Source organism: Mytilus californianus, unplaced genomic scaffold (genome assembly GCF_021869535.1).
Source record: "Mytilus californianus isolate M0D057914Y unplaced genomic scaffold, xbMytCali1.0.p SCAF_2, whole genome shotgun sequence".
Classification (NCBI taxonomy): Eukaryota; Metazoa; Mollusca; class Bivalvia; order Mytilida; family Mytilidae; genus Mytilus; species Mytilus californianus.
Genome location: NW_026262668.1, coordinates 23467281 through 23539369, shown reverse-complemented (window position 1 = coordinate 23539369; position 72089 = coordinate 23467281). Strand labels below are relative to the sequence as shown.

Genomic DNA, 72089 nt, shown 5'->3' with positions numbered 1-72089 from the left:
TTTGGCTAGAAATTAGGGCACAAGATAGGCTCGTCACTTATCTTGTGTTCTTGTTTATATGTTGGTACGGAAGTGACGACCCTGTATTCTACATATGAATAATATAAGTGCTTTTGGTCAAAACTTGTTTACAAGGTACACGTATAGCCACTGATAATCTGATAGCCGGTTCAAAGTCTTGATAGTGTTTTCGAGAAACCTTTTTTAGCGTTATTTTTGTTTATATCATGAACGGGCCAATGATCAATATTGCCCCTACCCCCCAAATCCTTGAATAATTAATCCTATATTTCAAGTTCATTGGGATAGATGCAGTCAACATAGTCATTAAATTTTTAAATTATTCAGTGAAAGGAAATCATCTATCAGACAGGAAGTGAAATTAAAATGAAATGACAAAGATTGAGACCGGGAGCTATTTTGTCTATCCATTGCCATATGTAACTCCTTACTAATACGATCTGCCGACCCATCCGGGGCACCTGGGATCACCCCCAGTGTTTGGTTGGCTTGTGTTGTACAGTCTTTAGTTGTGTATGTAATGTGTTCTCTTTTTTTTTTTGTTATGGCTTTGTCAGTTTTTTTTAATTAATAAATATATATATAATAGAATACAAAATAGACAAGGGGAATGTGTCAAGAATGTTAAATGTACAGGGACTTTCACAACAAATCAGAAAAAAATAAAAAGAAACATGCCTAAGCTATTTATTTTTATTTCAGATAGTTGCTACAGAGGTCATATTGCGAATGGATTGATTGTATATATACATAAATACTTGAGTGAATTTCTTCATTTATTTAGAAATATGTTTGAACTGCTTACCTTGAATTATGCAGTCTGCCGTGAATATCTCTGCTGGTATTTAAAAAAGTACATGTTCCGAAATAATCCAGTTGTGTTTGATTTGATTCCCATTCTTTAAACTCAATCATGAGGCAGCATATCAATGGGTTTCTGCTAATATACCTTAAATATTGAATTCAATATAAGGTTAAGCCCTATGTCTTGTGCATGTCCATGTCTGCTTTTTCACATTATTGCGAAAAAATTTAAAATCTTGAGGGGAAGAAATGTATAAGACAAGGCAACAATATGGAATTATAAGAAACAACGACAAAGTACCATGTTGTCTCTACAGATTTTTTGCAAAAAGAGATATAAATAATCAAATAAAAATAGACAGAACTTTAAATTAAACATTAAGGAAGGCATTTTATTAAGCAAGAGGAAGTGCTGTCCTACTTAAACAATACTTACTACACACAGTATTATTATAATTCTGTTTTCGATAATAGACCTTCTGGTAAACTTACTAACATTTTACCCTTTAAAGTTCTATAAGAAAGTCAATAACCATGAATGAAAATCTGAATTAGGACACTGATGATGAAATTACCAAAAATTTCAAATGTCATTCTCCGTGTAATTAAAAAATACATAGATTTTTCTTACATTTCAACTGATATTGCTTTGAACAGCAATATTTTATTAATGAACAACATTAAATTATCAATTACACTTAAAATTATTGAAAATGTGTATTCAATGTTAACTGACCTTCTAGTAGACTTTCTAACTTGTTACTCGATAAATATCTGGAATCATAAACATGATAATTATCATATGGCGAGGATAAATAGTTCTCAAAATACATGGGAACAATCCCATCACATACCAACACTTTCATGCTCAGAGTAAAAGAAAAAATAAAAGAAAAGGGCATTAGAAACATTGTAAATATATATTCAGGCCAGGCTTTTTTACAATGCATAATCTCACCAAGTCTGATCAACTTAGTAGAAACGTTATATTTTATTTCCATTTTCTTTTCATTAAACCTTTATGAAAAACCCTGTATTCTACATATGAATAATATAAGTGCTTTTGGTCAAAACTTGTTTACAAGGTACACGTACAGCCACTGATAATCTGATAGCCGGTTCAAAGTCTTGATAGTGTTTTCGAGAAACCCTTTTAAGCGTTATTTTTGTTTATATCATGAACGGGCCAATGATCAATATTGCCACTACCCCCCAAATCCTTGAATAATTTATCCTATATTTCAAGTTCATTGGGATAGATGCAGTCAACATAGTCATCAAATTTTTAAATTATTCAGTGAAAGGAAATCATCTATCAGACAGGAAGTGAAATTAAAATGAAATGAGAAAGATTGAGACCGGGAGCTATTCTGTCTATCCTATGCCATATGTAACTTCTTACTAATACGATCTGCCGACCCATCCGGGGCACCTGGGATCACCCCCAGTGTTTGGTTGGCTTGTGTTGTACAGTCTTTAGTTGTGTATGTAATGTTTTCTCTTTTTTTTTTGTTATGGCTTTGTCAGTTTTTTTTACTAATAAATATATATATATAATAGAATAGAAAATAGACACGGGGAATGTGTCAAGAATGTTTGATGTACAAGGACTTTCACAACAAATCAGAAAAAAGAAAAAGAAACATGCCTAAGCTATTTATTTTTATTTCAGATAGTTGCTACAGAGGTCAAATTGTGAATGAATCCATTGTATATATACATAAATACTTGAGTGAATTTCTTCATTTATTTAGAAATATTTTTGAACTGCTTACCTGGAATTATGCAATCTGCCGTGAATATCTCTGCTGGTTTTGAAAAAAGTACATGTTCCGGAATATCCATTTGTGTTTGATTTGATTCCCATTCTTTAAACTCAATCATGAGGCAGCATATCAATGGTTTCTGCTAATATACCTTAAATATTAAATTCAATACAAGGTTAAGCCCTATGTCTTGTGCATGTCCATGTCTGCTTTTTCACATTATTGCGAAGCAATTTAAAATCTTGAGGGGAAGAAATATATAAGATACGGCAACAATATGGAATTATAAGAAACAACGACAAAGTACTATGTTGCCTCTACAGATGTTTTGCAAAAAGAGATATAAATAATCAAATTAAAATAGACAGAACTTTAAATTAAACATTACGCAAGGCATTTTATTAAGCAAGAGGAAGTGCTGTCCTACTAAAAAAAATACTTACTACACACAGTAGTATTATAATTCTGTTTTCGATAATAGACCTTCTGGTAAACTTTCTAACATTTTACCTTTTAAAGTTCTGTAAGAAATTCAATAACCATGAATGAAAATCTGAATTAAGACACTGATGCTGAAATTATCAAAAATTTCAAATGTCATTCTCCGTGTAATTAAAAGATACATAGATTTTTATTACAACTGATATTGCTTTGAACAGCAATATTTTATTAATTAAAAACATTGAATTATCAATTACACTTAAAATTATTGAAAATTTGTATTCAATGTTAACAGACCTTCTGGTAAACTTTATGAGTTAAATATCTGGAAGAAAATAAATAATCGTAAACACACTTAATAAACCTTCTTATATTCAAAGGTTTATCTTAATTTATTCAATAGATCAAATATGTTTTTCATAAACCTTATTTTGTTGATGTAATTTTTATAGCTTTCATCTAAAACATTTGAAATTGAACGTAACGAAAACAGAATGATGGCAAAACTGCTGAGTTCTCGGCAAAAACGTATATTGAAGAACATCAAATGTGTGTGTACGTAATTAAATATCCAATGCAATCTATAATAATTCAAGTCTGAGATAAGCAACAATCATACTTACAATTCTGAAAAATTTGTGTTGTTCGATAACAGACCTTCTGGTAAGCTAAGTTTTATTACCCAAATTTCTGCAAAAAAAAATAAAATATCTTGATTATGTAAAAACATGTTTAATTAAAACACTGATGCATTATTTAAAGCTTTTGTCTGCAACCTTTAAACATTGAGCGACGTTTAAAGATTGATAAGTATGCACAAAGGAAGTGTGTGTACAAAATTAAATGATGGGAAGCCTTCTGAGCACACAAGTGTATTGCAGAACATCAGTTATTCTCAAAATTATTAAATATACTATGCAATCTATTATATTTTAAGTCTGAGATTAGGATCAATCATACTTACAATACTAAAAGATTTGTGTTGTTCGATAACATACCTTCTAAGTTGTTAAAGGATAATTCTCTGGGAGAAAATCAATTATCTTGATTATGTTAAAAACCTGTTTAATAAAAACACTGATACTGAAGATTTCCAATTTCGATCCCTGTGTATTCAATAAATAAAAAATATTTTTCTTTAAACTGGCATTGTTGATGCATTTTTTGTAAGCTTTCAACTGCACGGATATGTCAAAGATAAGTAAAGAATACCCATCCAGTTGTTTACCAACAAAACTGAACATGCTGGATAAGCGCACTGGCAAGGCAAGAAAATGTCCATTTGAAGCATTATATATAAATATGTATGATGAAAGTGCGCACATGATAACATTTCACACTTCTGTATAAAGAGTCCAAGCCTGGATAAAAGCTCTCAGCCTACTTTATTTTGATAATATGGGTAACTAAGAAGATAATGTATAATAAAATGGTCAGGTGTACCAAAGAAACAAACCAAGTCTGATACAAACAACTTGCATTTCAACATGTTAAATATCGATGAAGAAAACACTGAGGTTTCACAAAACCCAAACAAATCCAAGCCAAATATTGACAATAATAACAATGCAGCAGATACCCCTGCACAAACTGAAGTCAATTTGTCTCGTCTTCAACAATGCTTCCATGATACTACATGTAAACTTAAAATTGATCAAGAAAAAGACACTACGACTATCTTAGAAGCTATAAAAGTGCAGAATACTTCTGTTGCAAAGTCAGTCTCAACTTGATCAAAAGAGCGCAGATAAACACACATTCTGTCCAAAGAATTACAATCAGTACAACAAAAAATCAAAACATTACAAGAGGAAAATGAATCCCTGAAGTCACAACTACAAATTGAAAAGGGGAATATTACACTTTCAAAATGTCAGTATGAGGATTAGTAGAAGTTTGCTAGAATTAAGAGACTATAGAGGAATAAGAGAAACTTGTCTAATCCACAAACTCTGAGCTTAACTTTAACGCAAGTCGACTTATAACAAAAAACCAAGAACTACAAACACTTTATGAATCCGAGCACAATTTAAGGCTACATTTAGATAAAGCAATGGACGAAATAATCAATCTCAAAAGTCAAGTTTCAACATCAATAGATATTTCTGGTCACCGTGCTGAAACGGTAACATCCAAAGCACACCATGAGACTAAAGAACAAAATTAACCAACAATCAATATTGAAACATAGTGTACTTCTAATAGGAACTTCAATTATTCGTGGTATCAACGAAAACGAATTATCATCAAGTGTAGATGTAATTGGAAACATGCTTTACTCTGGATAAAACAAATGACTATAGCATTGGTTATAATCCACAAACTCCACCAGCTGCTGTTTTATTACACATACTTACTAACGATCTGAAGTCAAACAAAAACTGCAGAATTGTGCAAGTGAACTGTTCACACTTATATCCTTTATTCAAGAGTAATGGAGTGAAACAAAATGTTTAATTTCACTTTCCACCCCCCAAGAAAAGATAATATAATGCATCACACTAATGGTCAGCTTGTTACTGCTCTGATTAAACAACATTTTTACGGAAAACAATATTCAGAGAACGTCCAACTCATTGAGGATAACAACATGAACTATGAGGGTCAGGCTAATGAGGAATTGTTACATAATGACTTGTACCGCCTATTAAAATGATAAGGATGTATCATATCTTGCGTCAAATATAAAGCAAGCCATCTACCAAATCCTGAACATTCCGCTTCCATCATAGACCAAGAATCCAATCTCGGAACAGGAGAGGAAGAGGCAGAAAGCGTGGACGTGGACGTGGAGGTGCCGAGTAACTGTACAATGATTATTATGTCAATTTTGTTCTATACATATGGATTATTCATGTACAGTACATGTATCACCTTTTTTTGTTATTATATCTGCAGCAGAACTTGCATGTTCTTCGTGTACCATGTAAAACTGGGGATATCATAATTGAACAAGGATTTCCTTGTAAACTTTTAATATTGTTAATTATTATTTGTTTATAAGTCATATTATTGTTAGGTTGTAACTCATATAATTAATACTTAATTACACAAATCTTTGTTTTATTCCCTACGTTTGAAATTCAATGTGTAAAAATTATACATAACTGAATTTTTGTAAAGTACAAACTAGCTTATTTAAAAAAAATTTAAGTGAGGCAAACAAACAATTGATTTAACTTGACAGCCATTTAATTCTAATTCTTTAATTATCACCTTACAGAAAGGTTTATCATTTTTCATAACCCTATTTCATGATCATATTGTTTATCAAAGATTAAAACACTTGGAAAGTGTACTAAATATTACTTTTTATGGCCCCGCAACAAAGTTGTCGGGGCCATATAGTTTTACCCTTGTCCGTCATTCCGTCATTCCGCAACAAACCATTATACGCATTTTTTTTCTAAACGCCTTCAGATATTGGGCTAATGTTTGGTATGTGAGTTAACCATGATGAGTTACAGATCAAGTTTAAGTTTTGTTCCGCTCTGCTAATTTTTCCGAAATTACGGGCTTTGGACTTTGGAAAATTGTTGAAAATCACAGTTATACGGACTTTTTTTCTATACGCCTTCAGATTTTGAGCTGATTTTTAATATGTGAGTCTACCATGATGAGTTACAGATCATGTTTATGTTTCGTTCCGCTATGCTGATTTTCATGTTGTTTCAACACATCTTGTTAGATCTGCAGTACATCCACTTCCAGTTTGCTGATAGTTTGAAATTTAACCACTCATTGATCAAGGAAATTTTTCATCAAACTAGTATTGGTCTTGAGATCTGGATACCATCCATGCATGTTTGTGTCCACATGTGTTGTTGAAATTGCAGATTTTTCAACTTTTTGAGACGGGGCCATTCGTGTCGTTCCGACACATCTAGTTTTTTAAACTTTCTTTAATCTTTAAAGTAATACAAGAATAGGAGGAACTATGTCACCAAGAACAATTCACATAATTGTTAATGTGTTTTCTTAATGTAGGGGACCTTATGAACAAGGAGGGTAACAAAACAGATGATCCCCTTTTCTTAGACAATATTCATAAAATATGATTTAGGTTTTTTTACTGAAACACACATTGAATATAAGTCCAATATTCATAGAATAGGTTCCTTCAATTGTTATAATGTATGTAGACCTAAAACTATGGCAAACAATAGATTGTTTGTTGGGTTGGCAGTTAAAAAAAAATATCAAACCTTATGTAAAAATTCTAAAAAAAACATATATACTGACATTATGTGGATAAAGTTAGAAAAGGATTTTTTGTTTTGTTTTCAAAAAGACTTGTATATGTGTATAGTGTATAACCCACCTCCAATTTCATTATATTCCCAGATACTCGACCATGATATTATTGAGTGTTTAGAACACAAAACTGCAAAATATGTGAAAATGGGAAATGTTTTACTGTGTGGTGATTTTAATGCAAGAATTGCTAATCTCCCTGATTATATAATGATAAATGTTATTTACTACCTCTTTTTTATATTAATAACTACCCCATTGACAAACAAATCTTAAAACGACAAAGCAGTCATACAGCACTTGATTCAAAGGGAAAGAGTCTTTTAGATCTTTGTATTCTGAACCAGTTAAGGATACTAGATGGCCGAGTTCTTGGGGATCTTTTTGGAATATACACATGTTATACGCCAAATGGCAGTAAGGTGGTTGACTATGTGATGGTGTCAGAGAGTATCTTGAATCAAATTATATATTTTTATGTACATACTTTATACCTACTATTTCAGATTGTCATTATATACTGGAATGGGAAATATCAAGTAAATTTACTGTTGATGATTATGATTGTAATATTAGTATGTTTGATAAATCACCAAACTTCATGAGGTCGGATGAATCTCCTACAAAATTTCAGACAGCCTTATACAGATATACAAACGCAAATTGATACATTTAATAAAAGTTTCATCAAAAAGGCCAAATCCTCAGTCGATGAGGCCGCAGCAGAATTATCACATATTTTCTTATCTGCTGCTACTAAACTCTTAAAAGAAATAGACAAAGGAATAAGAAAATAAAGACAACAAAAAATGGTTTGATGGAGATTTGCAACATCTCCGAAACAAATTACGGAGTTAAGTGTGACGTCTATTTTCGCTGAACTAGTAAACATTATTGTTACAGGGCCAGCTGAAGCCCGCCTCCGGGTGCGGGATGTTCTCGCTGTGTTGAAGACCCATTGGTGGCCATGGGCTGTTTTCTGCTCTTTGGTCGGGTTGTTGTCTCTTTGACACATTCCCCGTTTCCATTCTCAATTATAATAAGTGATGGTAAAGTAATTTCCTTATGATCTAATAGTGAAAGGTTACTTTTATAAGCTCAACAAGCGATACTCAAAACTTTAGATGTAAAGAATATAAAAAATCACTAGTTGAACAATTGCAGAATCTACATGATGATAATATAACCAGAAGACAAGTTACGATAGGAACTTTTATAATAATTTAAAACGTTTAAACAAAGATAGACCAACCCCACAAAACACTAATAATCAACAAGACATGTATGAGGTCGAACGAATACTTCAGTTTAGAAAATGAGGCAATATTAAACAGTACTTTATAAAATGGTGAGGATATAGTAGTTCTCAAAATACATGGGAACCTTCCCACCACATACCAAATCATTTAATACAACATTTTCATGCTCACAGTCAAAAGATAAAAAGAAAAGAAAAGGACATTACAAACATTGTAAATATATCCAGGCCATGCTCATTTACAATGCATAATCTCACCAAGTTTGATCAAGTTAGTGGAAACGTTATTTTTTTTTTTCATTTTCTTTTCACTGAAACCTTTAAAACTTCATAATGACTTCTCAAATAAATAACTTTTCTTATACTCGTTTTTAATATTTTGATATATCTGCCACTGGACAATACGTATAAACAACAATTACTCAGTTGATAAGTTTATATACATCAAATAAAACACACGTTATTTAATTTAATCTTTAGTTTATTCTCTTTAATCGTAGGTACATATAGATATTAACGAGGCAACTGAAATAACAAGATTTCATAAGGTTCCGTATATTTATCTATTTTGAACTTTCAAGCTAAAGTCTGTGTATCCTTGTTGAACCATGGACCTAGTGTATTTTACACAAGTGAAGGTCGTAATTTCGAACAAAGATTATTGACAATAGTATACCAAATAACCACAATTATTGTAGTTGTCGTTATTACATGATTTATAGTCGGTTGGAATAAATGTAAAACAAATACAGATTCTCAGTGGTTTAACAATCAAAATCATTCAAATAAAATTTGGCTAGAAATTAGAGTACAAGATAGGCTCGTCACTTATCTTTTGTTCTTGTTTATATGTTGGTACGGAAGTGACGACCCTGTATTCTACATATGAATACATGTAATATAAGTACTTTCGGTCAAAACTTGTGTTACAAGGTACAAGTATAGCCACTGATAATCTGATAGTCGATTCAAAGACTTGATAGTGTTTTCGAGAAACCTTTTTTTTAAGCGTTATTTTTGTTTATTTCATGAACGGGCCAATGATCAATATTGCCACTACTCCCCTCCCCTCCCCAATCCTTAAAGAACGAATCCTAGCTTTATGATAAAAGCAAACCTCTTTATTGTTTTATATAACTATACATATAATGGAAACATGCTCTTTTGAATCTGTTAATTGGTAATGAATATTTTTATTATATTTATGTTTGTCCCCCCACATACCCTCTTTATATATTTATTAAATGGTCCAGAATGTGCATTTTCTATGTTCGTGATGTTTTCAGTATGTGCACACTTTCAGCAACCAAAAGACGAATTACCCAAAGGAGAATTTAGTCGTATTACCCATAGATGGAATAAAATTATCACAAACACGAAATGTAGTGATTTGTGCTCGGGACGAGCACTTCGAGGGAGCAGTGGAGAATATAACCGGAAAAAAAGACGTTAGTTACTTTTACAATAATTCAAAAAGTGTTGTATATGAATATTAATGAGTGACGTTTTAAATTGAATATTTCTTGTTTTAAATGTTTCTTTATTCTTAAAAATAGTGAAATGTCCAATGAATATAAAACGTCAGGCATATATAACCCCCGTAAGACCAACACTAGAATACGCTAGCAGTGTCTGGGACCCACATTTCTAAAAACACATACAACAACAGTTACTGGAAATGGTCCAAAGGAGAGCATCCAGATTCATCAGGCATGAGTATTCTCGAGACCCAGGCATAGTAACATCTTTATTAGAGGACTTACAACTACCACAATTACAGAAGAAGAAGAAACGTCACGTCTACTCCTTTTTTACAAAGTAATCCACCAACTAGTTGCAATCCCAATTCCAGAATACTTGTTGACACAAGCAAGATTGACGCGTCAGTTCCAAAAAAGACGATTTGTCAGATTAGGATGAAGTTCTGAACAACAAATGAACTACCGCCTAGCCTATTAAACATTGATGACTATGAGGTATTCAAGACCCACCTCATAGCACACACAAATCCGTAAATCCACACATAAATGTTTCATCTGCATAGGCACCTGTATATATATTAAACACCTGTACATATGATTTTAAAAGAGCTCATTTTGGATGACACCACAACTTTAATTCAACATATTCGTGTGATGAGTCAACCGGCTCTTTACGGATTACCCATGTAGATGTAGATGTAGTTCTGCTGTTGCACTATCTGATTGGGCTTCACATTGCAATTGATTGTATTAAATACATGATTCATTCAAAGAAAGAGTGGCTAAGTTGGAAGAAAAGCTGGCTAATCTTGAGAAAAAAAGTTTGTTTTAATAATCTAGATAATCTTATAACAGAGAAAGAAATTTCTTTTGCCATTCAAAACTACAGTGTAACAAATTACCGGGCTTGGATAACATTTCAAACAATATGATTAAACACAGTCAGACTATTTTACGATCATCTCTTTCGAAAGTATTTCATTCTTGTCTGTCTCATGGATTAGACCCATAGTTTTACCAGAAAGGAAAGAACATCTGACCATATGTTTTTTTTTAATGTATTTTTAATCAATACTGCAGTACTAAGAATGGGAGAGTGTTTGCTTGCTTTGTTGATTTTCATAAAGCCTTTGATAAAGTAATACATAAACGAATTAGAATTAAGAATTAAGAGATTGGGGTTACTAGCGTTATTAAGAGTATTTATCATGAAACTAAATCTTGTATATAAAAATACATGATAAGATAACTGACTTCTTTCAAACCAATCTTTGTGTCAAACAAGGAGATAACTTGAGTCCTAACTTGTTCAAAATATTTATAAATAGCCTTCCAGATTATCTTGCACAAACCAGAGATCCAGTTATGCTGGATAGCAAGCTCATTCACTGCCTTATGTATGCTGGTGACATTGTAATTGTATCTAACTCAGCAGTAGGACTACAAGAGAAATTAAATAAGCTTCATGATTTTTGTGATGATTGGTGCTTAAATATAAATACTAAGAAAACTAAGGTGTTAATATTCAACAAAAACAAGCAGACATATCTCTCAGAAATTTATTTTTTAACAAAGATGAGCTGCAGTGCGTATCTAATTATAAATATTTGGCTATCCAGTTTAATGCATCATGTTCTTTTTCATATGCTCAGAATGATTTGTATCAAAGAACCTTAAAAGCGTACTCCAAACTATGTAATGATTTTTTAGTGAATAATCCTATACTGTTATAAATGCAATTCATGTTTTTGACCATACAATAAAGCCAATACTGTTATATGGGTGTGAAATTTGGGGATATTTTTTTACCTTTACTGCACGTCTAAAAAAAACCATATTGGTGGATACAATCTCCTTAGGATATTTCGTGAAAAAACCACATATTAAATTCTGCAAGTATATTTTGGGTGTTCATAGAAAAAGTACAATTTTTGCAGTTTTGTCTGAATTGGAACGGTTTCCACTGCATAATGATATAGTCAAACATGTTTTAGTATATTGGCATCGTTTAGAAAATATTGGTCTTCATTTACCTTGTTAAAAGCTGCATATGATTGTTCTAGAAAGCTATTTGAAACAAAAAAGCCCTCTTGGTATGGATCAATTAATGTTTTAAAGGGAAAACATTCAGGTATAGAAAACCATATACCAGCAAAATATTCAACATTTAAATTACACTGTGATCATCAGATTGTTAAGGGATACTGTACTGCATTGTGGGAAAAAAACAGCTACATATACATAAAGATGGTAAACTACAAACTTATGTAACTTTCAAGTGTAATTTTGGTTTTGAAAATTGTTTGTCAATAATGCGACTTTTTGAGCAAAGAAAATGTATTACCAGATTAAGAATATCTGAGACCGATTTATAAAAGTATTTCCAAACTTGTTTCCGAATCCCATATTTGTTTTTGACTCTTTGGTCGGGGTGTTGTCTCTTTGACACATTCCCCGTTTTCATTCTCGATTTTATGTAAAATTGTACTTTTTCATTAATAAATACTGTTTAAACAAAACTAAGAATATCTGTTTACAAATTGAAAATTGAATCTGGCAGTACCAGGGTACTCTTCGACAAAACCGAATTAATTTGTCTCAGGTGCACCTGAGGTTAGGTGGAAGATGAATATAAAAATAAGGAGATAAGGTTTGATTGCCAATGAGACAACTATCCACCAAAGTTAAAATAAAGTGGATGTAAGCAGTTATATTATTACAGCTATATTATTACATGTCTAGATGTTAGACGAAATGTTAATTAATGTATGTAATAACAATGATAATTGTAATGATTTTATAGTTCTGATCCTGCCTGGAATTAAATGTATGTGATTTTTTATAGAATGAAGATAATAACATCTGTCTGAACTTTTTAATGTTTCATTTTAATATATAAAAATGTTTTTCTGTTACAAATCATGATGTATTGTTTTATGTGTACATGTTATGCTGCCCATCAAGGGCCCTTGATTGGAATAATAAATAGTCAACCGTACGGACTTTAACAATGAGAAAAACCTATACCATATAGTCGGCTATAAAAGGCCCCGACATGAAAAATATGAAACAATTCAATTGAGAAAACTAACGGCCTAATTTGTAACAAAACAATTAACGAAAAACAAATATGACAGACATGAACCAATACAACCACTGAACTACAGGCTCCTGACTTGGGACAGGCACATAAAGAATGTGGCGGGGTTAAACATGTTTGTGAGCGCTCAACCCTCCACTTAACATGGGACAGTGGTGTAACAGCACAACATAAGAACAAACTATCAAAATCAGTTGAAAAAGGCTTAACGCATCAGATCAATACAAAGCAGAAAAACATCAAACACAAACACAGACCGGACGATGCAGGGTACTTATTTATCCATCCCTCATCCCTAACAACAAAAAGGACACTAAGTACAGATCTGAGAGTACTCGAAATTACTGACAGCTAGTTCAAAGCGAATAACAACTAATAAAAAAATCATGTATCTAAGATTAAAATATCAATCAGTACATATCCAACATCCAATGGATTTAGTGTAAAGACGTCATTAACAGTCAGAGAAAAACATGACCTTGTGCAATGCCAAAATGCCGAACGATCGATAGATTGTACATGTAGTACCGTTAAAGTGCATATGTGTATAACAAAACTATTAGTATGATTTTAATTTACTGATAACAAAATCAATATTTATACCAATAAAAACAATATTCAAAGATCTAATTACAGTGTTGAATTGGTAACCTTTTAGAATAAGTTTATTTAAAGGATTGATATGTTTACACGGATCGTATATAAATTTTCGGGCTCGGTATACACCGTAAAATTTAGGATATGCTATTCCGTCTGAAATACGTTTTTTTACATGTACAGCCAAACTTGCAAACCAAATCTTTGTATCTATGGAAGAATTTAGTAAAGGTTTTAAGTAATTTGTGGTATATAACGAAATCCCTGACTTAATAATTTACCAGTAATACATAGATTACGCTCATTGAAATGCAAAACGTCACTACAGACACGGGCATAACGAACGAGTTGGGATATATAAACACCGTAAGATTGTGCCAGAGGAACATCACCGTCCAAAAAAGGAAAATTAACAATAGGGAAAGAAAAATCATCCCTTTTGTCGTAAATTTTTGTTCCTTTTTTATTTAAATGTGACACCTATTTAATAAAAAGAGAGAAGTTAATGCAAAGTATATCAAAATCGTGTCCAAACTTCCAATACTTAGATACTAACAACAAAATAATTTGGATAATGAATGATGAAGATCCCACTGTACTATTTGCATTTTATAAATATATAAAAGATACTTATAATTAAAGGAAAACATAATCTGCAATTACTAATTCCCATTTGATTCAGGATCTTTAATATGAGTTTGGATACTCTGTTAAGCCTGCACTGAGCATAAGAAGAATTGTATATTTTGTGGCTCTTTCCATTGATGATCGTTGCTGGCTAGACACAGAATCTATTATCTTAAAATGATTGTTTTTAAAATGTTTTAATAACTATTTAGGAGTTTGACTCATCTGCATTAAGTACAAGAAGGGATTTCCCTTAAAGCATCAACTCTTGGTGCTTACTGCAGATTAGTCATATTAAATATCTTTTATTCAATGTTATTTGCAGTATACTTCATAGTTAAATGTGTGGGTGTTTTCTGTGTTGTTTTTTATAGAGATTTCTCCATAAGGCACAAACTACGTACTATGCCTTCTGCTTATTCAATAGTTAAATACACTTTAACCTGGTGCACTTGAGTCAATGTCAACATAATATTAATTGAATTATAATATGTTGTTGTTAATTTGGTGTGTGTGTTTATTTTATTTTTTTTTTTACATATCTATTGTCTAGATTGTATTGCATATGTTATTGTTTATAATGATATTGTTAATGTGCGCCCTCCTGGGACCCTATATGGTGAATAAAAATATTCTTTTCTATTCGTATTATACTGAACAGAATAAGTATGTCTATGACTTTGTTAAAATGTGTTTTAATATCTTTTGTGATTATGCATGTTTATTTTATAGGAGTAACACGACTGGTGTCACATGTGGAGCAGGATCACATACCCTTTTGGAGCCCCTGAGAACACCCCGGTTTTTGGTGGGGTTCGTGTTGCTCAGTCTTATGTTTGTCTTTGCGTCGTTTTTCGTTCTTTGCCACGTGACATTATCAGTTTGTTTTTTATTTATGAGTTTGAATATGCCTTTAATTGGTATATTTCCTCTCTCTAAAAAAAACGAGGAGAAAATATCAGTGGGTAAAATAAGGTGAAAACAAAAAAACAACATTGCAAAGGGTCTGGATGGGGTTTACGGAATACAGAATAATCGGAACAATATACATAGAATAATGGGACAAAAAAAAGAATAGAGGGGGGCGGAGGGGGTCCAATCCCGAAATCCCGAGTTTATTTTTGCCTAATCCCGATTTCCCGGGCCTTATTTGACAATATCCCGACTCGTGAATCCCGATAAAAAAAACATATGCATTTTTTGGCAAAATAAATCAATTAATGATTGTATACTGTTCAAAGCAATCAGTCAGTCTGTTGTGCAGATTCCTTGTATCTTATTAATATAAAATAGTAAGCTTAGTTTAAAACAGATTATATATTCATGGAGACATTCCAAAACTTAAAAGACACATAAATAAGTTGGCTAGTTTGAGCTCAATAAAAGAAGGTAAGAAATGTTCGTCGGATACTTGGAGTATGATAGTACATTGTATACGTTATCACTCTTCTTTACTCTGCAGCTTTTTTGTGTTCTAGTCCGAAGCCAGGATACAGTGTCGAGTAGTTGTGCGTATACAGTGACTGAATTCAATGTTGTTGTTTTTTCCGGGTAATTCTTTATTTGTGTCTTGCCATTTAATTTTGTCCTACTTTTTAAAAAAAATTCAATATGGGCCCTATTTAGCTCTGTGGTATTGGTGATCACTGCCACAGTGACTGACATTATTCTGTAAATAACTTTGTAAAGTGCTTCGAAACTTAAGATTGTGTAACACGAAACTCAAACAAATTTTTTGGGGTCAAAATTAGACGCTTTGGAAAAGGTTACCTTTTCTTTGAATACTTATCTTGTGCTGATGCACCGTGTTTAAATCCTGTTTTGTTTCTGTGTGTAATCATGTCCTCTGGTCTACTAATTTTTAATACTCTTACATTTATAACTTTGACCAAAATGAACAAAATTATCTTCGGAGAAATCCAAAGACTTAAAACCATAAAACCAATAAAAAATAGAACACCGAACACTAAAAAACAATGCACGAACTCATACACGACCTAGTTACTACGGAAATGTAAGCTAATACTATTTTTTTCAAACAAGAGTCCTGATAGATAAAAATCCCGAATTCCAGGACATAAATACACGTAAATCCCGTGTCTCGATTAAACTTAATCCCGAAATCCCGATCATAATATAGCTCGTTCCCGAAATCCCGAACTTTAAAAGGGACAATCCCGGAGTCCCGATAAAGGTCCGACCCCTCTCCCCCCTTCAATAGAGAATTGGTGCTAGAATATAAAGATTAGAGAATAATGGTCACAATAAATAGAAAATAGAAAAGAATGTCTAAAATAATTAGAGACTACAGAAATATATATTATATATTACTAGATATATCATATAACGAAACCAGAAAATACTTATTGACATGTTAATACGTGATTTTAGTAATAGTATTTCAATCCTATACTAGAAACCAAATATGGTTATCCTATTACTCATGGCAAGTTGGACATTTACATAAAAAACAACCAATACAGTCATATAAAATAATATGAAGCTTTACAAACAATTTACGCCGTTGCTGCTGCCACCATCATATTGTATTATCTATGTCTCGAATTCAAACTAACAATAGATAATGAAACGTATTTGCTTCTACTAGCCTCGACCATTTTTTCTATGGTGTCTGCAGTGTTTGTGAACATCGATGCTGTACAGAACCCTCTTCCTGCAGATATTCTTTAACTTCGTGTAAATTTTATAGCCAATTTCTATTAAGCAAAGATTTACTCAGAAATGCTAATATATTCCATTCTGCGTTAATATTACACAAGATTTTGGATAAAGTACAATTATATGTTTTTCCACACTCACCAAAAGAAAATTTAGATAATTACCATAAAATGACGAACACATTCTATCAAAAGACGGGAAAACAAATTGTTTTTTTTGCGGGGGGGGGGGGGGGGGGGTTATAATTGTTGATATATAAAAAAACATCTCTAGAGTTCATGCACTTGTATCGAATTTTATATAAAAACTCAAAATTTTGAAATCGTAATGGGTCATGAATTAAAATTGTAAATGTGAACCATCTAATGTCAATCTCGAGTCATATTTGGCAACAGAAATATCCAATTAGTCCTTAAAATAGAAACTATTGTAATAATCCTTTAAATTATTCGAATTTGTTTCGCTCTTTATGTATATAGGTAGGGGCTGCAAGCTGTCTAAATGTTACTCTGCGTTTCCCCTGAAATTTAAGCTTTGACATTTGACCCAACTTTAAGAAACACATCACCATCTGTAGACAACAACGACATCGATATTTCGAAAAGTCTTGTTCTCTCATTCTAATGATATAAATTACAGACGTGTGTTATTCTGTTAACCCAAATCGATCAAATTTGTTGACCTGGCACCCTACTATGTTGCCGCTAAGTTTACCGAAGGATAACAAACAAAACCTGGGGAAGCAAAGAATCAATAGAAAATTACCTAAAACTGACAAAAAGAAAACGTTCAGCTGAAGCCCGCCTCCGGGTGCGGGATTTTCTCGCTGTGTTGAAGACCCATTGGTGGCCTTGGACTGTTTTCTGCTCTTTGTTCGGGTTGTTGTCTCTTTGACACATTCCCCATTTCCATTCTCAATTTTAATCTTACAACGGGTGTTCGTAAAAATAAAACATCACCCATGCTGGATTATGGCATTTTTATTTGGTTTATTGTTGGTTGCATAACATTCAGTGGCAAATATTTCATGCATATTCAGGACTAGAACAAATAAATGAATAAAAGAAGAATGTGTCTAAGGACACGAATGCCCCCTCCCAAGCTTTGCAATTTTCCAAGTTAAAATGGACATAACTCCAGAACGGCAAATTACTCACAACCCAAATTTGAACTCTGTCTGCATGTTGTGGTTCTTATCATTGTGTATGAGTTTAATAAAATTTGGATGACACAAATTTAATTTAGAGTGCGGAAACGAAACAAATTGTAATTTTCTAAGTTATAAAGGGGCATAACTCTAGAAGGGTAAGTGACACACTGTCCAAATTCGAACTCTTTCTGTGACTTTTGGTTCTTAGCATTGTGTATGAGCTTCATAAAATTCGGATGAGGACAACTTATTTAGAGTGCGCGGAAACGAAAATGGGACGGAGGGACGGACGGAAAAACAGACGGATGGGAGGACGGTCAAGGGTAACACTTAATGCCCCCATTGCCTCCGGGGGCATGAAAATACAATAGGTAGGTTCTTAATAGAGACTGTCCGGGATGCAGGTCAGGGAAATTTGTGCTGCCACTGGAAAATGAAGGTATAGTGGATAGGGACAGCAATTTTGCCTTGCAACAGGCAAACTACGGTCCTCTAAAAGTTGATGCAAAGGTTCTTAACGTGCAAAGAGCGTGGCACTCTCTCTACGCGAGGCATCGGATTTTACGTCCCCATTCTGACAGGACGTGACTGCATACTTGCACATCCTTTTGCCGGATAAATTTCCGTTATCATGATCTAAAATAATTAAAGGGTTTCTTCGGCATGCATTAGTCAAAGGTTTTTTTTTCGTTATGCATTAGTCAAAGGGTGTCTTCGGTATGCATTAGTCAAAGGGTTTCTTCGATATGCATTAGTCAAAGGGTTACTTTGGTAAACATAAGTCAAAGGGTGTCTACGGTAAGCATTAGTCAAAGGGTGTTTTCGGTATGCATATGTCAAAGGGGTCTTCGGTATACATCAATCAAAGGGTTTCTTCGGTATGCATTAGACAAAGTAATGTTCTTAATGAATTACACAAAACGTCGTTTTTCATTACCCTCACGGGAGCTGATTGGTTAATAAATCAAAAACAATGTCCGTGATTCTGTAGATTATTTTGTATCATTCAAACGGAAAATGCAGCAGCAGTATATCAATGCGCATGTTTAAGAAAAATGTATGGAAAGCATCTCTTTGGAGATTTAAATAAGACCATTTTAAGGACTTTTTTCACAGATTTTACGTGTATTCTTAAACGAATGTACGTCTTTTTTAAAAGGAAATTATTCAATTATATTTCAGCTATAAAGAAATATAACATGCCGAAGTTATATGATATAGTATCTTATTAAACAGATCTGTTACAAGCAGCTTTAGTCATACCTTTATGATTTGTCTTGGGGAGTGTTTATAAAGGAGTATTGCCAATTTCCCCCTGTATTTTTTTTTCACTCAGTGCTGTCCTTCATTGCAATATTTGACAAAAATATGTAAAATTTGTAAATTTTTTTTATCAAATTGCCTCACCAGTAACATGTAACACTAAATATGCTTTTGATTTTATTGAAAAGTGAAAAATTGGGGAACAATATTTTAAACATAATATAGACTCTTTAATATCTGATTTCAAGCATAAGATTCGACAAGATTTAGATTTTCACATGTTTTTGTCAAATTTTGCAATGCAGGACATCACTCTAACCAAAATGAATTAATGTGTACCCGAAAGACAATACATAGCTTTACTTCAAACAACCGTGATACAATGTCCTCCTTAAACATTTTGTTATAAATCAAAATTTGCAAAATCTCTCGAAATTTTGGTTTTGGGCTTTCTTCAAGGGTTTCTAATTTGATGACCTCTTTCCGTTGTATTGTTAGAATTTTAAAATGTACATATTGGTCTGTGAAACTATTAATTAACGTGAAGATTGAAAGACATTTTGAAAATGAGCCGAGGCTGGTGTGAAATAAACTCGAGGAAAATTGGCCTTACTATATATGCTACTTTTAACATTTCACTGATCGTAGACTCCAAAAGAATATCATTATTTTGAGGTAGATTTTTGACATGGAGGAGATAGTGACATATCCACTGATTTTTTATATACAGTCCGCCAAAAGTTAAGCACCCCCTATTTTTATTGCATCGAAATTTTTTTCATTTAAAAAAATCAGTTAATCCTCGAAAAAGAGAAAATATTCATGTAGCAATTTTGCTGACATATACCATAAACAAACCGTAGACTTAAGTTTGTTCACGTATGCAGGTTCTATGCATTTGAAATTTGCGTTCATAGAAATAGTGAAAATTACACAAATCAGAAACGGAATTTAAGTTTCGCTGTGATTTCATTTTTTTACCACAATTAATCACCCAATATCATTAAAAGTCTCTATAAATAATCTTTGGTATGTTCGGCAAATTTAATGTCAATATTTGATTCAATAGGATGTGTAACACCCTCTCTTCCGATACAGTTCCACAACACGGAGTCTCATACTCTGTACAAGCCTTCTGAACTTTAGTTGAGCAAATTTATTCCATTCAGCAACAATTGCGCTTCTTAAATCGCTAAGATTTTGCAAAGGTGGATCTCTGCGATTGAGATTTCTGCCAATGGCATCCCAGACATGTTCGATAGGGTTCATATCTGGAGACATGGAATTAAGGCCAAAAGATAGTGTCCATGGCTTCTTGCTCTTTCTACTCTTTGTACTCGGTTACAATCCTTGCCCTGTGTGGTCTAGCATTGTCGTACATGCACAAGGGTCTTGAAGCAAGTGGATGATTATCAAAATGAGGGACTACAATGTTTCTCAGCACCAAATCCCTGTATGTCTGTCCGTTCATGTTACCCTGCAGAATATGCATACCCACCTTACAACAGTACGAGAAGAAATCCCATACTGAAACACCACCAGCAACGTATGCAGTCGTTGGGCAAATGTTGTTTTGGTCAGTTTTATTTCCACGACAAACTCGTATTCTGCCGTCCATTGGTCGTAACAGAAACTGACTCTCATTTGACCAATGAACATTTTTCCAGCTTCTCATGTTCCAGCGTCGATGGTCATTAGCCCTTTGAAACCTGATTATACGGTGCCTGGCTGTTAGGGCAGGTCTTTTGACAACACGACGTGCTCTTTGGTAGCCTCTATGAAGTCGACGGACCAATGTTCGAACACTAACATGACCACCTTGACGCCAGTGGTGTCTAAGTTGTGGGGCAGGAGTAAATGGGTTGGCTTTAGCACAACCAATAAGGAGTCTGTCATCACAATCGGTAGTTAAACGGGGTCTTCCGGACCTTGGTCTATAATTTACAGTTCCTGCGTCCACATGACGTTGTAAAAATCTGACAATGACGGTGTGTTTAACATTGAAATGGTTACCTATGCACCTAGTGCTCCTACCGGCTTTTGACATGTCAATTGCTTGTCAAGGTTCAGTCACATATAACTTACCCCTTGCCATATTTCATAGTGACTTGGTGAAGGTCAAATTTCACCTGTACGCGGGACAGTAGGAAGATGATTTTAAGGCATCGAAAAAGTGTATTCGAAAAAGTGTAGATGACCTTTAATAAAAAAATTGCTTGGCGTGTTTATCGGAGTTTATTTTTTTTTGGTCGTAATGAATTTTCTTAGTGTATGTTATAAAATTGAGAATGGAAATGGGGAATGTGTCAAAGAGACAACAACCCGACCATAGAGCAGACAACAGCCGAAGACCACCAATGGGTCTTCAATGCAGCGAGAAACTCCCTCACCCGAAGGCGTCCTTCAGCTGGCCCTTAAACAAATATGTATACTAGTTCAGTGATAATGGACGTCATATTAAACTCCAAATTGTACACAGGAAACTAAAATTAAAAATGATACAAGACTAACAAAGGCCAGAGGCTCCTGACTTGGGACAGGCGCAAAAATGTGGCGGGATTAAACATGTTTTTTGAGATCTCAACCCTCCCCCTATACCTCTAGCCAATGTAGAAAAAACAAACGCACAACAGTACGTACAGTAAAACTCAGTATAAGAGAAGTCCGAGTCCGATGTCAGAATAGGAAACAAAAGAAAATAAACAAAATGACAATAATACATAAATAACAACAGACTACTAGCAGTTACTGACATGCCAGCTCCAGACCTCAATTAAACTGATTAAAAGATTATGTCTTCATCATATAAATATCAGGCACAATCCCTCCTGTTAAGGGTTTAGTATTATACCGTCATAAAATATATGAGAAGAACATAACCCGTGTCATGCCAACAACTGGTTTTAGAATAAATGTGTTTAATTCCGATGCAAAGACCCTATAAGTGAATTAACATTAAAGCCAAAATAGGCGGCAATCTTTAATGACCTGACAACAGTATCGTAACTATATCCCTTCTTAATAAGTCTGTTTAAAGGTTTTGTTAGCTTTTGAGGTGAATACTGACATTTTTGTGCTTTGTAAAGAATATTACTATAAAAGATTGGATGTGAAATACCCGAACGTATAAGATATCTGCATGTTGAGTTATATTTACGAATGATGTCCTTATACCAATGATAAAAATTTAGTAAATGTTTTGACTAGTTTATGATATCGAAAACCCTGGTGTAATAATTTTTCAGTAATACATAAATTTCTCTCGCTAAAATCTAATACGTTGTTACATACACGAGTGAATCGTACAAGTTGGGATAAATAAACACCATAAGATGGTGACAAGGGAACGTCACCATCTAAAAATGGATAATTAACGATAGAAAATGAAAAAGCAATTCATAACACCAAACATAAATATTTTTTCGCAATAGTTAAAAAAATATTGCCAGTTATATTTAGGTGGTGCTTAACTTTTGGCGGACTGTATATATAAGACAACCATATTAAGCAATACACTTGAATAGCCTACCGAGAAGAGAACTAGACAGGAATATCTCAATTTGAAGGCGTATTAAGCCATAGGCAAAGAAGAAAAACAAAGTATTTCTTTATTCAAAGAAGACTTTTTGATTGGTGATATCATTGTCATGTTTTTGTCTAGTACACTATTTTTATAAGAATAAGAATCAAGCAAATTAAAACTTAGCAGGTGTCTGTACATCATTGCAAGATCTTAATCATCATTAGTCTAGACAGGTGTGAATTGACTTAACATGGATTATTAAAGGTGGTCTGTCATCAACACAACCGAATGCAATAAAACACAACAGCTGACGATGTTACGGAATCAGGAGCATGAGTGGGGGTAAAGTTCTTTTTTCACTATGATCATTCAATCCCCAATCCGCTTATGGTGGAACGTACAAACATAGTATCAGTTCAAGAAGGAGAAGAAAAACTCGCTTAACATACAGGTACAATTAAACAAAAGAAATTTAAAAAAAAAAAATACATTTTTGAATTTAAATTAACTTCGAGAATACGGTATCAAAGACTGACAACACCCTCAGCAATCGGCTCATCAGGTAGCAATGATTATGATTCCTGGCATGTTACGGAAAGAAAATGTTATACCTTCAATGTGTGAAATCTAGCAGTTTCTCAAATTCCTATTATTGATTTATAAACAACCCATATGTACTGTTGATCGTTCAAATTAAATATTTGCCGTTGTACGTTAAGGGAGCAACCTTTTAAATTCAAGGGGGTGGGGGTATGGTTATTTGTCAGAGTCAGAATCTTTTTAATATAAGATATGGGGGAAATCTGGATTCAGAATATTTTTTTTTGTCATCTGCTTGACCACAATATTTTTTTTCATCAAATTAGGGATCAGAATATTTTTTTAGGAAAAAACCATAGATGCTTGGTTATGACTATTTGTGTGCATCATGTCATAATGGTATATTAAACAAGTTTGCACAATGTTTATGGTACGTTATGCACGTACACACATTTTACAAAGGATAAAACTCAAACAGTAACAATTAAATAAACATTCGGTTGTATTATCAGAATTTGAATAAGCTCATTGCAAGGATATGTATCATCTTACTATACAAATCCTTGGTATAAGGTAATCATGGTAATATAATTATTAAAAACAAATTTGGTCACCTTCCATAATTATTATAAGGACCACATGTAGTAATTGTAGAGAGACAATAATATTGTATTACGTATTTTCTTATTCTCGCATGTTTTATAATAACTATTGTATTATGATGTTAAATAAAAATTATAACGGTATCTAACTTGTTAAGCGGCTTGTCTGACATGGGCCCATGATTGAATAAAAATGTCTTATATGTCCATTGTGTACATAAGTACATGATTCGTGTGATTAGCTTTGTTAAGAGACCCTTTCGAATCTTGCACAGTTCCGGCAGTCGTTTTACTTGTAAGCCTGTGAAATGTTTACACCACGTGGTTTACACGCAGGTGTAACTTGACTGCCGACTTGGCGTGTCATATCAGTCAAGGTCTTCTACACACAACATGTGTATACAAAGGTACTTTGTGTCAACTGTTCACACTTACGACTGTAATATAAAGGGTTAAGGGCTATATATAACAAAATAACAGGTCAGTATTATTCTTTTAAATTGTAAAATTCTATTTTTTTTTCTTAGCAGTAAACCTTGAATCAACGCATTCTGATTCAAGAACACTTCATGTTCTATTTTGAATACGCCATACCGGGATCATACGGCATTTATTGGCATGATATAATAGTATAGGGTTTATTTTAGCTTGTCGGGGTTGTGACATTGATAAATTCAGAAAGAACGCCACAGAGAGCATCCTGGATCCAGACATATACGAGGGAGGGCCAAGAGGAAGGAGAATTTTGAAAATTAATACATTTAACCTGGCCTAAAAGAACTAAAACGATATTAACGTGTATTTATATTGTATATATATATAAAGTATAACTATTGCCTGTACTGTTTAAGACAGGATGAAATGAATATTCTGTCCTACGGAATGCAGGAAATAATAAATGTGTAAAAAATTGAAAATAAATAATTCTAGGTGCCTAGCAATAGGGGAAAATGAATATTTCGTCTGGAACCCCCCCCCCCCCCCCCCCCCCCCCCCCCCCAAATAGAATAAATCAAATTATCATCCCCTTAACCATGTTAACAGCAAAACGTGTGACAACCATTTTTGTCTCCTAGATATCAGCATGGTGCACATATTTTAATACTGTATATATATATATATACAGAATGTAATAGTAAATATACACTTCTATTACATTTTGTAATACCATGTATGAAGCTGTAAATAAAAAAAATGTTTTTTCCAAGGATTTAAATCCTTGGTTTTTTCAGGGACAGTCTATACTAACGGGACTGGTCACTTATAACAATGATAGAAAGTATAGAAAGTCCCTGGTTTTTCTCACTTCAATGTCATTTTGTCTCATTGGGAATCTGAATCATACCTCATCTTCTTACTTTTATTTTACTTTCTCATTCCTATTTTAGTTTTGATTAAATTTTGCATTTGTCACCGTTTAATCTTTTGACAGCCTAATTTGCATTCGCCATTGGTATACCAAATTTTGTCTTAAACAGGGGGGGGGGGGGGGGCGGCTGAAGTCAAACATAAGAAAAAGATTACCACCCCCCTCTTTTTCTCCAAAAAAAAAGAGAAGAAAAAAGGAAGAAGTAAAATATTTACTTTGGCCATTAAAAGGGGACTTTTTAGACCCCCTAGCTGGAATTCCCCCCCCCCCCCCCCCCCCCCCGACAAGTCTCTAACGAGGAAGATAAATGTTTATATTTCTACTGAGGTGACTCTTGCATGTATATATATGTAATATACATGGAAGAAAAAGGTTATTATCAACTTTAATAGGCAAAAATATTGTGAAAATGTTATGTATCAAGAACGTGGAGAAGATATCTTTTCAATACATGATTGAACATCAAGTCTATAAGCTTATTAATGGTCAAGAGGATTTAATAATTTGGAGGGTCCCACAAAGTTTGAATTGTGACATGTTGCCGAACAAAAACATGAGGAGATATCGCATAAAAAATGCCGTAACATAAGAGGAGGTATGAATCCATATGTTTGGCCCCTGGAATTGCAAAAATAGTAAATTTATTCAATATTTTCAAAATTGTATTAATTTTATTGATATATGAACAGGTTAATATGAACTGACCACTTTAGTGCAGAAAGATTACCTACCTGACAAAATTAGAAATAAACCAATGGCCTGATTAATTTATAGTAACAAATGAAAAACAAATACTACAGACAGCAACCAACAACAACCATTGAACCACAAGCCCTGAATGTTCGTCATCATGTAGTCTTTCAATAGACACAATTGACACTATATTAACATTTATTTTTTTTAAATTCAGATTATTTTTCATGTAAACAATACAAGATGTTGGATTTGGGATTTGTGAAGAAAGATTTTACATCTTTGATTGGAAACATCCATCCATGGATGCTGAGTCATTTTGTTATGTGGTTGGATATAAAAGTTGCAGAGTACAAAGTGTATGGCCATATGGTTCTAGGTTTGTATATATACATTTGTACATAAAGAATATATATGGACAAAACATTTTTACCAACATCTTCATTATTGACACATCAACATACAAACATACATTAAGTTCGTACTAGAACATGTAGAACTTCCCCTATTTCAGCTTTATGACAACAAAAGATTTGACACAATGATATGAAGATTAGACAAAATTTATCTAGGTATATTCACTGTTGGGGGTTATTGAAACATCATGAAAATTGAATAAAAAAGTACAACATATAATCATAAAATTAAATAACTTGAAAACAAAAATACATGTACCAAGAATAGTGAATGAATAATTTATTAGTAATCACTTTATACCACATCAACACAAAATAGGTACAAATATGATTCTACCACCGCATTGAATATGAAATGATATTTCTCCACTCTCGACAGTTAAATTTTTAATATATTTAAAAAAGTTGGCAAGCCTTGCCTTTTAAATATATTAAAAATTTAACTGTTGAGAGTAGAGAAATATTGTAAAGCATGAGTTTCCAAGGTGGAATCTGTTTTCTCTAATGATTTTTAGACCATATGTATACTAGCTGTATAGATCTGTATTTTTATACGACCGCAAAAATTTTGCGGTCGTATATTGGTATGATGTTGGCGTCGTCGTCATCCGAAGACACATTGGTTTTTCACACAATAACTTTAGTTTAAGTGAATGGATCTCTATGAAATTTTACCATAAGGTTCAATACCACAAAAGGAAGGTTGGGATTGATTTTGGGGGTTATAGTACCAATCATTAAGGAATTTGGGGCCAAAAAGGGGCCAAAAATAAGCATTTTTCTAGTTTCCAGACAATAACTTGTGGAACGGTGTATGGATCTCTCTGAAATTATACCATAAGTTTCCATACCACAAAGGGATGGTGAGGATTTGCTTTGGGGGGTTATGGCTCAAACGGTTTAGGAATTAGGGGCAAAAAATGGGGAAAAACAAGGGTGTCCTGATTAATGGACAAATACTTTAGTACAAAACATAATTTAAAGCAGTGTAAGGATGGTAATTCAAATACATCATTACGGTTAATACACAACAGCATAGTGTATTGCACAAAAGCAAAAAATTGAATATAAATTCAAATCATATAACCAATTCTAAGTTCTTTGACTACAGTTATTCTGTGTCAGAAACCTTTTATGTGTCAAATATTTGATTACAATCCAAATTCAGACCTGTATCAAGCGTGAATATTGCGTCCATTTTTGCCCCAACTGTTCAGGGTTGGACCTCTGCAGTCGTATCCAGCTGTGCTCTGCGAAGCAATTTATTCAATTTATCTGCAAAAAGGTCACAGTGTTCTTTAATATGTGACGTCATTAGGCATGGTCACCTTTTTTCGTGTCTTCACGATTATGAAATTCAGAGGGAAGCAAGAAAATTTGACGTCACAATTGAATTTTGACCAATGAACAATGATGAATAACTGATTATAAAAAAATAATAAAAATGCAACCAGTCATGAAAAGTATAAATCTGGTTAGAACTAATTTATAGAGAAATGTATATATATAAATCACAACTTGTCAATTTATTCATTATTTAAAAAGAGGATTTTTTATGTGTGTGTGTGTGTGTGTGTAAGTTGCAGTCTCATGGAGGTATACCCTAGATTTCCTTTTAATGATATTTATAAATTTGTGTATAAATAGATCTGTGTTCCTTTTAGCGTTATAAAAAAGGTTACACCTATATAATAGGAAAAACAAAGTACTGAAATTAATTGCATTTTTAGATGAAATGTTTATTTTGATTTACTTATTATATTTATATTAATATGAATCTGGTCATCATAGAAGGAAAATAAATATTTATGTTTTTATTTATTTTTTAGATGATACTCCCAATGACACTCCACAATGGTTGAGAGGTTATAAGTCATCTGATGTGTTGGATGTGGTAAAGTCCCGTGAAAATGATGAGTCAAGGTCACATTCTGAAGGTGATTATTACAAATTTGATTATAAGATATTCATAGAATTAGATAATACATGAAAAGGATAACAGAGATTACCAAAAATTTTGGACAGTATGATTAAACACAAAATCACCAACACCCATCTCCCTAGAAAACAATAAGCATAACAACACAAGGTCCAAATAGAACGACTTGGGAACAGGGACAAAATATGGTTTGGTTGAACCAATTTTCTGTGCTCAAAAGCTGCAGTCTTAAAACTCTTTAGTCTTTATAAATATCTAGACCATGTATTGTAAAAGTTAAATTGTGCACAGTCTTGATGAGCTGCATGCATCACTAGGTTGACCACTATTTAAAACAAGGAAACAAAAGACAAAAATTAATATGGAAGGCAAGGTAAAAAAGTCTGATATAAGATAGAATATAGACTATATGTTGAATTTTATTTGTATATTTCTTTTTAATCTTCTGTTGATCCCAACCTTTAACATGAAACCTTTTATCAGCAGGATTTCTCCAAAATTTATCGGGGGAGGATGGGTGGCACTTGAATTAATTAAACATGGGTGGGTGCATTTTCCTTAGAATTTTGTTAGACATGTTAGAATTATAAGAAAAATTAAAATTAAAATTTTATGAGTGGTCAGGGTAATAAAAAGTGCCTCTTATGCCCACCATGCATTTAATTATGGAACAGCCCTAAAATTAGTTCATAAACAATGGAGTGATTTAAAGCAAGCTTATATGACTCATTCAGGATCACTTGACCTTTCAAATTTCACAAGGTCATAGTACACTATGAAGGTCAAGGTAAAATTTCATCATGACCTGACATTGACTTCAAATTGAAGGTCTTAAAATACTGATCATTTTTGCAGTTTATAGTAGATTGATATCTGTTACCTTTTAAAAGATATACACACAATACTATAATTTTAAGAATTATCTTGTTGTAACTTTTGAAAAGACATTTTACAGACGGTCGGATATTTTTGAGCTTAATGTATGTTGTACCTAAATGGTAAAATTTTGCCTATTAATATAAAACTGCAATGAAGATTCTAATATTTCTTTGATTTTTGTCATGCTTTACAAAGACACATGCTTTGTTTGCTATTACACAATGAAATTTTGATATTATTTACATTGATCCCTTATTTCCATCACTTTCTAGTTCCTTTCCATGTTTAGTTAGTATTAATCTGATATCATATTCTAGTAGATTTAATTTAACTGTTTTTGGGTTCTAGTCATTGAATTGAAAATCCATAGTCAAACAAAATAATTATTTAGATAAAATTTCACCTATCAGATTTCCATGCAAGCCATCCCCTGTGGCATTTTTAGTTACTTAAATATATTTTGTATCTCTTTTTCTAAAAATATTAAAAACAAAAGAGTTGGTTCACTAACTCATATTTTGGCCCTTAAAACCTGAAATTTTTTAACTGTGATGATTTTGTGAAAATTTTATGAAAACATATGTAAAAATGTCATATTCATGATCATGATGATATTGTTTCAGTTATGAAAGCTTTTCACTGGTTACATCATTAGTGATGTATTTGTGGCGTCATAAATGTAGGTGAATTTGTAAACACCTGATTTTTGGCATAATTTGGTGAAATATATGTCAGTTTTCTGAAAAATTAACAGTGGCACCATCCCTCGCCCACAAATATTTCTGCCGAATTTTAAACATACCATATTCTTTACTTTTCAACCGAAATTTCAATGGGAAGGGGCGACACCACATATGAAATCATGAAATAAAGTAGAAAAAGATGATTAATTTCTGGAAAAATGGACTGAAATGAAATCTATACATATTTCATGCTAATATATTTATAATATATGAAACAGATATATCTTTTTTCTTACTTTCAAAAATAAAACATTTATCAATACATACACAGTAAATTTACAATTGAAGTTTTAAAAATGCACCTTTACAGGGCCATTTATTAGGGTTACTGGCCTTACTCCTTTGCCTACATACCTACCTACCCATACCCAACAGACATGGGTCAGGATTGGGCAATCTGCAAAATTTTTAATTGTGGCCTGGTATGGAATGACCAATTAATACAAATTGATTCTAATTTTGCTGAATGCATTTGTGTGTGTGAAAAAAGAAGAAAAATGACAGCAGTGAAATGATAAGTTTAAACTGCATCTCTAAATTTTAACAAATGTTTACACCTGATGGCCAAAGAGAAAAGATGAATTTGAATCATGTGATTCCTAAGTTATTTCCCCTAAATAAATCACAAGATGAAATTATGAGAAATAGTTTCATGACATTTAGTTAACATCAATAACAAAAGATATGAAGTTTATTCGTTCTGGAATAATTTTGCCTCTATCAACTAATCCATCTGATATAATGCAAATCATAAAACTCACTGACTTTGTAACCTTGAGAAATGAATAATATTTTTACCGAATCCCCCTGTATGTGTTTAACCTCATCTCTTCTTGTTTGATCAGGTTTAAATTTTATTGTTTTTATACGACCCAAAAGATTTTTTTGGGATCGTATAATGGTATGATGTTGTTGTTGTCTGCATCGTCGTCTGCGTCGTCGTCCGAAGACACATTGGTTTCTGGACAATAACTTTAGTTTAAGTGAATGGATCTTTATGAAATTTTTTAAGAAGGTTCAATACCACAAAAGAAAGATTGGGATTGATTTTGGGGATGATGGTCCCAACCGTTTATGAATTAGGTGCCCAAAAAGGGGCCCAAAACAAGCATTTTTCTAGTTTCAGGATAATAACTTGTGTATAAGTATTTAGATTGCTCTGAAATTGTACCACAATGTTTAATACCACAAGTAGAAGGTTGGGATTCATTTTAGGGGTTATGGGGGCCAACAGTTTAGGAATTAAGGGCCAAAAAGGGGCCAAAAACAAGCATTTTTCTAGTTTCCGGACAATAACTTGTGTGTAAGTGTATGTATCTCTCTGACATTTTACCACAAGGTTCCATATAACAAAGGGAAGGCTGGGATTGTGTTTGGGGTTAATTGTCCTAAACATGTAGGAATTAGGGGCCAAAAAGTGCCAAAAACAAGCATTTTTCTAGTTTCCAGACAATAACTTGTGTGTAAGAGTATGGATCTCTCTGAAATTGTACTACAAGGTTCCATACTACAAAGGAAAGGCTGAGATTGAGTTTTGGGGTTATTGCTCCAAGGGGGGTTTCAAAAAGTTGGGGGTGGGGGGGGATTTGTTTCCCATATTTTTTAAGGGATTCATATTTTTTTTCAAAATTTTTAAAATTTCGAATTTTTGAAAAGTTTCAAGAAGAAATCTTCAATTGCACAGTATTGCGCAATTGATTTATGAGATCTTTGACCACATTTATTTTGTTTCAGAAACCTATATTATGTCAAAAATTGGATCACAATCCAAAATCAGACAGTATCAAGCTTGAATATTTTGTCCAAATTTGCCCCAACTGTTCAGGGTTCGACCTCTGCGGTCGTATCAGGCTGCGCTCAGCAAGGCATTTTATTCCATCCTATTTAAATCAAGGATATAAATAATTATGCACCCGCCATAGTGGAGGGGGCATTAAGTATTACCCTTGTCTGTCTGTACGTACATCCATACGTCCAGAAATTGGTTTCCATTCTCTAACTTTAGTTTGCTTCAACCAAATGTTATGAAACTTATACATAATGCTTATTACCATCAAACACAGATCAAGTTTGAATCTTGGTGGCGTCAGTTTTACCGTTCTAGAGTTATGCCCCTTTACAAATGGAAAAATTGCTGAATTTTTCATTTCTGTTCTTTAACTTTAGTTTGCCTCAACCAAATGTTATGAATCTTATACACATTGCTTATTACCACAAAACACAGATCAAGTACGAATTTTGGTAGCGTCACTTTTGCCGTTCTTGAGTTATGTCCCTTTATAACATTATATGCAAGCAGGGGGGGGGGGGAGCATCATCTGTGTCCCATGGACACATTCCCCATCTATTTTTTTTATGCATTTATATTTTTTTAATTGTTAAAATAAGTAAAGTATATTTTTCACTTAGCGTACATGTATTTATATATGCTATTTTTTCTGTATTCACTTTGTCATCTTTTTCAGGATCTTCAAGTAGACCAGCTTTAACACTTGAGTCACCTTCACCTGCAAAGCAGACTAGATTGAGTACATCATCATCACTTAATCAGTCATGTGATCATAGTAGTTTTCCTCAGTCTCACCAAACACCACAAAGACAAATATCACCATATTCACAAACACACCAAAGTTTGCCTACATTAGTAAAACATTCTCCGATTTACAGAAAGGAAAAACCAACATCAGCGGAGCATTCTAGTGAAAATAAAATTCTTCCATGTGACAATGAAAATAGACGTGCACATTATAGAACACAACAATACATGGACATGATAGGTGAGAGAGACTTCACACAGGGACTTAGAAATACACAGGTGTCCCAGATACAACTTCAGGAAAGATGGTCACAGGAAATTGAAAAAAGTGTCAATCAAGCTGGCGTCATTAAAGACAGAAATCTCTCAAGTCAGTCAAGTTTTAATCCAGTTCAAGCGTCTAAACAGGAAGTCCCATCAGAAACAATGTCTAGAAGTACTATAGTTCTAAATGAACCACCAGAACACATCAAGGAGCTCCAGAAAAGACTTACCTTTGAAGGTTCTCAGGAGGTACTAATATCAGAAACTTTACTTATTTTATAGATGAGAAAAATCATCATTATTGATAAAAAAATATTAAATACATAGCTTCTCAGTCATTAATAGATTTATCTCATTTCCAATTTCTATGAGTATAAATTGAAAAAAATATAAATTCGATGTTCTGGTGTTAACTGTTAAATTGACAGTGCACCATTTGAAGTGTGCAACATCATCATACTAATATCTGCCTAAGACTCTTTATTTGTGCATAATTACGCTGTCAGTAACTTCACTTTCGTTTTTGAAAAGAACATTTTCTTCATACCGGATGTTGACTTGACAATGGTAAAACATGGACCAGAGATGGATACTTAAAATCCGTGTACGTTTACAATGCACAACTGAGTTTAAGTAGCTCTTTCCACGTTATTTCTACAGGAAAATACTCGAAATGAACGTTAGATAAAGGTATTAATGATATTTTTAGCATTTTTGAATAATCGGATGCATAATTTAAGCTCGCACCTACACACATGCGCACGAGTGTACTAGTTAAAATGTGGTTCTGACGATTTTTCACTTAAAACCTTTATTACTACCTTTTAAATTTTCATCAAATAATATTTATATACGTTTTCTGGTAATCTTGTTGGCTAAATAAATTAGACACAAACCGCTGATATTTAAGAAAATAACTTTTAATAGACCGATCAATGTCCGGTACAAAATAGTTTACCTGTCACCTGAACAGGTAAAATCTGCTGTCAGAGAACTAATTAACCTTGATTGTAATGAGAAGGAATTAAAGTAGGGTTTGTTTTGATAGTAATTATTCATCATGTCACTTTTATGACCGGAAATGTGTGGCTGTTTAAGGCAAAAGGTCAGGTCAAAAACTGAAAAGATCGCATGAACTATATTTTTTTTCTGAACTATGTTATTAAAATGTCTGTTTCAGCCTCGACACAACAAGTCATTTATATAATTTATCGGACTTGTCCGGAGTATATGACCGTTTTGGAAGCCCTGCCGCATAGTCAGCTATAAAAGGCCCCAAAATGGCAAATGTAAAACAATTCAAACGAGAAAGCTAAAGGCCTGATTTATGTAAAAAACAATGAACTAAAAAAACAAATATGATATTTAGCAACAAACAACAACCACTGAATTACAGGCTTATTGTCCATTATCTAATTTTATATTTAACATTCAGGAGTGAAATTATATATTAGTGTATACAAGTAAATGTGCCACTCAGGAAATACACATACACACGATTTTTCGCACAATTTTCATGCATGGCACATTTACTGTGTGAACTAGTGTACATTGAGTCTATCATCAGCATCCACGAGAAATGATATTAGAATGCCATTAAGATGGAATACACCTGTTGCAGTTCACATATTTACATTAGTTGCTATCTTTTTCAACTCAGTTAAATATATCTTATTATTCAGGTACCTGGAAAGAATGCTGGAAATATTTCATCAGAATCCACTATTCAAGATATAATAAAAATAGAGTTATCGTCAGATGAAGAATCTCAGACAGGCAATTCTGAAAGTCAACAAGGGGAAATGACTTGCTTAGATACTGGACAGACTGAGACTAATTTAGATGGCTGTATGGAATTTGATCCAAATGACCATTTACTACAGGAAACTAGTAAGAAGTATTTAAATAATGTATTTGTTTACTAGATGTGGAAGAAAATAACTCAAATAGAAAAGCAGTTAGAAGAACATGATGAAAAAAGCATTAGTTTGATGATTGAATCCCTTGATATTGTACATGTATGTAAGATACACTACCATCTACCGTGGATACTATTACTTGGACATTTTATCAAAGGAAGATGTCAATATTGATATTTTTGGAGTTTCTTTGAAACTATTTCAACACAAAAAACCCTGTTGAAACCAAATACATCACAGTTGTATATGATATCAAATCTGAAACCAGTCTGGATACTGTTAAAACATTAAAGAAATCCCTATTAAATCATTTTATTGGAGTACCCAAAACATGTACATTGTACATTCATATGACATTGAAACAGTTTACAATATACATTAGGAAAATATTGTGAATTATTATGAGATTTTGTTGTACAATTGTATGTTTATTTGTCTGTCATGTCTTGGAATGCTGTATTTATTAAAAATAACATTCTAAATTTTGTGCTTTCTAAGGGCTTTCCTGGATTAATACATTAGGAACGCTCAAACCTAAATATTTGAAAGCCAGGAATATATATATACATCAGTCAGGGGACTTACTTAAATGAGTTATTTATAAAATCACTTATTTAAGTAGCAAATTCAAAATTTTGTCATAAATTGTGATTTTGTAGTTTTACCAAAATTTTAAACATATATATAGGTTTAGATTATATTTTATTATTAGTAAAATTGGAAAAAAATAACCTTTTTCTTCTTATAAATATCAAGGTTATGCCTTTGATGCAATCATTTAGCTGTAAATTCTATATTTGTTGAAAAAATGCTATAATTAAGGCTTAACATAATGAACTGATACTTTCTAATCAGATTTTTCCCAGCAGTGGGAGTAATTTTCCTGTAAAATTCAAGGTTTCATCTTACAGATTATGTAATAAAATTTTACTGTTGGCGATCAAAATTTCACTGTTCGAGGGTGTTGAAATTAGTGGGGGTAATTAAAATAATAATACTTAAAGAAGTGATTTTTTGGAAGAAAATAGAGGTAAGATACTTAAACAAGTGATTTTCATGTCATTATCCCAGATTCAGTACAAGCTAGGTTATCACCTGACATGACCGGTCATCCTATCAACACAGATGTTGGTTCTCAGATAACTTTAGCAACATAATTAGTCCCTGGATCATTAGTCTTGTATATTTAAAGCTACAATAAAATTAAATCACTTAGTCTAGTGATTTATTTGAGCTACTTAAATAGGTGATTATTAATGAAAGACAACTCTTACTTCCAACATTTGTGGATAAATGTTACTTGAATCAGTGATTTAAAAATCACTCATTTAAGTAAGTCCCCTGACTGTACATAGAAGCTTTATGACCAGAAGGGACTTAAAAAGGAATAGCCCAATTCATCTGATGCTGTTATGTTTTAATTCTAATAATGTTCCCCTGTGCTCTGTATGACATTGTCTGAGCTCGAAAATCTGGAAACCCTTAAGTAATTTGAATTTTTTTTAGCGACAAATATATTGAGAGCCTGTTTTATGAGTAAACTATAAGTGACATGTAATAACAAGTGTAGTAAATTTGTTTCAGTTTTACATATTACTTTTTAAAGACGACTTTCAAATTCGTGCACTTTCCCGTAAATTTCCTATTGTACAATGCTTATGTTAATAAGTGACAGTAAGAACCGATTGTTCAATGAAGTTGTTTACACTGATTGACCCTGAGACAATAGGTGTAACTCATTCACAAAAGACAACTGAAGATTGGTGTATGAATTATGTAACTTTTGTCAAAACTGTTATTAAAACACTTAACCATAATTTTGAGTCAGTATTGTTACATGTAATACACATTCAGATCAATAATCTTCTTGAGTAATTATCTAAAAGAATTTGAATTGCAGTGTTTATAATGACTATTCAGCTGATAAAAACTTCTGTAAACTTTACTTACCGGTAAGTTGTTTATCTGATATTGATGTCAGCATGTTTGACAAATGTCTGGAATAACCTTTACCAGGTACGTAGTTGCTAAAAATCTAAATTGAAATTTCCTTTCTTTTTTAGATTTAAAGGAATTAGCTGATGATATAATTCCAGTACCTGTATCACTGTACTCAAATGATGTAAGACCTGCAAATCCAACAAATGGTAAGTTTTCAATGAATTCTTCTGGTTCTTAGTTTACTCATTTCAAAAATACCACAAATTGTCCTTAAGTTAAAAAGATTTTTACATTTAACTACAAGTTAAAAATTTTTGCTACTATGCCAACTGATACATTGTGATATGATTCACAATAAGGACGACAGAAATAACAAAAATATTAGTACAACAGACAACACAAACCTCCAACAACTGACTCCACCCAGAAAAACACATGGTCCAGATAACCTGAGCATGGGCAACAATGATCAACACATGGTCCAGATAACCTGAGCATGGGCAAAAATGATCAACACATGGTCCAGATAACCTGACTATGGATAACAATGATCAACACATGGTCCAGATAACCTGAGCATGGGCAACAATGATCTACACATGGTCCAGATAACCTGAGCATGGGCAACAATGATCAACACATGGTCCAGATAACCTGAGCATGGGCAACAATGATCAACACATGGTCCAGATAACCTGACTAGGTACAGCCATATAATCTTGTGGAGTTCAACTAGTTTTACATGTGCAGGAACCTCCCAAATTTTCATATCTTATTTAAATGTCATAAAAATAAAACACAATAAAAAACCTGGACAGTTCAGCTACCAATAGGATGTCCACAGTTCTGTACATGGAAAAAGAAAAGTCAAAGGATTTGGATATCAGGGCACAGGAAACAAGTGCCTATGTATCAGGGTCAAAATGTGCTCACCACTATAGGAAGAAAACTTTTGAAGGTAGTCACAGTTGTCGGAAGACTGTTATAAGAATATAAAGTTAGAAACAACACTCCTAACAAGGTTCTTTGAAATCTCATCATATATTTTATTGTCATTGGCAGAATTTGATAGAGACAAGTCAGTATTTAAAAATGAAATTTGATAATAGGAAATGTTGAGTTTAGGTCACCAAAACTCACCAAAGATAGCAGGCTTATGATTTTGTATGTATTTCGTCTACAAAAGACTCATCAGCATGATCAGCGATGCTCGAATTAAAAAAGTTAAAAGGCCAAGGTGAAGAGCAGTGAGGACCCAAATTTCAGAAAGGTTTTGCCAAATACAGCTATGGTAATCTTTTCCTTAGTATTTCCAACAATTCAATGACAAGAATAAAATACAAAAAAAATACAATTGGAAATATTATAGGTTTGCATACATATCTGAAATCTGATCAATAAATCATTTAAATTCAGCCTACAGAGCCTTTATATTCACTGCAATAAAATTGTATGTTTCAGCTGGTTCCAGGATGGAAGATGAGGCTTCTTGGAAAAGTAAAAAATGGGAATATTTTGAAAAATTACGGAAATCTCGAGGATCAAGTTATATGGGTGCCAGAGTTCACTCCCAGTCATTACAAACTGTATTACCTTTTCCGGATCCATTTCCATTGGAAAAGCTTCCATATGGAGCAAGGGCAAAAGAAATGATTAATACTGGAATAGTCAGCAGGCCGGGGAAAATGCAATTTCTAGATACAATCTTTAATGAAGTTGTTAAATACACAGGATTGTAAGTTTTTCTTTTTAAATGTCTGATATCCAATGAAAATTATGCAAAAATTGGCATTTATTGTTAATTAGGGCCCTGCCGAATGGCAGGCGCCCTATAGTGATCAGTCTGTCCGTCCGTCCGTAACAAATCGTGTCTGCTCTATATCTAGAGAACCATTATGATTTCAAAGTTTATACTTGACATGTATATTAACCAACACCAGAGGGTGTGTCATAATGTATGTACAACTTCCTAGGTCAAAGGTCAAGGTCAAAAACTGGTTTTAGTTGACAACCCCATGTCCTATGGTAAAGATTGTGTCCGCTCTATATCTTGAGAACCTTTATGATTTCAAAGTTTATACTTGATATGTATATACCAGTGGGTGTGTCATAATGTATGTACATCTTCCTAGGTCAAAGTTCAAGGTCAAAAACTTTGGTTTCAGTTGACAACCCCTTGTCCTATTGTAAAAATCGTGTCCTCTCTATATCTTGAGAACCGTTATGATTTCATAGTTTATACTTGACATGTATATTAACCAACACCAGAGGGTGTGTCTTAATTTATGTACAACTTCCTTGGTCAAAGGTCAAGGTCAAAAACTTTGGTTTCATTTGACAACCCCATGTCCAATAATAAAGATACAAATTTTTTACCACACATTATTCACAGTAGAGCCCACAGAGATGGCTCCCATCTCAATGATATCTAGTTTTGTCTGTTTGTTCATCCGTCTTGCATTTTTAATTTAAATCTTATTATAAGAGTTATTATAAGACTTATGGGACTTTGTTTTATTTAAAGATACACCATTTTATGTAGCATATTTTATGTAGCTCAAGTTTGTTGCGGTCAACTGTATGAAATGTTCTAACAAGTTAAATTGTGTCATTTCAAATTAAACTTTTTGAATTTTGCTTTTTAGTTTTATGACTTATAGCATTAAATGTTCACATATATACATGTACCTTGTGAAGTTCATCTTGATCAGTTTTGCTTACAACCATAACAGTCCAAATATTTATGTTATGCAATGTTTGGCCAAGGCAATGTCCTCATCATATTTTATTATTTTGACTTTGATGTTATAAAGTTATCTAAATTTTACCTTCTTCCATGTTTACTGATAGTTCATTTCTTTTGACTAATCCTATTTATATTTTAGTTGATTTTTGTTTAGATTTTATGAAATGAAGAAAAATTTATTCAATTTTCTTGATTTATCTTTAATTTTTTTCTGACACTAAATATAAGCATATTTGCAAATGTTTAAAAATAACTCATGGCTAATTCACCTGTTGTTTCAAATGGAGTAATTGTAGTGTGATTGACATTTGTGAACATTTTATGAAGTTTTATCACAGCAAACTTATGCTCGCTCCCCCTAGGCAAAGATAATTTTTTTTGTTCAGCATGACATGAATGTTTTTATATAAAATTGAAGCTCTAGCTTTTCTTCCTCTATGAAACTTGGTTGATTTATGGAAGGTGCCCTAGTAATAAACCTCAATTGGTTTTGATCAGAACATGGCTGCTAGAGGTAGTTTTAAAAAAAAAGTTATTTCCTGTGAAACTACAAAGCAAAATGATTTGGAACTGTAGCAGTGTAGGGGATTGATGACAAAAAAATCTTCTGAAACCAAATTTTTTCAGAAAAAATTTTTATTAAGCAAGTAATAAGCAAATTTGCCAACAGAGATTTAAGCTCATAAGATAGGAGCTGCCAGTTCATTTTCCACCAATATGGATTAGATTGAAGTTAAATTTTGTGTAGTTTTTTATACGACAGCAAAAAATTTTTGCGGTCGTATATTGGTATGACGTTGGCGTCGTCGTCGTCGTCGTCCGGCGTCGTCATCCGAAGACACATTGGTTTTCGCACACTAACTTTAGTTTAAGTGAATGGATCTCTTTGAAATTTTACCATAAGGTTAAATACCACAAAAGGAAGGTTGGGATTGATTTTGGGGGTTATGGTACCAACAGATAAGGAATTAGGGGCCAAAAAGGGGCCAAAAATAAGCATTTTCTAGTTTCCAGATAATAACTGTGGAACGGTGTATGGATCTCTCTGAAATTATACTACAAGTTTCCATACCACAAAGGGATGGTTAGGATTTGCTTTGGGTGGTTATGGCTCAAACCGTTTAGGAATAAGGGGCAAAAAAGGGGGAAAAACAAGGTTGTCCTGGTTAATGGACAAATACTTTAGTACAAAACATAATTTAAAGCAGTGAAAGGGAGATAAATCAAATTTATCATTGAAATTACCTCCCTTACACTGCTTTTAAATTATGTATAAAGTATTGGTTAATGAACAATCAAGATAATTTAAAACAGTGTAAGGGAGGTAATCCAAATACAACGTTTTGGTTACTTCCCTTACACTGCTTTAAATTATGTTTGAAGAAATGCATATTTATAAAGGAAGACCAGTAAAAATATCTGCAAATGTTGCATCTTTTTTTTTTACAAAAAAATCCATATGAAAGATTTGACACTATATTTTAAATTCCATTATAAAATAGATTAAGTAAGCACTATGGTAAATTTAAATGGGTAATTATGGTTGCAAACTCCATTGGTAATTTGAATTGAGATTATGACCATATCTTGAGGGAAAGATTTTTTTCGGGGAAAAAGGGGGGGTGGGGGTAAAAAGAAATTGTGGGGGGTCAATTTTTTCTCATTTCAGATTTCAGAAATTAAAAAGAATTATTCTTCAAATATTATTTTTTTTCAAATTTCAAATATTGAAAAATTTCAAGAAGTAATCTTTAATTGCACAGTATGGCGCATTAGGTTTGTAAAATCTTTGACCACATTTATTTATTTGTTATGCCAAATCTAACCGTGTATTTAGATTTTTAATTTTGGGTCCAGTTTTCAAATTGGTCTACATTAAGGTCCAAAGGGTCCAAAATTAAACTTTGTTTGATTTTAACAAAAATTGAATATTTGGGGTTCTTTGATATGCTGAATCTAACCATGTATTTAGATTTTTTATTTGTGGACTCCGCTATCAAATTGTTTCATATTGAGGTCAAAAGGGTCCAAAATTAAACTTCGTTTGATTTTATCAAAAATTGAATTATTGGGGTTCTTTGATATGCCAAATCTTACCGTGTATTTAGATTTTTAATTTTGGGTCCTGTTTTTTAAATTGGATTACATTAAGGTCCAAAGGGTCCAAAATTAAACTTTGTTTGATTTCATCAAAAATTGAATTATTGGGGTTCTTTGATATTCCAAATCTAACCGTGTATTTAGATTTTTAATTTTGGATCCGGTTTTTTAAATTGGTCTACATTAAGGTCCAAAGGGTCCAAAATTAAACTAAGTTTGATTTTAACAAAAAATGAATTCTTGGGGTATTTGATATGCTGAATCTAAACATGTGTTTAGATTTTTGATTATGGGGCCAGTTTTCAAGTTGGTCCAAGTTGTGGTCCAAAATTAAACTGTTTTTGATTTCAACAAAAATTGAATATATGGGGTTCTTTGATATGCTGAATCTAACCATGTATTTAGATTTTTTATTTGTGGGCCCCACTATCAAATTGGTTCAAATTGAGGTCAAAAGGGTCCAAAATTAAACTTTGTTTGATTTCATCAAAAATTGAATTATTGGGGTTCTTAGTTATTCCAAATCTAACCATGTATTTAGATTTTTAATTTTGGGTCCCGTTTTTTAAATTGGTCTACATTTAGGTCCAAAGGGTCCAAAATTAAACTTAGTTTGATTTTAACAAAAATTGAATTCTTGGGGTTCTTTGATATGCTGAATCTAAACATGTGTTTAGATTTTTGATTTTAGGCCCAGTTTTCAAGTTTGTCCAAGATGGGGTCCAAAATTAAACTTTGTTTGATTTCATCAAAAATTGAATTATTGGGGTTCCTTGATATTCCAAATCTAACCGTGTATTTAGATTTTTAATTTTGGGTCCCGTTTTTTAAATTGGTCTACATTAAGGTCCAAAGGGTCCAAAATTAAACTTAGTTTGATTTTAACAAAAATTGAATTCTTGGGGTTCTTTGATATGCTAAATCTAAACATGTGTTTAGATTTTTGATTATGGGCCCAGTTTTCAAGTTTGTCCAAGTTGGGGTCCAAAATTAAACTTTGTTTGATTTCAACAAAAATTGAATATATGGGGTTCTTTGATATGCTGAATGTAACAATGTATTTTGATTTTGGACATTGGACCATAATAGGTTAATCAAAAAAATTCAAGTTCTTAGACCACATTCTTTCTGTGTCAGAAACCTATGCTGTGTCAAATATTTAATCACTATCCAAATTCAGAGCTGTATCAAGCTTGAATATTGTGTCCATACTTGCCCCAACTGTTCAGAGTTCAACCTCAGCGGTCGTATCAAGCTGCTCCAGGTGGAGCGCATTTTTAAATAAGGAATGAAAACTAAGTTTTCTTTTGTGTTTACATTTTAATGGCTATTATTGTAACTGTTTTATCTTCCTATCAAGCTACGCCCAGCGAAGCATTTTATCTTTAAATTCCTTTTGAAATTTTTACCTTGTATTTCAAACAAATACATATATGTGGTAGCTTTTATACTTTCCATATTATGTGGGCCAACAGATTGAAAATTGTGCTTTTGCTCAGTACATATTTTTTAAGAATCCTCAGTTTTTATACAACTGCAAAAAAATTGCTGGTTTCCTAACAAATACTTAAGTATCAGTCAATGGATCTCTATGAAATTGTACCACAAGGTTCCATACCACACACAGAAGGTTGGGGTCGATTTTGTGGGGTGTGGCTTTAATCATTAAGAACCTAGGAGCCAAAAACAAGACTTTTCTAATACTGGCTAAGCTGGTTCTAACATAAATTATTTCTGATCTATATTAAGAAACAACAAATACTGATACGGCAGGAGATACAACAGGGTGTGTAAATTATTATATTTAGTTTGTAAACAGATTTACTAAGTATTGCACAACAGCAAAGTATTGCACAACAGCAAGAAATCTTCAATTGAAAATAAATACAAATCTTTTAACCAATTTCAATGAGGATTAATTTAAAGTCTTGAATTGTTTGAGGTTTTTACCATGTATTACTATATTGGATATTTGGACATTTTTGAATTGGTCTACATTGAGGTCCAAAGGGTCCAAAATCAAACTTTGTTTGATTTCATAAAAAACTGAATTCTTGTGGTTCTATGATATGCTGAATCTAACTGTACATTCGGATTTTTTATTTTGGGCCCTTTTTTCAAATTAGTCCATATTAAGGATGTACACCTGAGGAGCTAAAAATTTCTATAATTAAACTTTTTTTCTTAACCTGATTTTTGGGTTTATATGACTGTAAAAAAATAATTGGTGAAGAAAAAATCAAATGGTGGTGCACTTCTTTTTTTGCTATAGCCATTTGAAAGTACCCAATTTTGATGATTTTCCCATTTTTCATCAATTTTTACCCATTTTTGGGCTATCATCATGAAAAAAATCACAGTTTCACAATTAAACTTTTTTTCATACTTTCACTAAAGATGAAGTGGACCAATCTAAATAAATTTAACTTAAAAAAACTATAGGTAGGTGTTAATATACGAAAGTTTTATAAAATTTTGTTGCTTTTTCGTGTCAAATTTACCATGCTGTCAATTTTGTAAATTTGGGATTTTTCTCTCTTTTTTAGAACAAAAAGCATGTTATTTCAACTTCTTTGTTATAAATGATTGAAAAAATAAATATCTACGAAATTTGAAAAGAAAAAATTGATATGCATGATATTGGGTTGTACATGTTTCTGGTAAACTCATTTCTTGTACCCCTCACCCATTTTCTCAACATTTTGGCTAAAGAGACTGACTTGAAAATTTTATTACTCAAGGTGTAATACCACCATTGATTTTCCCCTATTAGTCTTTGTTAAATTTGCACTTTTCAAAAAATTGTGCAGAATTTATCTTTGTTTCAAATAAAGAAATACTTGGCATGAGTAAAGTTTGATCCTGTCCAGTAATATAGAAAAAATTTCACATAACATTTCATTGCATATAAGAAAATAACCATCACTGGAAGTTAACCAATCAAATTTTCCCCCTTTTTTAACCTGTGTACAAGCTTTAGTAACCATGTAACCTCAAGTTTCCAAAATATTCTATAGAAACCCCAAATAAAAAAATAATGGTGCTGTGAAATACCCAAGATATATGTTTATGACCCAGAAATGTTTTACTGCAATGAAATGTAGGATCAATTACCTACAACTGTCAAATTCAAGGGAATATTTTTTTCGACCTATTTTCGTATGCAACCAGATGTGACGTACTATGATTTGGTGGTATTACACCTAAAGAAGACCTTTTTGTTAAATAAACTGAATGTGACTTTTTTCCTTTGTAATACTGGTTATTTCAAGCATTCCTGTCAAGTTTTGTCATAATCAGTTCAATAGTTTGAGAAAAATCTAGTATAATGTAAGACGACATCTACAGCGATTCGAGCTAAATTTCTTTGAAAAATCCAAACCAAGCCGCATCATGATAGAATATAGTGTGGACCAATAAATGATCAAATATTTATCTCATCTGCCTACAAACAGTTGAATATGATACAAAAGATGACTTTAGGATGATAAATACTACTAATGGACCTCTTTGTCTTCCTTATAAGGTCTCTTTTGGGCCATTTACACCTCTCATTTCCTCAAAATTTCTACTTTATAGGCCAATAAATAAAAATTTTGGGGTAACTTTCACTCATTTATGATAGAAATGTTAAAATAAATGATTAATTGAAGTATTCAAGCTGAATGAACTATCTGTATAAAAGTTTACTGTCTCCAAGGAGGTTTCAATAAGTCCTTACGTAAAACTTAAATTTACGCCGCGTTCCAGAGAGGGACATAAAAAGCTTCTCTTTTGGTGAATAATTTGTTGTTACTGCTTTAAAAATAACTTCATTTACTTAAAACTATATATTTAGTAAAGTATTTCTTAGGAAAAATTTTCTAGTATAGCAGAATATAAGAAAAAAGGAGAAAAAGCTCCCCAAAACTCTAAGTATGGCTTATTCTGTCAACCAATATTCATGGTAAAGTCCTATTTCAAGGAAATTTTCTCATAAAATGTGTTTTGGAGACTCAATCCACTCAGAATATTTCATTATTAGTAATATTTCACTTAAATAGCAAGAAATTTTAACACATGAGAGTACTCACAAGGTCAAAGGTGCATGTACAGCTTCCCATATTAGGTGTAATACCACCATTGATTTTCCCCTATTAGTCTTTGTTAAATTTGCACTTTTCAAAAAATTGTGCAGAATTTATCTTTGTTTCAAATAAAGAAATACTTGGCAAAAAATGAGTAAAGTTTGATCCTGTCCAGTAATATAGAAAAAATTTCACATAACATTTCATTGCATATAAGAAAATAACCATCACTGGAAGTTAACCAATCAAATTTTCCCCCTTTTTCAACCTGTGTACAAGCTTTAGTAACCATGTAACCTCAAGTTTCCAAAATATTCTATAGAAACCCCAAATAAAAAATAATGGTGCTGTGAAATACCCAAGATATATGTTTATGACCCAGAAATGTTTTACTGCAATGAAATGTAGGATCAATTACCTACAACTGTCAAATTCAAGGGAATATTTTTTTCAACCTATTTTCGTATGCAACCAGATGTGACGTACTATGATTTGGTGGTATTACACCTCAAAAACTACTTATTGTAAATACACAATTTTTTCACAGAGTTAAGTTTGATTATAATGTTTTTCATTGATATTTTCCACTTGTATCACATGTTTTGAAAATAATTCCAGAACGAGATTTCAACGAGACTGAAACGTCAGAGGAATACATCCCTAAGGTCCAAAGGGTCCAAAATTAAACTTTGTTTGAATTCATGGGGTTTTTTTTATATGCTGAATCTAACCATGGAATTAGATTTTGGATATTGGACCATTAAGTAGATTAAATGTCTCATTTCAAATTTTTAAGTTATCTGACCACATTTATTCTGTGTCAGAAATCTATAATGTGTCAAATATTTAATCACTATCCAAATTCAGAGCTGTATCAAGCTTGAATATTGTGTCCATACTTGCCCCAACTGTTCAGAGTTCAACCTCAGCGGTCGTATCAAGCTGCTCCAGGTGGAGCGCATTTTTAAATAAGGAATGAAAACTAAGTTTTCTTTTGTGTTTACATTTTAATGGCTATTATTGTAACTGTTTTATCTTCCTATAATATTTAAAACAAAACTAGTTTACGTCAGAAAAATAAAGACTGTTTTGTATTCAACACTAAACTGTTGAAGCACTATAGATAACTCTGGTCCATCCCATGTTTCTATTAAGCCTAATAAAAAAAGTTGATAATTTTATGGTATTGACTTATTAATAAATATTGTCTATTTACTTAACACTGTACATTATAATAAGTATGGAATGTTGACCCTTGTACATTTTTACAACATATTCTTTCTTTTTATATTAATGTTATGTAAAAATAAGGAGATGTGGTATTATTGCCAATGAGATAGCTATCCATTTAAAGACCAAAGGACAAAGATGCAAAAAGTTACAGGTCATTCTTCAGTCTTCAACCATGAGCATATTGCATAGTTAGCAAGGGATGACAAATTGTGAAACAATTCAAAAGATAAAACCAATGTTCAAAATATACTACAACAAGAAATAAAATTATAAATATGGTATATGTCTTTTTTACAACATATTTGTTTAACTTAATTTCTGTTTACAGATATCCAACACCGCAACAAAAAGTAGAAGTTGCTAAAGCCATAGTGACTACTTTTCCAAAGCTTGACCAGAAAACAAATCGAGGTCAAGCATCATCTCTTGTAAGTTGTGGTATATTTTTGTCCCCTGTGCAACACGTTTTTAAAAGAGTTATGACCTTTTGAAATATTAATTAGATGGAATTGTATTGTAAGTATGTTTATGTGTACAATTTTTGCAAGATTTTATCAGATTTATATCAAAAGTTTGCATCAGTGATTTCTTGGAAAATTTCTAAAATTGGTGACACACAAATAGTTTTAAAAGAGTTATGCCCCTTGGAAATATTAAATTTATTGGAAATTGTATTGCATTTGCTCTCAAGCCTTCATTTCTCTAAGATATTTATAAAAATTTAAAGAAGAAAAAAAAGATGTTTTTTAGTTATTGGCCTTGGACAGAGAAAATATGTGAACTCCGGGAACATTTCAACTCTGTTTATTATTTGCATGTAAACAAAATTACTGGATTCATAGTTATTTATGTGATACCAATTTTTGTTCATTTTGTGGCTATAGGGAAAGCTACGATTTTAAATGCAGTATAAATTGACTATAGGGTTGTATACAAATTTTTACAAAATATTTTGATGCCATATATTAAAAAAATTATAATGAGACATCAGGCAAAATACATTCAAGCATTTTTTTCTGAAATTTCTCACAATCTTTCACTGTTTTAGAAAATTTGTCCAATATCCATGTTCTCTTTTGTTTTATTTTTTTGTTTTTTTTTATGTCAAAATTAGACACACATCAAACTATACAGCTACATGTTGTTAAAAGTTTTTTTGTAGTAAACAGATTTTTTCAGAATATTTATTTATGATTTTTGTCAGTTATATTTTATCGTGAGTAGATAACACATGGTGCTCATTCTCCAAGTAGACCTTTCCTGGAATTAACTTTTACTCATTTACTCATTCATGAATACGTTATTGACTTTCTAATCTACCTCAAGCCAAGATAAGATGGTTTGTTTAACATCAATGGCAAATATTTCATGCATATTCAAGACAAGAACAAAATTAATAATAATTTATTCAATAAAAAGGTTAACTGGTATGGTTGGGAAATATTTAATGCCACTGCAAAAGGAGGGTTCATTGCATGTGGATAGGACATAAAAAATTGCCTTCTAGCAGGCCACATATGGATGCATAAAGAGTTGGGCCATGGGTTCTAAAACATGTAGAGAAATTCAAAGTGATATTTTCCCTTTATGAGGCATTCTTTTATTTTTAGAATACTATTTGGAAAATCACCCATGTAAATGACGATAAAACAAGGATACCAGGGTGTTACCCATAAATAGATTTAACATATTTAATAGTATTATGCTAATTAGGTGGCGGTTAATGTCTGGATTATTTTTCTATTTTTAGGACCAGTGGTTAAATGTATTAAATGATAAATTCAGAAATGAACGGAGAATGTTGCACCATGGTCCATATCTGAGTAGGCAAAGGTAGATTTACAAAAGCCTATATTTTATATACTGGTACAAATTCACTAAGTAATGTGTCAAGCTTTTGGATGACAAGTAATGTCACACAATTCCAACAGCCATCAATTATGTATTTTTTCGTCTTCTAAATTTGTTTATTGTCAACATTTATGGTTTAAATTATTTGTTGGTTTATTTAAATTTATCAACATAAGATTTGTAAGTTTCTATATGTTTGTACAAATTTCATGATAATGAGTCAACTTTTAGCACCAGTTTCACTTTAGATGCCCATTTTCTTTATGTAACTGAACAGTCCAATTGCATCTTGGTATTTTTTTCCGTACAGTAAAATTATTTATTTTAAGTTACATATATATTTCATAAAATAAGAGCATTGTTTGAAGTAATTTGAATGAAGATTTTTCAGGGAATGTATTTAATGTTTAACCAAATTATAATTGTTATATTTCAGGATTCCTGGATTACAGTCCTCAGTGACAAATACAGAAACGAAAGACGACTCCTGAATCATGGACAGTTCTATAGAAAACCTATAAACTATGTAAGTCCTTGGAAAAAACGGCAGAAAATTTCTCAGAGACATACTTATTCTCTTGCAAGACATTCAGATGAAACACCAGAGACCCAGGAATTTCAAGAAGAAGCTCAGAATCTAAATTTAGAACTTCCAGACGATGAACTATCAAATGCCATAAATGAACAGTTGCATACCTTAGTTTCCAGAACAATGGGAGACAACTCTGTTCTGGATATAGACATTAAGACAGAACCAGTTGTTATGATAGAACCAGGAGGTCAATAAAAATAAAGTTATTATTTGATTTTTTCATAAAAGATAAGAATCAACAAGAAAAAAGACATGTTATAAATGGCAGCTTATTATTTTTTTGGGGATGGGGAGGGGGAGATAACCTTTTCATCCAATCATGAAAATAAAAAACTCATTGGCATATAGTTTATGTTAATATAACCATGGTTTTGCATGGCCTTTGTTACAATTCAAGAAGCAAATACTGACAAAATATAACTGTTATATACAGTATGTAATTGCTTTGTAACTAAAACTTGCTATGGACTTCTATCTTTATCCAGAATGAACACACTGGTAAATCATTCCTAAATATATTTGGCTTTTAATTGCATAAATCCTTTTTCCATGCTTTGCTTACAAGGATCTGACAACACTCTTTTTTCTGTTTTAAAGACCTTTCAAGGTCCTCAGGTTTTGTTGTGATGATAGATACCTTCAAAAATTTGTAGGGCGGAATTTCATTTGCTGGTGTTATAATTAAAAAAAAACAGAAAGTAGAATAGAGTGTTGTCTGATCATTGTAGGCAAAGTGTGAACACAGGATCTGTATTTTAATCAGATTGAACACAAATAAAACAATAGAGACCATGAATTAAGGTCAAATATTCTAAAACAGGCAAAGGTTGTGAGGCATTTCAGAAAAAAAACCTTGCTTGAATGTATTTTGCCTCGTGTCTTATAATATTTTTATGCCCCCGCCATAGTGGAGGGGCATTAAGTTTTACTCTTGTCCGTCTGTACGTACGTACGTCCAAAAATTGGTTTCCGTTCTCTAACTTTAGTTTGCCTCAACCAAATGTTATGAAACTTATACACAATGCTTATTACCACAAAACACAAATCAAGTTTGAATTTTGGTGGCGTCACTTTTACCATTCTAGAGTTATGTCCCTTTACAAATAGAAAAATTCCTGAATTTTTCGTTTCCGTTCTCTAACTTTAGTTTGCCTCATCCAAATGTTATGAAACTTATACACAATGCTTATTACCACAAAACACAGATCAAGTTTGAATTTTGGTGGCGTCACTTTTACTGTTCTAGAGTTATGCCCCTTTACAAATGGTAAAATTGCTGATTTTTTCGTTTCCGTTCTCTAATTTTAGTTTGCCTCAACCAAATGTTATGAAACTTATACACAATGCTTATTACCACAAAACACATATCAAGTTTGAATTTTGGTGGCGTCACTTTGACTATTCTAGAGTTATGCACCTTTAGAAATGGAAAAATTGCTAAATTTTTATTTTCTTCTAAATATCAAGTAATTTTTTAAATTGGAGTTATCTTCCTTTGTCCATGATTATAGTTGAATCAACTACAATCAATGCTTTATACAATGCAATGTTTAATTTTGACTTCCACTAATAAAACACAGATCAAGTTGAATTTGGGTAGTGTCACTTTAACCATTATTGAGTTATGCCCCTTTATAAATCGAAAGATTGCAAAATTTTAGTTTCCATTCTGTAACTTAAGTTTGCCCCAACCAAACATTATGAAAACTATACACAATATTCATTACCACAAAACTAAGATCAAGTACAAAGTTTTTGTTTCCGTTTTCTAACTTTAGTTTGCCTCAACCAAATGTTATGAAACTTATACACAATGCTGCAACACTTTTACCATTCTTGAGTTATGTCCCTTTATAAACATGAAAATTGCTGAATTTTTCGTTTTTATGCCCCCGCCGTAGCGGAGGGGGCATTAAATTTTACCCTTGTCCGTCTGTACGTACGTACGTACGTACGTACATACGTCCGTCCGTACGTCCCGAAATTGGTTTCCGTTCTCTAACTTGAGTTTGCCTCAACCAAATGTTATGAAACTTAAACACAATGCTTATTACCACAATACACAGATCAAGTTTGAATTTTGGTGGCGTCACTTTAACCGATCTAGAGTTATGCCCCTTTATAAAAGGAAATATTGCAAAATTTTTAGTTTCCGTTCTCTAACTTAAGTTTGCCTCAACCAAATGTTATTAAACTTATACACAATGCTTACCCACAAAACACAGATCAAGTTTGAATTTTGGTGGTGTCACTTTAACCGATCTAGAGTTATGCCCCTTTATAAAAGGAAAAATTGCAAAATTTTTATTTTCTTCTAAATATCAAGTTTATATAATATATTTTTAAAATTGGAGTTATCTTCCTTTGACCATGATTATAGTTGAATCAACTACAATCAATGCTTTACACAATGCAATGTTTAATTTTGACTTCCACTGATAAAACACAGAACTAGTTGAATTTGGGTAGTGTCACTTTAACCAATATTGAGTTATGCCCCTTTATAAATCGAAAGATTGCAAAATTTTTTAGTTTCCATTCAGTAACTGAAGTTTTCCCCAGCCAAACATTATGAAACCTATACACAATATTCATTACCACAAAACTCAGTAAGGATCAAGTACAATTTTTTTGTTTCAGTTCTCTAACTTGAGTTTGCCTCAACCAAATGTTATGAAACTCATACACAATGCTTATTACTACATAATACAGATTAAGTATGAAATTAGGTGGCAACACTTTTACCATTCTAGAGTTATGTCCCTTTATAAACATAAAAATTGCTGAATTTTTTAGTTTGTCTCAACCAAATGTTGTAAAACTTATACACAACCGTTCTAGAGTTATGCGTGTTTACAAATAGAAAAATTGCTGAATTTTTAGTTTCAGTTCTCTACTTAAGTTAGCCTCAACCAAATGTTATGAGACTTACACACAATGCTTATTACCACAAAACTCAGATCAAGTTCAAATTTGGGAAGCGTCACTTTTACCGTTCTTCAGTTATGTCCCTTTATAACTATATGATATGCAAACGGGGGCATCATCTGTGTCCACATGTGGACACTATCCACATTTATTTAAATATATGGCAGCAAAATTCTCATTATCCATATTTGTTCAACTAGTAAACCAATTTTAAATAAAAAGCCATTTTGATTTGAACAACTCTTTAAGACTGAACAATAAGTAGTTAAGCCATGTTCAGTCATGATATGGACTGTTACTAAAACTGAAGGTGAAGGTAACATAAGTTATACTATGGACATTTATCTATATCTAAATTAACCACACTGGCAAATCATTCTTAAATAAATTTTACTTTTAATTGCAGAAATCTCTAATCTGAGTAAAATACAGATCCTGAGTCTATACTTTGCTTACAAAGATCGGACAACACAACAAATTTTGTCTTAATGATACACACCTTCAAAAATTTCGAAAATTTGAAGGCAGGAATTTCATTGGCCAATGTAGTAATTACCAGAACAGAAAGTAGAACTTTTTTTGTTGGATCTTTGTAAGCAAAGTATGGACACAGGATCTGTTATTTATTCAGATTAAAAAATCTCGGAATCCACACAATCTTATCCATTATACTTTCCTTAAAATGAAATTTGAGATGATCTGACTTTTAGATGGAGCTCTGTTCTTTTCAAATATTCAAAATGTAACTGACAAGTTAGCTTTCCTCTATGACAACTATTGACATGTCAAATGATGGTCCAGATATACCTTCGCCGTCCATTAACTTTTACAAAGAACATCTCTGAAACTACTGGGCCAAATTTAACCAAACTTGGCCACAATCATCACTAGGATAAGAAGTCTGGGGACCCTGCTTGCAACCAACATGTCCAACATGGCAAAAAAAAGAGCTTAGGGGTAAAATGCGAGTTATGACTTTTACATGTTTTATCTTGAAAACCGCTGTAAATAGTGAAAATCTGACAGAGGCAGAAATATTCAGAAAAATGAGACCAACATATAGTACATTTACACAAAAACAGCAAGACGACTTCTTATAGGAGTTATTGCCCTTAAGTGACCAATTTTACCTTTCCATTGTTTGCCTATTATATTGAAACTTATAAACAATAGAGAGAAACGTTAAGTAGCAAATATGATCAGCATGATAAGATTTACAATTGAGTCGAATGGCCGAAATCTCGTCAGATGATTCCTTTTTGGAGTTATTGCCCTTTACCTTGCCTTTTTGTATGAAATGGAATATTTGTTATAGATAAAAATAAACTGAAATAAGCAAAAATGATCAGCATGCCAAGATCGTCAAACAGTCACATGGTTGAAATCGTCATTTCCCTGACTATTGGAGTAATTGCCCTTTAAGACGATTTTTATCATGTTTACAATTTTTGCCTAAAATCTGAAAAAAACTATAATACTTAGTAGATAGATAGAAACTTATAAAAGCAAAAATGATCAGCTAAACGAGATCTACAAAAAGGTGTACGGTTCGAAATTATTAGTCCACTCTTTATTAGAGTTTTGCTCTTTAATGATGATTTTTACCAATATTTAGTGTTCAGCCTCTAATCTTGAACTATTATTGATAGTGAGCTACTTCTAATAGCCAAAATGATCAACAAGACCAGATCTACAAATAAGTCAATTTTGCCGAAATCATGTATTGACTGTGTAAATGAGTGGTTGCCCTTAAATGAATATTTTTTTCACCCGTATTTGTTTTTATGGCAAAAAAGTAAAGAAGATAAGAGAGAAACTGTAAACAGAAAAAAATGATCAGCAAAACAAGATCAACAAAAACATTTTTGTCACAAATTATATTTTTGTCCACAATGTTGGAGAGTATCCATTGTTTAAGATGCACATAGACCTAGGTGAGCGACACAGGCTCTAAGAGCCTCTTGTTTTTCTCTCATTTTCACCTACTATCTTGAAAACTTAATTAAGATAAAAATTTTAAATTATTACATGATCATCAAGACAAGTTCTACTTTTTAGAGCTTCTAGTTGGCATTGAACTAGCTTTCAGTAGCCGACAGTACTCAGAGCAGTACTTTGGGTTTTTGGCGTCTTTGGTGTTCTCGTAAGCTGCTTTTTGTTTTGTATATATTTGATGAGTCTTTCCAACTGATATTTATAGTTTGTCTTCATGTGCTGTTATACCACAGTCCCAGTCTAAGGGCCTGGAATTCAGTGTTTGTAATCTGTTGCTGTATATCATTTGCTTTTTCGTTTGTTGTTTTGTACGTATATCATGCCGTTGGTTTGCTCATTTGAATTGATTTACATTTTGTCATCTTAGGACTTTTAGCAGTATTGGCTTGCTCATTGTTAAAGGCGTTACGCTGACCTATTGTTTCTATGATATACATCATTTCGTCTCTTGGTGATAGTTGTGACATTGAGAATCATATCACATCAGTCTGATAACGTTGGTACCTATTAGAAATGAAGTCACCACTTCCATATAAGAGTAATAATTTTGTTCACTTTGAGATAATTTTTCATCAACTACCAGACTGAGTATGTTATTTTGTTTGTTCTAAACTCGTATCATAATGTGTACCCACTTTTTATTATACACCCAATCGACTCCGGAATATATAATTTGTCGACTGGTTACCTTGGACATCATGGTACCAAGTCAGGTAAGAGCAAGCTAAAGAAGTAAAACCAAGCGTTCAATCGGTTCAATTTGGGGGAAAATTACCTGCTAAACATTTTTTTTTTTTCACTACAAAATCATCGGAAAACAGTAAACTTTCCCCTCAAATTACACCGATTATTTATTTGATTTTACTTATTTTCGTTGCACTTACTTGACCGAGTACCATGATGTCCAAGGTAACCAGTCGACAAATTATATAATCCGGAGTCAAAAGTCGGTAATATGAAAATAGTCTATTCTCATCATGTTTGTCCGTAATTTCGTTCGTCCGTCTGTCACACAATGATAAATAAAGATTTCTTTTCTAAATTAATTGAAATTTTAATGGAATGTGTATGATCATTAATGGCATGTAGACGTCGATTTTCGGCTTTTTAAATGGTACTGTTCCAGATTTATGGTACTCTATTGTTGGACAAAATCTATTTTCTTTTACTGTTTTCAGGTGATTTATAGGGAAAAGCTTTTTTAAATGAATGGAAATTTAGATGGAATGTTTTGGACCAGTAAAGATAGGCATCTATTTTCGCCGTTTTCACATATTGAGAGTTTGGCGCTTGAATCGTTTTAGTGAGAGCGACACTGATGAGTCTAATGTAAACTAAAAGAACTTCTAGCGTACCAAATTATAAGCCTTATATCTATGATAAGATTTTACAACATCTGGGTCGATGCCACTGCTAGTAGACATACGCGAGGGTATCTCAAACCCAGTAATCAGCATTTGTGCTGACATGATTTATCATTGATATGCTCATTTTCTGTCAATTTACTGTTGATCAAATGTTGAAACATTCAAAACACTCAGTTTTTTCGACCAACCACCCATGCATTGATTGAACCGTATTTGACACAACTTCTCAGAATGTTCGTTTATTAATGCTCTTCAAGTTTGTATTTAATTTGGCGTTCCAACTGCTTTGATTTTCGTCATTTTCACTTTTACAATTCCAGAGTTATGGTTCTTAATTTTTTAGGGAAAATCAAAAGTTTCTGGTTTCTGGATAAAAAATGGAGAAGGACCTTTTGAAAATGATTGAAATTTGAGTGGAATGACTTAGACCAACAAACAGTATTATTTTCCCCAAAACTTTGAGAAATAAAAAAAAACCTTAATTATATGATATAAATAAGAAGATGTGGTATTCGTGCCAATGAGACAACTCTCCACCCAAGTCACAATGTATAAAAATTAACAATTATAGGTCAAAGTACGGCCTTCAACACGGAGCCTTTGCTCACACCGAACAGCAAGCCATAAAGGGCCTTAAAATGACTAGACATAATAAGTGTAAAACAATTCAAACAGGAAAACCAACGGTCTAATCTATATCAAAAACGAGAAACGAGAAACATCTATGAACTACACCAACAAACGACAATCTCTGAACAACAGGCTCCTTAATTATATGAATTTACTTTTGTGGTCCTTATTAGATTGAAATATATATTGTTTTATTTTGTTTGTTTGTCTTAAGATCAGCATTCAGTCGAGTGCCTGACTCGAATTGAAATACTAGTAAAGTAAAAACAATAATCAGGCCTGTTTCTATCTTATCTATGCTTTGAACTATGGCAAAAAAAGTAATACTTTCAAAATTTCACAGTATGCTACTACAGAAACAAAATGACGAACTCTCAGTTGCTGTTGGCGGATATATCTGTGATTATTAGATCAACTCTCTAGTTTTGATCTGCTTCAGTTATATCCTTTGAAATATTTATAAAGTTTGGGATAAGCAAATATTTAGCTTCCAGCATTACCGAAGAGACATTTATTATTGAAACGCGCATCTGATGAAGTTAAATTGCTACTGTTTATATTATCAACTAATATGTAATCACATCATCTTTAATATTCTAATCTGTTTTTGCAACTGTTATTGGTAGGTTCTATCTATAATCTGTTAAATGTGAAGTTTCAATTTGTAAGTGTACCTAAGAGTTCAACTGATTTCAATCCTGGTATCTATGATGAGTTTATTGACTCATGAGGTTATATTTTCTTCATTTTCAGATTCAGTTGGACACGAACTCTTTTTGTAATATTAGTGTTCTGAATTGACAATTTCTTCTTTATTGTGAGAAGATATAGTTTCGTCTTTTTCAGAGTCCAAACAACTCCTCTCACCTTTATGAACAATAACTTTAATAACCTGATTTGTAGTTCCTTGCGAATGGTTTACTATATCAGTCATTTTTTCGAGAGGAGTGACGCATTCCTGGTATTGATCGTCTGTAATATTGGTTGTGGTTGGATCATTAGCTTCTTTAACAGGTTGGGTTTGGTAATATGGATGATCATTCGATGTAGCAATGAAGCTGTGATACGGGTGAAGGTAGCCAGATGTGGAACTATTGCTGCTTTTCATGCTTTCAGAACTGCTTGTCAATTTATCAGAACTTGGTGATTCATCTACCACTTCTAAATATGGGTTTTCGTGTGGACCTAAATTTACCATATTGTTTTCATCAATCGTATGGTATACATTTTCATTCAATTCAAATGTTTCATTTCTAAAACCATCATTTTCGGCTGGAGGAGTATCATTGATAATTGCTGATGTAGAAGTGATGACTGTTTTCCTTCTGTTTTTATTGTAACAACAATAAAGCCCAATAATCACAATGATGCCAGTAACTGACCCCGAATATATAAACAAGTCTCGTTTGGAAATTCCTGATCAATAGAAATGGTTCACATTTATCAGAAAAAAAGAGATTTATAAGAGGATGGTAAAGGATTATTTTCGTGCAACGTTTTCGGCCTTTTAATTTAACGTGTTTTCGTGTTTTGATGTTTTATTTCTCGTAATCTCGTGTTTGGTTCGATGTGCGTGCTTCGTGTTTCCCCTTATTTATTTTCCGTGTTTCGTGTCCGTACTCTTTATTTCTCGTGCTTGTCTCGCTATTGATTAAAAAGTAAACCGGGACTAATTTAAAGTCAGCCCGGATATTGTTTTAAATTATGTATTAATGAACTGCTTTTCTTCATTTATAGAGTACTTAAATAACAGTATAACTATGAATAATATTTTTTTTTCAAATCAGATACAACTAGCGGACGCTAAAAGGTGACCGCAGGGTCTTCATGTCCTTTAATAATGACTGCATGATCTCCAAGAACGGCTGAGTAATAACTTCTAGTACTTTTTCCCTTAATATTTACAATTTTATTTCTCGTGCTTCGTTTTTCCCGATTTTTATTTTCCGTGCAACGTTTTTGCGATTTTTATTTCACGTGTTTCCGTGTTCAGACCTGTCAAATTCGAGTTCATCGATTTTCCTCAAATTCTCATATTTGATTTATTACATACTAAAACTTAAATCCAGATTACAAAAAAAGTCTAAAATAAAAAATGAAATCGGTAATATGTATCAGCATTTCTCGTGTATTTTAGCCTAGACGCCATCTAATCAACCATCGAGATGACCTCCGAAGACTACCGACAGTCATATAACCCAAAATAAACATAAATATAGATATAAATAAATTGCGAGCGCGTGCAATTAGATTTTTCTAAGTCTGTTTGAGTTCATATCATAGGTTAAAAAATAAGTTAATCATTTTTACCTGTATAAGAATGACGTTTTGTGGATCGAATCAGTCAACCAAATGGTTCACCCTTGTTTCACTTTCAATGTTGACATTCTTTTCCTTTTAATAGCTGAACACGCCTAGTAAATGCGTAACCCATCTCCAGCTAAGGAGTTCGATTGAAAGTCACATGAATACGTATTCAATGAGGTTGAATTATTGACTTGCATTTCAATAATACATCAGCGATGTTTTTGAGCTTATTTTGACAAATTTGTGCCAAACTGACTGCTTATAACGAAATGTTAGTTCAAAATTTTATTCATACTTAAAACAAAAACAAAAATCGTATTTCATTTTTATGTATAAATCGTAGATAATGCCCTTTGATAATTTTGTAAGTCATCTACATAAGACTCATCAGTGACGCTCGAATAAAAAAGTTAAAAGGCATTATAAATTTCTAAGTCGAAGAGCACTGGGGGCCAAAGATTCCGAAAGGTTTTGAAATATTCCTGGAGTAGAAAATCCTGAGTATTCCGAACAATTCAAAGTTTTATAAACAGTTAAATTTTAAAATCTGACAATATTAACGATGATTCATGTCAACAAAGAAGTGCTGACTACTGGGCTGGTGATACCATCAGCGAGGAAACCTCCACCAGCAGTGGCATAGACCCAGGTCTATAATGTTGATCGCCAGACGCGCGTTTCGTCCATATAAGCCTCACCAGTGACGCTCGAATACAAAAAGTTAAAAGGCCAAATAAAGTATTTCGAACAGTTCAAAGTTTTATAAACATTCAATTAATAAATATGACAATATCAATGACATTTTTTCATTAAATTCAAAGTTCCATGCATGCTGATGACTATGTCAAATAAGAGAGTTGAGCTCATTTATATATTATTGTATTACATTAACATACCTCATACGAAATCGTATATATAATTCAAAAATCATTGTATGAAGTTAGAGCATACTTTTACGGATATTGCGTTATTGAAATTTTAGAAATTATTTTGAATTAAGGAATATATCTCCTCATGCAGTGCTCTGATTCCTTGCTCGGATTTGGCTATACAATTTGTCCTTTTCTCTTCAAATTTTTAATAAGTTTTGGATTTTTAAATAATTTAGCCTCGATCATCACTAAGAAGACATGTGTATCTTGTGCAGTAAAATTGGTACCGTTACTACCAATGCGTCGATACCTCTGCTGGTGGACTGTTAATCCCAGAGGGTATCAACAGCCCGGTAGCCAGTACTTCGGCACTGGCATGAAAATACGGATATTGTGTTATTAACATTTGCTGTTACAAAATATTGGAAATTATTTTAAATTAAGGAATATATCTCCATCATCCAAAGCTCAGATTTTTTGCCCTGCTTGTGATATACTTTTTGCCCTTTTTGGTTTTATCAGCTCTTCATTCATTAGGAAATTTCATATGTTTTGACCTCGAGCTTCACTGAAGAGACATTAATTGTCGAAATGTGCATCTGGTGCAGTAAAATTGGTACTGATTATGTTATTCCAATATTCTAAAATACAAATTATGATACAATTTGTGTTGTTGTTTGGTATACAACGTAACGACTTTTTATTGCAATCATAACTTGACTTTTTATTTGATAAATACCAAAGTTGTGGTCGAAGAATGCATGAATATAAGAAAATTCTCTTATTCGAAATTTCCAAATGACTTCACATGTGTGATATGTAATATGAAAAATGTAGTTGGTTTTTTTTATGCATTTAATGTAAGTGATACAGGAATCAACTAAAAGATCTTAAAAAACCTTTTTCGTCCTCTTCAAATTCTTTTTCAATTGTTGTTGCCTCAATTGTGTTCACTACAAGAAAAAAACCCAATCAATTCAAATATATTTAGAAGAAATGTTATTGCGCAATCACATTGTTGACATTATCTTTCTCTCTCTATGTCTCTTTTCCTTTCACAAGCACTCACATACACAAACTCACACAAACACACATACAGGTTTTCGTCGAGATATCTAGAAAAGTCTCTTACCTGTCACATTTCTAGTTTTGTAACATGACATAAGCGGCAACAAAACGTTTCTTTATAATAGCGGATTTTTTATGCCCGCAACAAGAATATTATCCAAAGAGAGATATAATGTTTTTTTCCCCTTATATGTGCCAATTAACTAGCTTTCAGTTTGTGATGGGGGATGGACATGTTAATGGGAAAGGGAGGGGAGTATTACAATTATCTTGTTAGTCCGTTTGTCCGTCCGTTAGTCCAACAAAAAACTTTCGTCACACTTTTCTCATGTATTATTGAACAAAGTGACTTCATATCTGGTAAAAAGTCTGACAATAATGAGTTGTTAAGTGCTTTTTGTATCTGTCTGACACTTACATCCTGTTTGCTGAAACTTTTGATTTTAAATATATTGATGCAACTTAATATTTTCATCACACGATTCTCATGCACTACTGTACAGAATAACTTCAAATCTGGTGTTCAGTTTCCATGGAATTGGCAATGACGACTTGTTACTTGTAAACGCTTTTCTGTCAGACACCTATTTCCTGTTCCCTGTAGTGGGAATATGACAATACGTGTTGGGTTAACAGTGCAAATCTACGACAGGAACCGTCGTTAGTCAATCGTTTTTACCGTTTTATATTTTCTACCTCTCATCAACACCCCTTTCTACCCTCAAGTCTTGATGAGGCTTCATTTTGTAACCCCTTTTTCCAGTTTTGTTGTATATAACGTTTGAAATTAGATATGTGAAGACAATGTCAAATAGAGAGCAATCCAAAAACTCAACTTCACCAATATCGGTCTTCGATTCCGAAATTTAGTCATGTTTTCCCCTGTCTTCTTTAAAACACATATTATTGTAAGGTGTGCATTCGATTTACGCCAGTGCTATTTGGCGTCGTTGGGCTGGCCCAGAATCCTATCAAAAACCTATACTTAATCAAAACACTTCTATACCTTGTTAATCCTCTTTATTTATTTATTTTTTGCATTGATGGGCGTCTGCAAGTGAACTAGCCGTGTAGCCATTGCCTTTTTCCCTCTATGTAACCCCATTGTGAAGGCCCTAGTGTTCTTTAGCTGCTATTTGTATCGATTTTACCAAACAATTTACCAGTTGTATCGTTGTTAAAAAACATCTCTGGTGGTTTATACTGTGCTCAAAGTTGATATGTAAGGTACATAGGGTTTTTCTGAGCATTCTGGGCATTTTGCAAAAATACGTTTTTGGTTTAAAAATATTTTTCCAAGTATCTTTCAGTATACAACAGAAACATCTTAAACTTGAAATTTACAGACTAAACTATGAAATAAATAAGTGTCGTTAAGTGTATTTGAAATTTGCAGAAAAAGAAATCCCTTTCAATCGAGGACAGATAACTATATTGAATTCGATAGGACAATTTGTGTTTTTTGGATTTTTCGAGGAATAAAGGCCCTTGACCCACTATTTTTATTTGATATCGCGGAAGTATTTGTGAAAAGCAATTCTCTCATTGGATATAAACAAATTCTATCGTTAATTTTTTCCTCAATAAGGAAAAAAGTAGTTTTCCCTATATAACCCATTTAAAATAACTATGATATCGTTAAATTCTATGTATTGTAACGAAAAAACAAGGTCGTGACTCCCAGTTTTTAGAAAGGACATTGACAAAGAAGTCTTAAACAGAAGTTTAAGAAAAATCTATCGTCAAACAGTTAGACATCCTAGCTACCTTAAGCATAAACAATGAATACAATATTTGATATCGTGTAATCAAATAGCAGCTTCATTCTTTAAAAATTTCAAAAGTATGCCAATCAGAGATGAGGTTTTGATATACTATTGGAGTTAATGTTAATAACATAAGATGTCTATATTGGTAATGCTGTTTGGTTCGTGTCATATTGAAACTTACCCTACATCTCGTTTTATTCATAGTAATTAAATTTGATTGATTGATTGATTTTTTTTTGTTTAACGTTCTGTGAAAAATGTGCCATCGATATTTAGGCCTATATTAACTTTGAGGACTGGTAATAGCCGGACACTAAAAAAAGAAGGCAAAATACATAACTACTCAATAAAAAAACAATCACAAATGAGATTACTGAAAGTGCTAATTATATGCAAGATGGAAACATTTTCAGTTCATTTGTCAGCCTTTGTCAGCCATCTGATTAAGATACTATCCGTTTAAATATTGTTATCTAACTCTTTATGATTTTGGATTTCCAATATTTGTTTTGACCACCAGAAACATTTGACTAACATTTTAGAAATGGACAAACGTTGGATCAAATTATCTTTTATTAACTGTAATTGTGTTTTGCTGCTATCTAATAAATCTTTTGACATCCATGCATACTCCCCAACAGAACGGTGGAAATTGGGGAAAAGTGTATTTTTGGTTTATGCATTACCACACAGTAAGATTAGTGATCTCCTCTATATAGTATATTTGCAAAATGAGCCAATATCAGTTCAGCTATATGTTTTGCGTAGGTTGCTATTTGTTCAATTGTAAAATAAACCTCCCAAAAATGGCGACACACACAAATGATAAAAAAAAAGATCACAATTAGGATACTAGTCACTCTGTCACTACATCTCTTATAAGTTTTACATTTAATCGTTCTCTTACATTTTGTTCAATCGATAATTTGAAACGTCAGTTAAAATCGTAAAGCATACGTGTAGTGTACCTGAATAATGATGTTCTGTTGATAAAGTGGTTGTCTGTCTAGATATGCATCCAATGATATTATCACATCTGAAGATATATACATGTCTAAAAAGTCATTATATTTTATTATTAGAATTTAATACTACTTGCAAATTTCAAAGGCGTTGCTTTGAAAACCTCATCAAAGTTTTCTTGCAATAGAATTGTTAATAACTCAAAGGAACAATACGCTTCAAAAAGACCTTCGAAAATAGCATACGGTTGACATCGCGAGGTTCATGTTGACAATATAGGACAACGATTGTCTCGTGGTAGCATGCTCATCGCTAGTGCAGGAGTCTATGTATTCGATCCAGTGTTGTGTCAAACCAGACTGTAATCAGGCCGTTAGTTTTGCACGTTTGAATTGTTTAACATTTTACATTTCGGGGCCTTTTATAGCTTGCCATCCGGTATTGGTTTTTGCTCGTTGTTGAAGTCCGTTAGTAAACATATACAATTAAGTTGCTAATTCTTACGTCATTTAGTATCTGGTGGAGAGTTTTTCATTGACAACCATACCACACCTTTTTTTATATTTAAAACCATTGCTGTTATTTTTCCGCTGATGACGCTGCATTTAAAAGTAAGAGTATGGAGTATAAGAGTATAGACTGATGGGGATGTAGTCTAAACAATGTATCTGAGTAGCAATTGGGTGACACCTATTCATGTGGACAGAAACATCACGAACAAGTTACAAATCATGTTCTTTGTGTCGGTCTAGTTCAAAGAAGGGTTTATATTCACCTAACATCATCAACATGTTATAATCATGAATATATTTTTCTTAAACATGAATCCATTCAGACATAGAAAGGGTGCAAAATTATGATAGGTCCCTTTTTCTTCGAAATCATCTTGTCACGAAAAATACATTCCAAGTATAACAAGGATTTAAAAAAAAAACAATTCCAAAGACCACACACGAATTCTCCGAAAACATTAAAAAGTTCATGAAGAATAACTTAAGAAAAGTTGTAATTTATTTTAACAGGTATTTTAGCTCGTGATGAGCATTTTTTAAATTTACCTTATCGCCCTATCGACCCTTCCTATTCATGACGATTTTTGACTATTTTTTGGATGTTTTTGGCCTTCCAGAGCACCTCTGATCACCCCCGGTTTTGTGTGAAGTTCGTGTTGATAAGTCTTTAGTTTTCTAAGTTGTGTTTTGTAGACTGTTGTTTGTCTTTTGGTCGGTTATTTTCTTTCGATGGCGTTGTCAGTTTGTGTTTGAGTTTTAATGTCCCTTTGGTATACCCCACCTCTCTTTTGTTTACATCTTGAAACTTATAATAGATAGTTAGAAACAGTAAACAGCAAAAATGATTAGCAACACATGATCTACAAAACGAAAAAAATGACCGAAACCATTCGATGAATCAAGATATCCTCAAATGATGAATTCTAATTTATTTACGAATATTATCTATTTTTTTAATAAGATAAAATACCTCTGAACCGCGTCTAAACATTTTATTTCATTGTTTTAACGATGATGAATAATTATCTGTTCTTGTAATTATTATTATTATCTCACCTTTGTAGACTGTCGCAGTTGCATTCCAACACACAGGCCTTGCCAAAAAAGTTTTCTGGACAAGAATTACAAGGTTGTCCCATTCTCGAATAAAATCCAGTTTTACATGCTGAAAACATGTAATGCGGAGTTTATATCCTTTATCCATAAATACGAATAACAAAATGTTAACTTACGAAAATTCTTCCGTTCAACTATAATCAAATATTTTTTTATAGGTGCTGTATACACTGTTTTTGCGCGATTCTTTCAAGAAAAGCCATTCATCAAATAAATGAAAAGCAAAGTTTTAATAAAAATTTCTGCACGGATAAATAAAGGCAACAGTAGTATACCGCTATTCGAAATTCATAAATCGATTGAGAAAAAAACAAATCCGGGTTACAAACTAAAACTGAGGGAAACACATCAAATATAAGAGGAGAACAACGACACAACAGAAACACAACACCAAAATGCAACACACACAGAAACGAACTATAATATAACAATGACCATTTTCTTGACTTGGTACAGGACATTTAAAAAAAAAATGGTGGGTTGAACCTGGTTTTGTGGCTAGCCAAACCTCCCGGCAAATATAACATTAAAATGACAAGATTACATGACAGGACTACAATACAAATAAATGAGAAAACATACAGGACAGAGACACACACAAATAATAGCTATCAAAAGGTACCAGGCTTATAATTTAATAAGCCAGACGCGCGTTTCGTCTACATAAGACCCATCAGAGATGCTCAGATCAAAAAAGTTCGAAAGCCAAAACAAGTACAAAGTTGAAGAGCATTGAGGACCAAAAGTTCCAAATAAGTGTTGCTCATTCAGGCTCTTGAATTGGTACAGGCACATACAGCATGATGTTGGGTTAACATAACATGTTTGCGCCCACTTAATCTGGGACAGTGGTGTAACAGCAGACCATCAGATCAAACTATAAAAGCCAGTTGATAAAGGCTTGACCCATAAGATTGACACAAAACACACAAAGATAAGCAACTTACAAAAAGTCTTAAGGGCATACGATACAGTTTTGATCTCACGGTGAATTTTTGACGAAAGTTTGCATACAAGCTATTTTTCACCTACTCAGGCTAGTCAATTCAGATATGTTATAAAAAAAATACTTTCATGTGCTACTTTTAGAGATAAATGGGGTCGAAATTTTAGACATTTACTGGAAATTTCGGTTTCTTGGACATTTCTATCCTTTAGAAAGACATACCTAACTTTTTTGGTTTAAAAGATAAACGCAAGCAAATTTTTGCAAAAACATCTGGAATATCTGTTCTATATAAAGTGTGCTTTGAATTTGTGAAACAATTCTTTGGAAATTATTCATTTTTATCACATTTTTATGATTTTAGTCAAAAAACGGCATTTTATACTGTATATTTATCAAATTTGAAAAAATTTCATCGGTGATTTGTTCATAAAAATTGACACAACTAATCTTCAAACATAATCAAGCCAAATGTCATTTTTAAAAAGAGGGGTCCATGAACTCGTTTTCCAGTTAAATCAGTCTGAATGATAAAAATCAGTCCAAAATGCATCTTTTCCCGATATATCAAAGTTTGACGTCGTGAAAAATAACATTTTACGTTAGCAACGTCATTACCTCATCTGTAACTGTATCGTATGACCTTAAGACACAAAGTAACGACTTGAGAGTAGTCGCAGTTAATGAAAGCTAGTTCAAAGCCTTTAAAATCTAATCAAACATCATGTATCCAAGACTAAAATATCAATCAGTACACATCCTATGGATTATGAATAAAGATATCATAAACAGTCAAAGAAAAACATGATCCTGTGCGATGCCAAAACATAATTTCCTAAACCAAAGCATACTAAAAGTAAGTAAGATGTTTGATTCAATATTTTACGTCAAACTTTCAACTTTGAAATTGTGATTGTAGAAAATGAATGCACTGAAAGCATAATATCAAAAGTTAAGTTAAAGTGTTCCAATTTTTTTCATGGTTTATGTTATAACTATAATTGTTTAGATAAACATTGATACATATCCGTTTCACATACGTATATATTGATAGTTTGTTCGTATGCGTCGTTTAAAACAATTACATAAGGTACCAAATGACTAATAAGAAAATCAACTTTTTAACCAAATATATTGGTGTAATCAGTAAACCTTTTACTTTTAAGAAAAAATTCCTTTTAAATCAATTTCATTGATGTAATCAGTGAACCGTACATAAAACAATCTAATTTATAGTTGATATCTCTATATCATAGCTGTGAATAATATAATTGATATAGGCATAACCCGTTTAGCCATCCAATGGAACCCTTTTTCGACTACAATCATCACCTTATGTAGGTTACGGAATATGTCAGTGATATACAGATTTGAGAGGTAATTGGTACCTCCTTTTTTTGCAATGATAAATGTCTGTTTTTATTGGATTGGTGATTTTTGAATGCCCCCTTGGTATCTTTTTTTCTCATTTGTTTAAAACAGGAATAAGTATTTGAAAAATGGATACAATCGATTGTATATGTTTTTCTAACGGTCATTTTGAGATATATATATATATCTTTCGCATTTGCATTATAAAAGCGTATTATTTAAAGTTTGTATAAGCATTTATTTATTTGTAAATCCTATATAATACAGCATGACGAAGTTTTGCAAATCTCAAAAAGACGATACAAAAGATATTTGAAATAGCATGACCATCTAGGACAGATACAAAGAAATTGCTTTATACGAAATAGTCAAGTTAAGTTCATTCGGTTCATACTGAATCCTTAAGTTACCAAAATCACACGAACCCTGCGTTGATCTTATAGGCGGGGTTTGCAAACAGTTTCCGTTCATTAACTAATTTTTTTCAAATTTTGATATATGGTTAATGATGACACAATGGAGGTCAAGTTTGATATCGACAATTTTCACTTTCGCTGCTCATGTGTTATGGTCCTTGATAGATTGGAAAATGACAATTGCTGTCGTTTTCGTGCATTACCTTATGAACCATTCAACTAATGCTTTTCGAATTTTAATAGGTTGTTACAGATGACAAAATGGAGGTCAAGTTTGATTTTCACTGTTTTCACTTTTACTGTTCTGGACACTTGATCTTTATTAGATTGGGAAATCAGCAAAGCATATGGCAGGTCAAAGAAGCATGAGAGTTTCATACATTAGGATACATTGATTTCATTCGTTCTAGCTGAACTCTTAAGTTCAAAAATGGTTACCTTCGGTGTCCTGTCAAGGTGACAGCTATTTATATATATGTATATTTATATCCAATTAATTGCTAGAATCTATTTGCATTAATTCCGTTGAATTGACAACATGTAAATCTTACCAAAGCAAGCATCATTTCTTTCCTCGTAGTCGGCGCAACATTGATATTTTCTGAAACAGATATGAAAACATTAGTTCTACCGAATGCGTATTTAATGTTTATCGTTTTAATTATGCATTCTCATTTTACTGATTAGAACGTTTGGGACTTGTATGTATGCCAATATGAAATATAGAATGCATTAAAAAGTACGAGTTCTACAAATTGTTATCAATAAGTAGAAACAGTTTGTACATCTTGTATGTCACAATGAACTTGAAATTATGGATATTACACAAATTACTGTGTCATACCTAGATCTATTAAACATGCATCACAGAACAGAACGAAGGCGACAAAAAAGACTGATAGACCAAGGGTCAAACAAACTAGTACAAACGAAAAAACCGACTATAGCGTAAATAAAAAAAAAACTCATCAAAGATACCAGGCTTATAATTTTGTACGCCAGACGCTCGTTTCGTCCACAAAAGACTCATCAGTGACGCTCGAATTAAAAAACTTAAAAGGCCAAAGAAAGTACGAGGTTAAAGAGAAATAGTTTGGATCCCCCTTTCTACTTTATTGTATCAAAAGACATTCAATATTTTATAAATATAACTGTTTGGGTAGTCAAAAGCTTTAAGTCCAATAATCTTGCAAAATCAACACAAATGTGTGGAGTAAACTTGCAAAATATGTAAATCAGGTCTAATTTCACATTTCATTAAACACAGCCGACTAAATTTGGACATTTAATAACGTCGCTTTGACTTCATTTTCAGAACAAAATGTTTAACAAAAAGACAGAAATGAGTTATTACATCGATAAATTACTGTCACCTTAATTTATTGGTTTATATTGAAAACTTTATTTCAAAAACTATTCAAATTAGCATATATAACTCAAAACTTATTTTCATTATTCATTATACAAGTATACATTATGGAGATGTCGTATGATTGTCAATGAGACAACTATCTACAAGCATTTAAATGTATGGATGTAGTCTTAGATCTATGATTTTTTTATTAGTTGGTATTGGCTTTGAAATAGCTATCAGATCTGTACTTAGTGTCTTTATGTTATGGGGATGTATAAGTACCCGGCCACGTCTACTCTGTGTTTTTGTTATATGTATTTCTGTTTGTATCAGCCTTTTTCAACTGGTTTTTATAGTTTGTTCTTATATTGTACTGATAAACCACTGTCCCAGGTTAGGGGGAGGGTTGGGCGCCCACTGATATATTTAACCTCGCCACATTAATATTCTGCATGTGCCTGTCCCAAGTCAGGATCCTGTAATTCAGTGGTTGTCGTTTGTTTCTGTGTATCATATTTGTTTTTCATTCATTATTTTGTACATAAATAAGGCCGTTAGTTTTCTCGTTTGAATTGTTTAACATTTGTCATTTCGGATTCTTCAATAGCTGACTACGCGGTATGGGTTTTGCTCACTGTCGAATGCCGTACCGTGACCTATAGTTGTTAATTTCTTTGTCATTTGGTCTCTTGTGGAGAGTTGTCTAATTGGCAATTATACCACAACTTCTTATTTTTGTATGTATTAAGCAACTATAGGTCACCATACGAGCAAACTCATACCGCATTGTCAGCTAGAAAGACCAGGTAATGACACACAATAAAAAAAGGACAAAAAAAATAAACGAAAAGCAAACATGATTGACAGCGATAAATGACAATCAGTGAATAGCAGGCCCCTAACCTGGACAAGCGCATAAAGAATAATGCATTGTGTTGGAGTTTAACATGTTTGTAAGCGCCCAAAGTCTCCGCTAACCTGGGACAATGCGGTAAACGCCCATCATAACTCGGCTTTATTTGGTCTCGGTTTAACTACTTAAGATTTGTAATTGTTCAAATATTACATTCTCAACAGTTTTATTTCGGACAAGCAAATATTTCTATCAGATAAATATGTTTAAGTGTGTACTTGAAAGAATACATTTTCTTGAAAACTTAAGACGCAAGTTTTAACATTTGTAAGTATAACGAATATTTAACAGGCTTGAAACCGATAATCTGTTATAACAAAGTAAGCAAAGCCTAACTACGGAGAGACGATTGAAATGCAGCAACATTTAGCTCTGTCTCATTTTTCAGTATACCATATTAGGTAGTTCCTGATACAAAAAGAATCGTCAAACGTATTTTTCGTTAAATTGTCTGATGACATTAAAATCCCAAATAAAAATTTAAAATACCTACCCTTTCAGATTTACTAAACACGCATTTAAGGTATCCATCGTTAAAGACCTCGCTAATTTTTGTATAAACAAAACAAATATAAATACTAAAATATTCGATGCCATCTCTAAATTAGGTTAAATCAAGGAAATCAATAGATACATGTTGACTTTTGTAAGTATTACAGGATATAACACTATTGTTTATGAAGGTACACGTATAAGGTTAATGAGAGTAGTGTGTCAATATATTAGCAATTGTCGGAAATTTATAAATTTTACGCATATTTTACATATCTTTGTTTACTTTTACATAGTTGCGAGCAAAGGATTTAAAATGATGTACGAGTATGTATATAACATAAATTTTAAATCGAACACACAATTTTTGTGAAACCAACAATTAACAAATTTGGGCAAGAAAAACACTTAAGTTTTCTATTCTTTGTCGAAAAGTACATAACGAACGCTGATATGAATATTCGTTGCTAATTATTTGCTAATCAATCGAGTGATTCAAAAGTTGGATACTGGGATGTGATATCATGTCACAAACAATAATTAAATTACAGAAAAATCATTTATCAAAAACATTTCTGGGTTCGTACTGAAACCTCCTGTTAAACAATTCCATTATCTGTTGTACTAGTGGTATATGTTTCTTAGATACATCGCATGCACAAAAAATGAAGCACTGATTGAAACTGTTCCACGAAAGCCAATTATGAACCTCCCTTACACCATTGCGACATTTTCCGGTTCAGTTTTTTTTAATTTTATACGTTGATATTACAATTCATGCTGATTGATTACCAATGGCACCAAACCCTCAGAAAATAAGTTTTTGTTACAAATAATTTAATAAAATTCCATTTTGAAATACACCTTCTACAAAAATAAAAGGTTACCAAATGTTTAGTTTAGCACCATAGAGCCGAAACTTATTTCCTCCTTTTTATCTCCAAAAGTATTGTTATTGATGGATGTACCGAATATGTTGGATATTTTATGGTTATTGATGGATGTACCGAATATGTTGGATATTTTACGGTCTCACATTTTGAGTTGTTTTAAAACAAAAGAAGACTTGTAAAATGAGGTTAAAGAAATTTAAAGAACAATCCTACTTCTAGGATATCCACGTGCTTAAAAAATCGAATTTCTAATATAAATTCTACAGCAGCCTATCAAAATTATCCGACTACATTTAGCACTGTGTACATTTAGCACTGTGTACAATTGTGTCTCTGCAGCCAGATTGTGAAACAAAAATGCACGTGGATATCCTAAAATTTTCCGTGCAATGCCAGAAAATGACTTACCTGTTCTAGATTAACTTCTCATAATACTGTTAATAGTGAACGGGAGAGCTTTTTCGCTTCCCTTTTCCTGTGACATTAACTGAAAAACCAAAAACCTTATTTATCTGGTAACTTGAACCCAGCCTAAGTGTGGTATTCAATATGTGGGACAGACGGGACGAGAATATTACAGAAGAAATCAAGAGCACCTTTACTGCTTTCGAAGACCTAAAACATCGTAAAAGACCGTGAGGTCAAAACTTTTTTTAAAGAAAGGACCTAAATATCGTCCTCCGTCTATTATAGATTGGAAACAGTGTCATCATGTCATTAAAGACGCTCTGTCTGCCTACTGTACAAATTGGTGTTAACGTGAAAAATTTGATAAAAAATGTC

The 72089-nt window shown here is 32.5% G+C and overlaps 2 protein-coding genes across 3 annotated transcripts; one reads left to right on the top strand and one right to left on the bottom strand.

Annotated features, from left to right (window-relative positions):
* The first annotated feature begins 24465 nt into the window (after window positions 1-24465).
* On the top strand, window positions 24466-49737 carry LOC127729511 (uncharacterized). 2 transcript variants are annotated; one of them, XM_052237346.1, is made up of 10 exons: window positions 24466-24586; window positions 26386-26547; window positions 28414-28521; window positions 32611-33194; window positions 34628-34835; window positions 36928-37011; window positions 38267-38540; window positions 47280-47379; window positions 48702-48784; window positions 49239-49443. In XM_052237346.1, exons 2-10 carry the CDS (start codon window positions 26412-26414, stop codon window positions 49291-49293), a joined length of 1632 nt encoding a protein of 543 aa, XP_052093306.1. In that variant the 5' UTR covers window positions 24466-24586; window positions 26386-26411; the 3' UTR covers window positions 49294-49443. The 2 variants fall into 2 exon arrangements, with proteins under 2 accessions (XP_052093306.1, XP_052093304.1); XM_052237344.1 differs by lacking the exon at window positions 48702-48784 and having other exon boundaries at window positions 49239-49737.
* A 6922-nt stretch (window positions 49738-56659) lies between these two features.
* On the bottom strand, window positions 56660-70523 carry LOC127729517 (uncharacterized). The gene is made up of 6 exons (XM_052237351.1): window positions 70415-70523; window positions 68206-68255; window positions 64862-64970; window positions 63299-63366; window positions 60393-60446; window positions 56660-57730 (listed from the first exon to the last, which is right to left on the bottom strand). Exons 1-6 carry the CDS (start codon window positions 70516-70518, stop codon window positions 57099-57101), a joined length of 1017 nt encoding a protein of 338 aa, XP_052093311.1. The 5' UTR covers window positions 70519-70523; the 3' UTR covers window positions 56660-57098.
* Window positions 70524-72089: the final 1566 nt, after the last annotated feature.

Coding starts and splice junctions, on each gene's coding strand:
- LOC127729517 (XM_052237351.1), bottom strand. CDS start 70,518: ATGGCATCGAATATTTTAGTATTTATATTTGTTTTGTTTATACAAAAA. Junction 64,971..68,205: donor AAGAAATGATGCTTGCTTTG/GTAAGATTTACA, acceptor ACATGTTTTCAG/CATGTAAAACTGGATTTTAT. Junction 63,367..64,861: donor AACTGCGACAGTCTACAAAG/GTGAGATAATAA, acceptor ATATATCTTCAG/ATGTGATAATATCATTGGAT.
- LOC127729511 (XM_052237344.1), top strand. CDS start 26,412: ATGTTGGATTTGGGATTTGTGAAGAAAGATTTTACATCTTTGATTGGA. Junction 28,522..32,610: donor GTCAAGGTCACATTCTGAAG/GTGATTATTACA, acceptor CATCTTTTTCAG/GATCTTCAAGTAGACCAGCT. Junction 34,836..36,927: donor CCATTTACTACAGGAAACTA/GTAAGAAGTATT, acceptor TTTCTTTTTTAG/ATTTAAAGGAATTAGCTGAT.